At 41.9% G+C, this 72,089-nt stretch overlaps 1 protein-coding gene and 2 pseudogenes across 1 annotated transcript; 2 read left to right on the top strand and 1 right to left on the bottom strand.

Moving 5' to 3' along the window:
* Positions 1-16,783: 16,783 nt before the first annotated feature.
* On the top strand, positions 16,784-20,390 carry LOC126100403 (uncharacterized; annotated as a pseudogene).
* Positions 20,391-21,867: 1,477 nt separating this feature from the next.
* On the bottom strand, positions 21,868-24,742 carry LOC126100402 (uncharacterized). The gene is made up of 6 exons (XM_049910997.1): positions 24,573-24,742; positions 22,960-23,043; positions 22,762-22,830; positions 22,605-22,714; positions 22,145-22,378; positions 21,868-21,995 (listed from the first exon to the last, which is right to left on the bottom strand). Exons 1-5 carry the CDS (start codon positions 24,609-24,611, stop codon positions 22,306-22,308), a joined length of 375 nt encoding a protein of 124 aa, XP_049766954.1. The 5' UTR covers positions 24,612-24,742; the 3' UTR covers positions 21,868-21,995; positions 22,145-22,305.
* Positions 24,743-32,014: 7,272 nt separating this feature from the next.
* On the top strand, positions 32,015-32,132 carry LOC126102560 (5S ribosomal RNA; annotated as a pseudogene).
* The last annotated feature ends 39,957 nt before the right edge of the window (positions 32,133-72,089 follow it).

The following is a 72,089-nucleotide window of genomic DNA, read 5'->3' as shown; positions in this document are numbered from 1 at the left end:
CAAAGCCGACAAAACAGGCTGCATTTAGTAGTAGTAGTAGTAGTAGTAGTAGTACTACATAATGGTGATACTTCAGTACAACTTTGAACCCTTTAACTGGTTTAGATCAGCAGGAGCAAAGTATATTCTTCACGGTATGTTTCACATGCAACTAAGAAACCTTTGCCTTGAATGTCATGTGATTTTGCACTCTGCTGCCTAGTTTTCCTTTTAGATTTATTAAATTTCTTAAAGAGGCTTCTGTTACAAACACTAGCAATCCACATAGGTAACATGTGTGACTGATATTCCTTGTGTATCACAACCTTATTTCAGTTTCACTCTGTTGTTGCTGGTAACTGTTATGATGGAAGAGTTGATTTGTGCCACATTAAGGAAGGTTAAGAAAAAAGTCATTTACAAACTCGTAAAAGGAGGCAGGGTTCCCCAAAAGTATAAAGGTTGCCATAAGCAGTCACTTTTGTTGGATTACGTTATTTCCATATCCTTTCTGGATATTTAAGCCAGCTGCATCCTATTGTAGAGATAGACTAACCAAAAACCTTAGTGTTATATGAACAGAGCAGAAAAAACTTTATTAACTGCACAAAGGTCCTTCATGTATGGACTTTCCAAAAAATACACTGTGTCAAGGCATTCAGATTGTACATATTCTTTCTGAATATTTTTATTGTAGCAGGAAGAATGGGGATTGTTTAACTTACCTTTAACCTAAGGTACATTAGATTGTGTATAAAATTCATCAAAAGAGTAAAGTTGGAATACGGGCTCTTACTTCAACTGTTTACTATAACAAGAGAAATTAGAGTACAATATTATAAGAGACAGATGAAGACTAGGTGGGAGATAGACTAAGAGAATAATTTCACATGGTGATCGAAAGACCTGCACCCAAACAAGGCACCTGGAGTAGACATTCCCTCACATTTGTGGAGATCCTTCAGACAGCATAGTCGAACTATTCCATGTGGTATGCAAGATAAGAGAAAAGTGAAAAACATTCACATTTCAGAAGGAAGTAATAATTCCTATTCCAAGAAAACCAGGCACTGAAAGTTGGAAATATTACAGAACTATCAGTGTGGCAAGTCATGGTTGTAGTTTGACACAAATTAAGTAAGGAATAGTGGACAAACTGGTAGGTGCCAACTGACCTCAGGAAACATTACTTTGGTATCTGGGAAAAAGTAGCAACACATGAGGCAGTATTGGTCCTACGAAAAATCTTACAAGAGGATATAGAGAAAGCTTTTGACACTGTTGGCTGGACTATACACTAGGAAATTCTGAAGGTAGCAAGGATAAAATACAAAGACTAAAATTTGCACACTGATGTAACAGTAATGTGTAAAGACATGAAAAGTGTGCAGTCCTTGGGAAGGGAGTGAGACCGGGAGTGAAGTATTGTAGAAGGTGAAACCAGGACTTGCAGATGTATGTTTAAAGGGGTGTTGTTCCTATTGCAGAGGAATTAATTTAGTGTACAATCCTTACTGTGATCTGTATTACCAATGTTTTGAGGGGAATGGAAATATTAAAGTAACAGTATACAAATTCAACAAAGGTTTTTAACTAATCAGTATCATCTTCAAGCTCTGATTCAACATGCATTTAAAATGCTTGGCTGTATATCATGGCACTGTCTGTAGCTCTTGCCAGTTCATTACACACAATTCGAAGATTCAACAGTGGAACAAAAGACCTGACATAAAAGTAGCATTCATTGAGCGATTGGATATGACAATTGTTCTATCCTGACAATATTTTACATATAAATTATAGCCATACGAGTTGCTTATCAATTGAATTGGGTATACACAGGTATGATCAACATAATAAACCCATAATAAATATCGCTGGTATCTTTAAGTTCTCATCTTAGCAACTGAAACGGCTACACATCTATGCTGATAACTGAAGCCATGTTTAACATCCTCAGATGTATTTTACTACATTAGATTCAGTTCTCATTCTATAGACCCAAAAATGAGATGGGTTTCTTGGATATGGAATATGTCAAAGTACAACATAAAAAACAAAGACCATCTGAATATAACACTTCCCTGATCACATGTCAGGATACTTTAAAGATATGTGAATACATAACAGATAAACTGGGACTGCCAATGTTTACAGAATTAATACACTCAGAATGAAACAGTTATGCACTTTTAACAAATTTATCATACACACAACACCTAATCTTAACTGTTGTAAAACCAAATCTAAGACATTTTTACTTAAGCTGGTCTAACAGTCCCTGTTAAGATATTCATTTATAGAGGAGCCGCCTGCCTAAAAATCTTTCAAACTCTGTTTAAACTGTGCTGTTTCTGAAACAAACTTTGTAATGGTAGCTGGCAATTTATTGAAAATGTGTGTTCTCGTAAACTGGACTCCTCTTTGGACCAAGGTAAGCAATTTTAGGTCTTATTGTTGCTAGTATTTTACTATGTGCTGAGCTATTGTCTGGAAATAAACATGTTATTTGCAACCAATTTCTTTAAGGGATAAATATACTGAAGCATTGGTTAGAATATCCACTTCCTTGCTCAGATTTGTACATGATTATATGGAATTTACAACACAATTGAGTCTTATTACATGCTTCTGCAGTCTAAAAACTTTTGCTCGGTTTGACGAGGTACCTCAAAATATGAAAGCAAATGAAGTAAGCAAGTTTTTTTTTTTTTCTATCTCCTACATCTGACATCATTCCCATTGCAAATACAAACTTGTTTAGGTGCTTCAGCAATTTTGTGGCACACACCCTTCCTAACTAAATTTATTACTGAGTTGTAACCTGAGAAATTTAACACTGTCAACTGCTTCTATCTGCATGTCTTCGTACATTATACACATCCTGGAAACAAATTTCTTACAGGTTCTTATCTGCATATAGTGGGTCTTTCCAAAGTTTAATGACAGTAAATTACTTCTAAACCATTTATTGTCAGTGAAAATTTGATTAGTAGCAATTTCTAAATCTGTACTTGACTTGCTATTTGTTGCAATGTTTGTGTCATGTGCCAACAAAACAAACTTAGCATCTGGCAATTTAACAGATGAGGTCATTACTGTAGACAGGAATAAACAACAGATTCAGGATGGAACCTTGAGGAGCACCACATGTAATTACTTCCCAATCAGACGAAGACTATTTGCTTACTCTGCATGTATTTGCAGTGACACCCTTGTTTCCTTTTAGTTAGGTCAGACTCTAACAATTTTGCAGCACTGCCAGTGACATCACAATATTCTAATTCTCTTGAGAGAAAGCTGTGATTCATAGTCAAGGGCTTTTGACAGGTCACAGAGAATGCCAGTAGCCTTTAACTTGTTTTCTTATGAATTATTCCCACTGTATGTGCAAATACCCTTCTCTATATCAGTAAGCATAAGGAACCCAAACTGTGACTTGGATGATATATTGTTTGCAGTCGGATGCTTAAGAAGATGCTTAGACACAACCTTTTCAAATATTTTTGAAGACGTCAGCAAAAGTGAAAATGATCAATAATTTGATAGTATCTCTTTAATGCTCTTCTTGTACAGAGGCTTAACTTAGGCATATTTTAGCCAGTCTGGAAATGTTCCACTGATAAGAGATTGATTACACAAATAATTTGAGGTACAACTCAACTCACATGAATACACTTTGAAAAACTTCACTAGAATACTTTAAGGATTTTATGATGGATGCTGCTACTTAGGGAGAAGTGAGTGTCATTTCCAGTTTACTGAAGTTATTTGTAGGGAGTGGTCTCAGATGTTCAATTGCACTGTTAACTGAACCTGATAACTTGAAGCTGTCAGTAACAGATACAAAGTACTGTACCTATTTAAGAAGTTTGCAACACTACATGCATTTGTTACCAATGTCTCATTTACTTTAATTTGAAGTGTTACTGGAATTTTCAAAATTCAGAACCTGTATGTATCACAGCATCAACAACAAGTTTAAATAACACATGGCTTTATCTCAATAGGAAGTCAGACTGCTACTTAATTTACAGATGGCAGCAGAAATGATTTTCTTTCACTGTTACCTGTAAGGCAAACAGTAGCCTGTCTTCCTAATCACAGTTAATGTAACATAGCTGTTACTGTAGTCTCTTTAAATTTGGTCATCTTGTCAGACTGTAGTGTATAAGATTATCTTATCATTATTTACAGGATACCAGATGCATTAGCATTAGTAAAACAAGTGTTTTCTGGAGACAATTTCTTAATCAAAACTGTGTAGCACAATAAATACCTTACATCTCTCAGTATTTGAACATCTGAATCAAATCTACAGTTACTCTGCATTATGTGGTGCAAAATGTAGATGTATGCTCTCACAGTAAGAATGGTTACAAGAATGCTTTATGGAAAGCTTCATAGCGTTCTGTTGTTTGTAAATTTTTAGTAAAATTTTCCAAAACTGAAGTCACAGCCATATGAGAAGAAAGTCCACATGACCTGGATTCATATACAAAATGAAATATTTCATTCAGCTATGAAGTGTGAATAGTTAAATTGCCAGGAAAGTGAAAGGTTTAAGACAACACTCTTTGTAACACAGCCTGTCATTTACTCTTCTTTCTTGCTGAGTGAGCTATGCACCCCATAGCAAATTGCCTTGTTTCTTATGCAGTCAAGTTATTTACCCATTCTTCTTAAATCATATATAGTTTGTGTGACACTGCATGGCACAACACACAAGTATTCTTACTAATTTAACTGTGGTAAAATGAACACAGGAAGTAGTTTTTTAAAGAATTTTATGTTGCCCTTGGAGGTTTCTTTCATGATCCTTTAATGCCGCTTTTGCATGAACAAAATTCATTTGTATGATCATAGAAACTATGATTAATATAAAAGATTAGCTGTCCTATGTATAGCCAAACAACTACCCCTTAAATGTATAACAAAGCCTGCTTCTTCTGAAAAGTTGTTTTCACAATTAACTGAGAAGACGGCAAAAGGCATTAACTTCCTGTGAGGCATAATTTAGAAAACGTATCTATTTTTTTAACACAGGTAACAGCTCTTGGTAAACCAATATTTCATTATAACTGCACTGGAATCTTACGTATCCCAGGAAATGACAATTTATAGCCTTATCGCGACACTATTCTTAACAGTTTGTTTTTTTCCCCCAGTATGAGCTGCGTACTCGATAACAAAAGCTATTTCTCGTAAGCAATGGCAATGTTTAGTTTCTCTCAACGGTTATACATGATGGTTTATGCAATGTGTAACGGAAATACTGCATTTATTATTTAGGTGTATAACATTTTATGCTACTTATTTGGCCCTCGACAGAATAAGCAGATCAATCACAGCATGGTCAAGAAACAGGTAAAATCCGATAAGCTGAGAATCCGTACGATTTATTTACTTCTACGTAATTTATAAATACATTTCCATTTCTCCGCTACAGTGTACGTGCAATGACAGCGGATATGTTACTCCTAGAACGAGAACGAGAAAATGAACGACTTCCAACGTATAATGCAAAGACTTTAAGTTTCAGGTACCAGTGTAAACGTCTACAGACACAACTACAATTATAACTGTGTGTTATTGATAAAGTAGAAGTGTCTATAACTTAAAATGGATTACCGGTACCTAATGGTATTTACAACAAGCAGAACAAAAATCACGAATGATTTAAAATAATAAATGAAAGCGTAGTACAAACATGCTGTCTGTTAATTATAATGTGAGCCAATTACCATCAAATTAATCGCTTAATATAACGTGATCTTTCAGGAAAACTACACTTCGCAAATAATGTGGTTGGAAATGATAAGTATGTCGGTAATAAAAGCTTACAATGCCGCAGATGGCATCAGAGTTTATTTCTTTTATTCATCCAAAAAAATCTTTCCAGATTATAAGACACAGAACAAACACAAATCAAAACAGCAACACAGCACAGTAAAAATACTGTATTATGTCAATAGAGACATAAATGTAAGCTTTATCCACCAAACAGCTTGCACTATTTGCATTAGCTTCACTGTCTTGTTTCTAGTCTCTGTATCTTAAACATCCAAAAAATTCTGCTACTGAATAGAAGCAATGATCTAATAAGAACAGACAGGCCTACTTGTTTACAATGTCCTCAGTTGACTCAAAATCTTTATGTTTATAAAATGTAGCTTGACTCATCAGACCTAAAGAAATGAAGAATATAAAAATCATACTTATAACAAAAGCGTTATGTAGACAGCCGTATTTTCCATACATGACACACGAGGTATTTCATTATTATAGTATTTGTGTCTGTATGTAAAGTTAGAAGTAGGTATATTGCAACCTATGAATTATTGTTATAATTACCAAATACTTCAATGGAACGACTCATTCGCTTCAAAATTACGTACTATTTATTGGTCTACTTTCAGTTTATCTGTAGTGACTTAAATGTTGTGTGGGTGCAGGAGTGCCTTAAGAAGTAGGAGCTCTTATTTTGTATACTTGCTGCAGTGTCCGTTCTTGTTACGAAAATGAATATTTAGCGTTTTCAGTAATACTTTTTCTTAAAAGTAATTCGTTTATTAGAAATCCCAATACTCGCGACGTAGGCCGAAATTTTGTGTTACATAAACATTAAAATATCTGCTAAAGTTTTCTTAATAATTTAAATTTCGTTAAAACAAGGCAGCTGTTAGTTCCAGTAGTGTCTGTTCTGTCTGTTCTTACCAGAAAAGAGTAATTAAACGTTTTAATTCATTTTCATCAATACAGTTCGTATTTGTTACTGGTTAGACAGACGTGATGTAGGCATACAATTTCTGAATTGCTAATGTTTAAAAACATATCTAAACATTTTTTATAACGTGATTCTCCAAAACCAAAGCAATTAATTCTTCTGCCACTGTATCTCTAAATCAGAACGTAAACAGCAACAACAACACAAAACAATTTATCATCGTGTGTGTGTACTTACAGCCAATCTCACATCCTTGACAAATTTGAACTTAATTCTTCAATCGAATTCAATCATGAGTGAGAAATACAGGAGCTGTTACAGAATAGTGAGTAGGGTGATTTGTTGCCAGTCTTGTAGAAAATATTCTCACTGAGGTGGGAGGGGGTGGGGGGGGGGGGGGGAGATGCAGTGGGGAGAACACTGGGAAAACAAAAGAGGCTCACCCCTGGAAATGCTGAGTATGCAGTAGGAACATTTTGTCTGAAGAACAGAAATGGAAGCAAGTAGGAATTGATCAGAATCAAGAGAGATAAAGGGGAGGACAGTGGTTAAGAACTGGCAGTGGGTAGGAAGAAATAGAATGTGATCTGATAGTTTTATTATCAACGCCAAAAACAGGTATTTACTACTGCCAGAGTTCAGTGGAGAAGATCCTCGGGTAGGACTAGCAGCAGGAAATGTACAATACATTTCAACCGTGTGGTGGGGGTGAAAATTCAAAAGTGAAAATTGGAAATAAAAAATATCTTGCAGGCAGAAATTCCAATATAAATATAAGTACTAAGAACAGTAAGTTTCAGAACTCGTGTTTAACTCCAAACCTGACGGTATTTCATCAAAATGTACAATCCCTACCCAACAAAGTAAACGAATTTCAAATTTTGTTGGAAAGTGACATGAAAAACACCTCAGTATTATGTTTTACTAAACATTGGCTTGACAAAGAGAAATTTCATATGCTATGCATTCCAAATTTTGTATTGGGAAAATTGTATAAACATGGTGGTAGTTGCATCTATGTTAAAAATAGCATAAATTTTAAATGTATGCCGTATGTAGAAAAATTATCCATAGAGAAAGATATTGAGGTAAATGGAATTGAAATCACAGACGATATAATTGCCATAATTTGCCTATACAGGGCGCCAACTGGCAATATTAACATTATGTTAAAGAACCTTGAAAATATCTTACACAAGACTACACAAAAAAATAGAAAACGAATTATATGTGGGGATTTCAACAATGACTTTGCAAGTGAGTCTAATCAAAAAACTTCTTTACTGAACCTCTTAGTAACTTTCAATTTAAAGGCTACTATAGAAACGCCAACACACATCACAAAAACCGCAGCCACAGTCCTTGATCAAATATTTACAAATGTGCCCTTGAAACATACAACACAAACCCAGAATACAGGCTTTGGGGACCACACAGCCCAAGAAATTAGTATAAGATTAGGAAGACCGTTTAGTTCAACTGAATGTCTACTACATCTACGAAGTATAATGACCAGAATATACAACATTTCCTTAACTATCTGTGTAAAGAAACATGGGAAGACATTTATGAATGTGAAAGTACAAATGATAAGTTCAACAAATTCCTAAATAGTTTTACCTATTATTTTGAACTTTGCTTTCCACTCCATAAAAAGACAGTCACAAAAAAGGATCTGAAAATAAAATGGGTCACAACAAGGATACAAATATCTGTGAAGAAAAAGAAACTACTTCATGAAATATCTAGGCAGCACACCACATCCCCAGAATTTGATTCTTATTGTAAGAATTACAAAAAAATTTTAACAAAAGTCATAAAAGAAGCAAAAAAATGGCAAATAGTTCCTTCATAGCAAATGCACAAAATAAAATGAAAGCCATATGGGAGCTTGAAAGGCATGAAACAGGAGTAAAATGGAGAGAATACCATAATATCAAACTGAATGAAAACACTTCTGTAATATCTGATCCCCAGCAGATAGCAAATAATTTTAACTCATATTTCTCTGAGGCAGCTGAGATTCTGGTGAAGCAAAACTTTCAAAATGCTGTCACTGCAAATCAGATTAAAACTATCCCTAGTAACAAGTCTCTCTTCCCACAGATGAACAGGAAATGCTAAAAACAATAGGGGAGCTAAAATCAAAAATTTTCCTCTGGTCCTGACAACATACCAGACCATACCACTAAAAAATGTGCACCCTTAGTAGTTAAGCCCATGGTAGACATATGCAATAGTTCACTTTCTCAGGGAATCTTCCCAGAAAGGCTAAAAATAACTAAAGTGAAGCCATTGTTCAAAAAGGGTGAAAAAAACAGATATAACAAATTATAGGCCAGTCTCTCTACTATCTGTTTTTTCTAAAATAATTGAAAAAATATTTTATACAAGACTCATAGATTTCATTAAAAAAAAATTAAACTTTTCGCAGCTACACAGCATGGTTTCCGAAAATGTAAATCCACTGAGACAGCTATTATCAATTTCTTAAATGAAGCTTTAAATGCATTAGATAAAAAAGAACACACAGCAGCAATATTCCTAGATATTTCAAAAGCATTTGACATCATTAACCATGGTCTATTGCTTAGAAAGCTAGAAAAAATTGGTGTCAGAGGCCCAGCCTATGAATGGGTAAAGTCATATCTACAAAACAGACACCAAATAGTTGAAGTCTTGTACAAAGAAGGAAAAAATTTAACTTCCCATCAATCAGAAAAACAGTGTGTTAAATATGGTGTGCCGCAGGGTTCCGTACTGGGACCAATCCTGTTCTTGCTGTTTGTAAATGACCTGGAACCATCCAGCCCTAACTATAAGTACATTAAATATGCCAATGATACAAATATACTTATCAAAGGAAGGACCCCAGAAGAGCTCCAAAATGAAATAAAAAAGAGCAGTACACATGTATCAAAATGGTTCGCAATGAACAACTTAATAATAAAGACACATAAAACAAACACTATGCATCTACACATAGTGCAGAATAAACAGCCTTTAACTGCAGCCATAGAACTGTTAGGCGAAAGACTTTTAATTGTAAATAGCACCAAATTTTTGGGAGTTTGGATCCAACATGACCTAAGATGGCAGAAACACACACAACGCTGATGTAGTAAATTAAATACCATTTGTTATAGTATAAAAATTCTTGCTGGATGCACAGCTATGCAAGCCATAAAAATGTGTACTATGCCCAAGCAGAATCACTACTAAGATATGGTTTAATTTGCTGGGGAAATTCACCACCCAGCAAAAGCTGTTTTATTGCACAAAAAAGAATTATTGCTGCTATAGTGTTGACGAATTTGTATCTACAATATAAATACGTGAAAAATTTAGATAGTTTATACAATTAAGGCCAAAATAAGAAATGTGTACATGTAGATTTATCTGTGTATTATATGTGGTCTATTACATATATGTGTGTGTGTCTGTATAATCAAGGCCAAAAGTATGAAATGTGTGCGTGTAAAATTTATTTGTGAAATGTTATTCACATATGTTAGAGTTATATTGCTATATACTGAAAACCATACAACAGTTTTTTCTGTTAAACTTTATTGCAAATTATTTGACTTGTCCTATATCATTATGAACCCCTGTACAGTGTATGATTCACAGGACCAATAAATATACAATACAATACAATACAATACAATGTCAGGAAGCCTAGGAGCATACAACGAGTTGGGAAGAAAAAATGTGATGCTGCTAGGTAGTAGTCATGGGCAAGATGTAGGCCTCAGTTACAGAAAAAATTAGGGTAGCATACAAGGTCACGAGTATACTCAAACTAAATTCAGGGCTTTGTCAAATGATGGAGGACTTAAGGTCTTTAGCTACAGATTTTTTCAATAGATGACCATGTGGTGATGGTGGGTAGGGGTCGGAAACGGTTGGGACAGGAATGGGGCATAAGACATAGGTGGTGACCTGGACAAGACAGTTTCCCTGACACATACCACAAATGAACATTTTGACGGGTTGTCCCAGTGTCATGATCAGCCACACCTATATGGAACTTTGAGGCAGATTAATGTGGGGTTACAGAAGGCACTGATGGCAAGCAGGTTCACACATGTTGCTGTCATGCCAGTCGAACCATCATGGTGTGTCACTAGACATGGCCTAGTCCTAAGCAGGAAGAGGAAGAGAAGATTGGTACAGTAGATTCATCATAGTATACAGGGTGTACCTCGGGCCAAGCATGGTGAAATATTTGCTATCATACACAGGAGAAGCAGATCCTTTTTATAATAAATCCAGATAACAGATTTCCCCAACTAAAGAGTATCTGAAGCAGATAAAAAAATCTGATACAATAGTTTACAATATGGATATTTTTACTCGTCATAAGAAAACAAGAACCCATCGGAAGAAATATCATGGGACATTCCAGAGACTTAACAAATCATACAATCAATAAAACATAAAATACAACAGTCTGAAGGTGAGATCCAATCTCTGTACTGCACAGTAGTTTCTGTCACCGCGCACTGGTTTAAAGACACAGAAATCAAACATGTATTATTAGCATTGTATGAAAGGACAGACTCTTACTGCAGGGCTACTTCAAAACGGTTGAGGATTGTGCATTTATACAAGAAAAGAAATGTGGCTCAAATCAAGGTGTGTCCTTACTACAATAAGTGAGGACAAACACTTTGAAATATCAGCTACTGAATTAACAGGGCTTGATACAGCCAAAAAATTAATCATGTTGTGTGTGTATCAAATTCCTAGTAGTAGTGTGGGAACTTTTTTCAACAAATTAACAGAAGTTCTAAACTCCTCAGACACTAAAGTAAACAAGCCTCTCTGTGGAGACATAAACACAAATATCAAAACAAAACAAGTAGGAGTCTCATCAATATTCTTCAGAGTTTTCACATGTCCCTGTTGGTCAATGGTGTAATAAATATTACTGCAGTGACTCCATGGGTGACTGACACTGTGGCCACAAACATGGACAGGGAAAAGTGTGATGTAGCTGAAAAATGTCTTTAACTGTCAGAGCATTTTTGGCAAATAACAACTGTAAAATCCAGCATGGGAAATCCCCGAAACTGCAAGCTTGCGAAAGACATCTATCAGAAATAAAAATAGAAGATATTTCAAAATAACAAGCAAACCAAAGTTGAGATGAATTATATGGAGAAACTGATATAAATGTGAAAATCTCTAAATTCTCAACATTTTTAAATTGAAATTTGAAAAGACATTTCCAGAGGTACCTACATCACATCAAAGTCTCACAAAACAAATGGATAATGGCAGATATTAAAAAGTCCTTGTGAGCTATTAAGTACCTCAGCTCCATGAAAAAGAGTCATAATGATTCAGAGTTCTTAAATAATTATCTGAAAGCTATGATAAAACTATCAGGGCTCAAGTATCTAATGTATGGTTCTGATGATGGGAGAAGGGAGGGATCTTCTGAGAAGGTTTCCCCAACTCCCCCATTTTGGCCGAGCTGCTGTAGGTGGCGGTCGTGTGTGCATGAGATGTGCTTGCTTGTGTGAATGAATGATATGTTTCTCTTTATCTGATGAAGGCTGTGGCTGAAAGCTTGTATTTAAGTGTCTTTTAATTGTGTCTGTCTGCAACTTAACATGTAAACTTCATGGCAAGTACCAGTGTGTCTTTTCCTATACTGTTGATATCCTTCCCTGGAGTGTCTGTTGTTTGAATTTTGACAATATACTTTAATAATGGGCCTGTTTAATGGATATACTACTTATAGAGAAGGAAACAGCTCAGGCTGGCTTCTATGCTCCAAATAGTAGAAAGGGTAATATGTAGAAACCTCATGGACAGGATTTTAAAATATGAAGTAGCTTATCAATGGATCATGGATGCAGTACAAGTCACCAGTAGGAACAATAAAGACCTGGAAAAACTGTTACATTTATTATGATTTAGCATTCCTGCGTACCACAGTATGTAAACACAGGTAGTAATGTGTGCAGTGGTTAGGGCATTCATCATCAGCACCATATGATGTTTTAAATTGCACTAGTTGGGTCTTATGGTAATGACCTGCAAGGGTAAGACATCTTACAGCAAATATGTTGAGGCACACATGAAGCAGGCAGCATGTACCCCATTGGTCAGATTTGAGAAGTGATTACCCTATTTTCCAAGCAGAGAAAGATTGTAATAAGTAAAAATAATGAAAGGAATCACATTCAATGGACTCAGATTAATTGTAGGTCACCAAATCACAGCATTTGTGGCCTATGCTGTTACAGTGGTGAAGACAGTGTGGGGATGTCGAGCCACTGGCTCTACCCCCAAATAATGTTGCTGCCCTATACTGCAGCAAGAACAACTCTTTGCCAGATCAATTCTTTTTAGTTCACACTCTATGCTACATCCATTGTGTATATGCTGCAAGAATAAAAGTATTTGTAGCAAGTGCTGAGTGATTATTTATCATCATAATTACCAGTTCCTCACTGCCTACAACATCAACAGAAACATATGCACTAGCCAACTCTAAAAAAACAATCAAAATCTTCCACCTTCAGGTGATCTTGTCATAAGGAAATAAGAGTAGTGGTCATGGCAACTGGAAGGTTATGGAAGAAAATGTTTCAATGTCAAACTCTAGTGGCAGGTGTGCTACCCAAACGCCAAATGCTCCCCAACCCACACAACAACGATGCTTCCACATTCGCGTCTGTAAGTCCTGCTTTTCCTACCCCACGGATCAGTTGCCCACTGTCAAACAAAAAAGGTTCAAATGTGTGTGAAATCTTATGGGACTTAACTGCTAAGGTCATCAGTCCCTAAGCTTACACACCACTTAACCTAAATTATCCTAAGGACAAACACACACACTCATGCCCGAGGGAGGACTCGAACCTCCACTGGGATCAGCCACATAGTCCGTGACTGCAATGCCTTAGACTGTTCGGATAATCCTGTGCGGCCCCACTGTCACAATAGAAGCGTAGAAGAAACAAAGTAGATAAAATTGCACCCATGTAATGGGTTACAGAATTCACATAGAGGAAATGAAGCTCATAGTGCTGGAAAGACCATTGTGTCTCTGTTTGCAAGGAACATATTTGAACCTATTGACTCTCCTGTGGTGGTAGATAATAGCCTCCATTGAAGAGAAGACAGTACCAATCACAGAGCAAAATACGGGCTGGCTGTTTTTGTCAATGACATATATCAGCCTTTACAGCACCCTTAATCACATCAGCATAGGCAGTTGCTGTGATGGTACATGCGTATTTAATGTCACAGTGTCTTCCACCACATGATCATTGACAGTGAGACCCTCTAAGAAGTAATTGCTCAGTTTTCACTGATAATTCTCCTGCTAGAAGATTTTTTATGCATACAGTGTAGTGTGAGGGGAGTGGCACCTGGCTGAGGGCTTGAGAAACTGAGAGTGTCACACAGAATGACGATATCATTCTATGCTATGCAATGCATGCTACCTGCTTCAGCACCGCTACAGAGTCACCTACTACCATAGATCTATTCTCACCCTGCTTGCTCATCTTGACAGAAACTGCACATTGGGAAGTGGCTGTCAACCTTTGTATATGTGACTTCTTCCCCATCTGAACCGACACATCAGATAAAGTAGAGCTGACATAGGGAGTGCCCAAAATGGGTAACTGGGCAGTAGCCAGCCAGTTGGCTGTCTTTAAGCATCATGAAAGCATTTCATTGCTTCCATGTTCCACCAAGCTACTCACACATTCATCCTCATGAACTTTGATTAGCAAAGAAATGTCTGCTGACTTGAAGGAAAATAATTAGAGAGATTAAGTAGAATTTTTGAGTTCCTTCAACAGGTCAACTTTTGGAAATATTTGTTACTAAATTTTGATTGTTATTTTAAAATGATTAACAGAATTGTTTTTCTAAAGATGATGGATAATTCACATCAGTCTGGTGATTACTCAGTGACACTACTCTTGTTTATGTCTGATTATCTCATTACGTTTGTCTTAAAGACCCTCTGTTGTTTTCTTTCATGGGAGATTTTAGTGTGTTCACACGGTGGCTGGAGTTGGCCAAATATGTTCCACATTTACTAAGCAGCAAAATTATTCTGTTATATTTTTAATTATTTTACGCTTTTTGACAAGAGTTTATCTAATGACTCAATGTTGTTTAAATTTTGTTTCTCTGAACTTTTTTTTTTAATCCAAATCCCCCAACCACATATTGGGGTGGGTGAAAACTAACCATACATAAGTATTACATATTACTGTTTTATTTTGTATAATAGTATTATTGTACCATCTCTATTATACATACATACATAAATACTTGTTCCATAGATTATGAATAAGATATTTCGTAATGATGTAAGTTTTCTTTATACATAATTATTTTTTTTTATTGAGTTGTTGTTGTTGTTGTGGTCTTCAGTCCTGAGACTGGTTTGATGCAGCTCTCCATGCTACTCTATCCTGTGCAAGCTTCTTCATCTCCCAGTACCTACTGCAACCTACATCCTTCTGAATCTGCTTAGTGTATTGATCTCTTGGTCTCCCTCTACGATTTTTACCCTCGTTGAAAACCCTCAATCTAAAGTTAAAGCATCTGCTTTCATTTCTGATTTATATTACTACTCATAATACAGTTGTACATCAGAAACAACACACACTGAAAACAAAACAATGCATAACACTGTAAATCAGAAAGTTATTCATATCAGTTCATAATATATTTAGCTGCAGTGTACTTGTGTAAGTGTTATGTATCCTACATTTCATCAAACATCATTTCACAACAAAATCCTACAAAGACAACTACTACCATACCTCAGATCATAATAAGATTAGGTCGACATAGAAATTCTGGAGGTAGTGAAAGTGATTATATAATTGAATTTGCTGTGAAATTGACGTTTATCACAGTAATGCAAATTTCTTCCCATGAAAAGAATTCATCAGTCTCATTATAACACTAGATCCAGTATATTTCATGACTCTTGACAATAAATTTCTCAGTAGTTAGCTTACATTTCTTTCTTGAGGTCACTCTTGGTATGAAGTTACTAATCACAACTGAAAATGTAGCTATTCTATTATCCTCTGAAAAGTTTTGTATATCACCACGAGACTTCAAATATTATGTTATCTATAGTGTGAGACCCAATATTTTTATTTTTAAAGTGTTCTGCACAGAAGTACAAGTTTCATTAATTGCATCTTTATGCAGTCACCATCTTGGCTATTGGATGCATAACAAGAACCCCAGGGATTATGAGTAAACACACAGAACATTGAAAAGATTCTTGTACGGGCTTATACCCTGGCGAGAAAAAAGGGAGCAGACTCCATTCTGGCTCAATGTACCGTGTTATTAAAATATCCTGACTAATTGTTCAATACGTCCTGTGTATTGTCATGATATTAGGTGTTACCAGTTCTCAATTCAAGCAAGCATCACAACTGTGGCGCATTGTGGCAGCACTGGTCAGAAACATATTCCAAGGAACTCCAAGATAATGAGATTAATTGTGACTTAATTCCTTCATTTGTTTGTCACATCCCAGTTTTTCCACTATTAGACATGAACAATAACCTAACTTCAATGGAAGTGATGTACCAATTAGAACCATTTGTGATGTATACACCGCAAAAATGAAATCTTTCACAGTGCAGTGGAGTGTACTGTTTTTGAAACATTAATGAAACATGAAATTTATGAACCAGCCTGAATCTGAATCCAGATATCACACCACTTTTGTAGAGTAGCTCTCTTTCCATATCTTTCCAAACAAACCAGTGGCTCTCTCCAAGACCTTCCAGGAAGACCTTTATTGATTGAAATGATAGCGAAGAATTCTTACTCTCAGCCTAGGGGCTGATTTTCTGTTAAATGTAAAAAGATATGGAGGGAGGTGCTGGGGATAAAATTGTGAACCACCTGTGAGATTTGCTTCAGAGGCTCAATTTGTTTTCACCTTCAGTACATTCATATTACATAACACATTTAGGATGACTATTTTCTTGACGCCACAGCACAGAAAATAGCATTTAATTATGTAGGACAGGCAATGCAATAATGAAAATGAAAATTCTTCGGTGATATAATTTTATTGAATCATTAACTTTCTATAAGCTACTAACACAACAGAGTAAACAAAATGTAGGAAACAGGTGCATTTAGCCTGGGACTCAATGTCTGATGTTCCAAGAGGATACCATTATATTTGGGAGGGTAGTAATGTCAACAGTTAATCATTGAAAGAATCTCAAAGGTCACAAATGAATTCCTTTCACTTTGCAAACTACAGTCTCAGTCATAGATGGTTAAATTCTCTCACTGGTCATACAAATGATGTAGCAAACTATATTTGAATATTCAGGTAACTATATTTGAAAACACAATCTGTGTTATACTACATGCCACAATTTCAATTGTTTATTTGGATAGTACACCACATTAACATTTAAAAGTTGTACAATTTAGAACATTATGAAATAATTCCATACATACAGTATCAACAGTACAATGAAATTATAACATGATACATACATTGTACCTTGTACAAAATAAAAGTTTACTGAGTACTCTGACAATATACAGCCAATCATTTAATTGCAGATACATCAGTACAAAATGAAGTGTCATGAATAATAAAGTATTACAGAAACAGATTACAAGTAGACATACAAAAAACATAATTACATTGGGCACTTAAGGAGAAATACTGCTTCTACCATGATGACAGTGAACAAACAATCTTACATTACTATAAATGACAGACATAAATCTTAAAGAGTTGAAAGTACCTATTTGTCTTTACCTCCAGCAATTTTGATGTTGTTTTCAAACCTTTAAAAAACATGCTTGTGTAGGTCACAAGTGCAGTAGTAAGGACATGGTAAACATCCCGAGTATCTATCACCAGTGTCCAATTGGGACATTCTTATGTTTATGTCAATAGTCATGCATTAGAACACAACTTCTGCAGTGATACGGGAAATACCTAATTATTTCAAAAAGCTAAAATTAATAACATTTCCAGCTGTGTTATATTACAGCAAAATGTTTCAGAGGACACATTCATTGTGTGAGTTATGCTACAATAAATCTTGCGCAGTGATGATGTTACCATCATTTGTATTGAAATTGTCAGAAAGACAGACACACAAATTCCCGTCTGTTCATCTCAGAGTAGCACTTACACCCATGTCTTCAAAAATGGTTAAAATGGCCCTGAGCATTATGGGACTTAACATCTGAGGTCATCAGTCCCCTAGAACATAGAACTACTTAACCCTAACTAACCTAAGGACGACACATACATCCATGCCCGAGGCAGGATTCAAACCTGCGACCATAGCTGTCGCGCGGTTCCAGACAGAAGTGCCTACAACCACTCTGGCCGGCCCCCATGTCTTCAATATTTGCTCCAGGTATTTGAATTAAACCAGCAATTAATGGTAGTAAGTCAAATGAGTGCTTTTAAATGCGAAGTGTGTGGGCAAGAGTATAATTACAGAAAGAATCTCAGTCAGCATGTTTGCAAAAACCGTCAACAGGAGCTGCCTGTTGCCACTAAAGCTACTGTAGCTTCTTATAAGTGCTATGTGGGTGACAAAATTTTTTCTCTTAAAAATAATTTGTATCGCCACCTACGAAATATTCATGGTTTGCAGGAAGGGTGGTGGGGGGGGTTCTTCAAGTGTACATTGTGCACACTTGAAAGTAGTCCAAAACAGGGTTGGATAGATCATTTACAAACTGCTCATCAAATTCAAGTTAATTCCGAAGATCTGCAGTTCTCAAATGAAGATGAGTTTTAACAGTGGAAAGAAGACGCTGAACACACGACACATTCAAAGTTTATTAAAACGTATGGGTCAACTAGCTCTACACATTATTATGACTGCCACCGGTCAGGTAACTTTATCTCCAAAGGTAAAGGCACAAGACATTTTAAATTGATAGGCAGCAACAAAATGAATGGAAAGTGCCCTGCAGAGATGAAAGTAACTGTACACAAAGGTGGAACATACCAAGTACATTTTGTGTCGACCCACATTGGTCACAAACAAGATTTAACGCACCTGCCCCTGAGTCAAAAAGACCGGGAAACCATAGCAACAGATATTGCAATGGGACTTCCGTATGACAAAGTTCTAGATAACGTACGGACAAGTTTGCAGGATTCGGACTTGCAGAGAATCCATTTGACTACCAAGCAAGACTTATATAACATTGCAGCAAGCTATAACCTCTCCTCCAAGTTGGTCAGACATAAAAATGATGCAATCAGTGTCGAAGCTTGGGTAAAAGAAATGAACAAAAGTGAGAATCCGTGTGTGTTATTCTATAAACCACAAGGCTCGACTAGTCAACATCAAGAACTGAGGAGTGAGGATTTCATATCAGTGATAATGAACAGAGCACAACACGCAATGTTATCAAAATATGGAGAAGACTGTATCTGTATTGATGGAACCCATGGGCTTAACGGGTATGATTTCGAAGTGACCACTCCCTTAGTACTGGATGATCTCAGGCAAGGATTCCGATGTGTTTTTCTCATTTCGAACAGGAAGGATGCCGACGTTTTAAGTATATTTTTACAGTACGTAAAATCACAGGTTGGACCAATTTGCCCCAATGTATTCATGTCTGATCTGGCAGAGTCATACAGTATTGCATGGAACAGGACACTGGGTGCTCCTAAGATGAGACTCTATTGTACCTGACATGTGGACAGAGCATGGAAAACTAATATCAAGCGGAAAACTGCAGATCAGGATAAAAGAAATGAGGTGTAACGGCTCATTAAATCAGTGTCAATGCTGAGAAATGTGAGTATGTTTCAGGAATCACTGCAAAAAGCACTGCAGAAGCTCAGTAGTGACCCTGACACATCAGAATTTGCTTCATACTTCAAGACACACTATGAGGGAAATTTGGAGTGTTGGGCCTACTGTCACAGAATATATGCTGGTCTCAATACCAACATGCATGTGGAGAGTATGCATAGGATGTTAAAGGAGATACGTGGTAATGCAAGACAGATAAAACGACTGGACAAAGGCATATCTACACTAATGTTCCTAGTTACAGCCAAGATGTCTGACTGGCTTATAGCAAATGTAAAAGGGAAGCTTACAACCCAAGTTCAAGACATTCGAAGCACAAAACTAGTTTGTTAATGGACAAGGACCTCATGACTGAGGTAGATGGTGGTTGGGAAGTGCCATCCACATCATCTTCAGAGACGTACATTGTTAAAGATAACAGAGTCAACTGTGAGTGCAAATTAAAATGTAGTGATTGCAATGTGTGCATACATAGGTATTACTGTACATGTATGGATTACAGTATTAGATTCAATATGTGTAAGCACATTCACACTGTTTGCCGAGATGACAGTGTTGGTGAAAATCCCCTGCAAAGTCCAGAGGTACTGGGTACTGATGTTGATGCCACCAGTGAGAGAGCAGCAATATTAGCTAAAGTAAGCACTAAATCTGTTTCAAAAACGGTAAAATCATTGTTAGAAGGGAGACAGAAGCTTATTTCAGTGTTTTCCAATATTGTCAGTGGAATGACGGAAACTGAACTGCAGTTGGCCAAAAAAACTGTTATTCTTAAAGGAAAATGTAGAAGCTGTTCGAGCCCAAAATGGTTACTTCAGACAAACAGATAATGGCCAGAAAAGAAAGCCAATGCCACAGAGGAGGCTGTTTTCTACCAAGAAGAAAACAGCACGTAATATTTCTCTGGCTGTTCCAAATGCTGAAGAAAGCTGTGAAATAGTATAATCACTTCTGAATGAGGGTATGTATCAATTTTCAACTTACTGAGTAGGTGTGTGTGTGTTTTTAACCTTGGCAGAGTAAAATGTAATTCATGGTTAATATAGGAATTTGTGTTCAGTACCTGTCAACTTTGTGTGAATTATAATTTGAAGTTTATGTGCAGAGCTCGACAGGAATCATGATGTTCCTGCGGAGCACAGTCGTGCCGTGCCAGATGTACAGCACAGCAGAACAGGTAAAACTTGATGGGATCCATCATTCCAAGTATGTGTGGTACTACTATAATGTCCTGACACCAAATAAACATGTCACATTAAGTAAAATTTAGAATTTTGCTGTTCAGTAGCAATGCAGTGTGTTTGGAATCTGATGTAATAGTTACTTGCAGTACAGTATATGTATATACTATCTTTCAGTACCTATCAATTTTGCCTCAATTGTGATATGAAATTTATTTGCAGGGCTTGACACCAAAAATCACTTGCATGTTGTAGAACAACCACACAGTATGTTATGGCAGTCAGGTATTCATCATGGTGCATCAGGTGTGTGTAAAGTAAATCTAATGGAGATAACATATCTGAGTATGATAATAATCTGAATTCATATTAATGTATATTGATATCTTTAAATTCTATTTTAGTGTGTCTGTATTATAATATAAAATTAATGTACAGGCCTGGACGTGAACCACATTGTTGCTGTGCAGCATGGTTATGTCATACCAATTGTGCAGCACAGCACAACACGTAACAATCGGACCCATTATTCCCAATATAACTCATACTGCTCTAATGTCCCCATATGAGCTAAAGATGGCAGATTAAGTAATATTCACAATGTTGCCATTCAGTAACAATGTAGTGTGTTTGGATTCTGATTTAAAAGGTACTTGCAGTGGAGTATATGCCACCTTTTAGACCTATCAATTTTGTCTGTATAATAACACAAAAATTATTTGCAGCACTTGACATGCAGGTGCATGCTGAACAACCACACACTATGTCATGGCAGTAAGGTGTTCATCATGGTGTGTCATGTGTGTGTAAAGTAAATCCAATGGAGATAACATTATTTGATTATGATGAAATTCTGAATTTATATATGTAAAACTGAACTGTAGTTAGCCAAAAAAACTGTGTTATCCTGAGTGTGGACTTAAGATCAGAGGTCATCAGTCCCCTGGAACTAACCAACCTAAGGACATCACACATATCCATGCCCGAGGCAGGATTCGAACCTGCGACCGTAGCAGTCGTGCGGTTCTGGACTGAAGCGCCTAGATCCGCTCAGCCACAGTGGCCGGCTCAAGTTCCTTTCCACTCTCCTTCTGGCAGCCAGGCAAAGCTGAGTGGATCCTAGTCCTGGCCTTCTGAAGTCCACATGTTGTGGATACAAGGTCCTTCACTCTTGAGGCAACTTGAGGGGCCTGACTCGACATCAGTGCCAAGCTCGAAATGTTTGGGACTTCCTCCATTAGTCCTCAAGATGGCATAATGGCATAGTCCAAACTGCAAGTAAGCACATAATCAGAATTCAGATATATCACATTGCTCCCAAATAATAACAATTTACGTGGTGGATAATGGCATACTGGACTAAAAACCAGCAGCAAAACATCCTTATATTATGCCCTATTAACTGCAATACCATTACATACCTGTCTTGCCATTCACTAAGCTTGATGAAGCTGAATGGATCCGGATTGCCTCCTCTGAAGTGATGGAATTCCAAGGTCTTTTCCACTCTCCCTCTGATGGCCAGATAAGGCTGAGTGGATCGCAGTCCTCGTCATCAGCTCTTGTGGCAGCCGAAGGGGCCTCACTTGACATTAGTGCCAAGATCCAAATGATTTGGACCTCCCTCACTGCTCCTTGACATAGCATAATCCAGACTGCAAGTAAACACTGCATTGAAGTTCTACTGTTCAGGAAGAATATAATTACTACTACTCTGTGTTCTCCACAATTACCGCATTAGAAACTGTATAGGCCTAATGTGAGTAAAGTAGAAAGTTTGCATTATGGTATCTTCATATATTAGACAGGCAGTCATCAGATGAAACACTATTACTTTAATACATAGGATTACATAATTAAAAAAAAAACAATGTTACATACCTGACGTGCTGCTCACTCAGCTTCAAGGGATGGGGTTTCCTTTTCACCAAGTTGCTCATATTGCAAACTGAGACCGTTCTCATTCTGCTGTTGAGTGGATGTAATCTGGACTGTAAGTAAATTTTAAGTCAGAATAGAGCCACACTACACTAGTTACCTTTGCTGTGTGGCACATTTGATGTGGTGTAACCATGCTGCACAGCAACAATGTGGTTCGTGTCCACCCCTGTAAATTAATTTTATATTATATTGCAGACAGTAAAACAGAATACAAAAGTATCAATATACAGATATAAAATCAGAACTTCATTATCCTCAAATAAAGTTATTTCCATTAGATTTACCCTGCACACACCTGATGCACCATGATGATAACCTTACTGCCATTACATAGTGTGTGGTTGTTCCGCAACATGGACCAGATTGTGGGTATCAAGCCCTGCGAATAATTTTTGTGTTATCATTCAGACAAAATTGGTAGTTCTACAAGGTGGCATATACTCCACTACAAGTGCAGCAAATAAACAATTTTTTCAGCCGTCAGTTGCAAGGCAATTTTACTCGTTTACCTAGGTTTCGATTCCAGTAATGGAATCTTCTTCAGAACCTATAAATTAAACCACATACGGACATATATTACTCACTAAAATGCATTATCAGTCTAATGATTGAATAATGAATAAATTGTGATACTTACAAAAATTGAAATTATTTTGTGAGCCAAACACTGGCCATGTCACAGATCAAAAATAAAAATTAAAACATTAAAGATGCATAATCATAAGATTATGTCAGTCAAAATTAAAACCATTAGGGCGAACGTAGACGGAGCTGCGCCGGCCATAAATCAGGACCACACGTAAGCGGCTCGAAAACTAGGCGTCGTGAGCAGTTACGCGGCGAGGCTCGGCCACGGCCAAGCGCATGCGCAAGCGCAGGGACGAGAGACAAACTGTCTCAAAATTACTTAGAGCAAATATACATATAAACAAAATGTGACAAAGTTGTCCTACAATTGGACAAACCTATTTATTGGTATAGCAACATTAAACAATATACCTGAGAACAAACTACAAAGCCAAGGTATAATTTTTTTTTTCTTTAAATATTATAGTAAGAGGGCGTAGCCCCGCTACAGTAACTAAAAATTAGTGTCAAAACCATGCGTGCTAAGCATAAAATGTCTTAACATAAAAAGGCCTTAGCAACTATGTGTCATTAACAAGCATATAACGAAATACAAAGACACACATGTACAATCACATTATAATAAAGGGACAAAGCAGATAGGGAAACAGCATCGGCCATTCGAGGCGGACTGTGGGTCAACTCCACTGAAGTAAAGGTTGAAATCCTTCGAAATAACTTCTATTTTTTAATTGCAGCTGATCATTAAGTAAGTTGTCACTATCAATACTAAGATGTTTAAAAAAAATTTTTTTTTTTTAAATTCTTCGAGGGTGTCTAGCCTACATCCCTTTACTTCATTATGCAAAAGCTCTGCGTCTTTTAGAGGCTTGGGAGCATGCGCCTTTTGGACCAGATGTTCAGCAAATGTAGATCCTCAAGTTCCATCACCGCTTTTTGTCGGCAGGTGCTCTTTAAACCTAACAGACAGGGCCCTTCCTGTCTGTCCAATGTAATAAGAAGGACATTCAGCACACATGATTTTATATACACCTGACAGCGATGATTTATCATTACCTTTATCCAGAGAATGAACTAGGTTCTTTTTGAGGTTGTTTAATGGTAGAGTATGAAACTTTACACCCTAGGTTTTTTAATAAACGACCTATCTTATAGGATATGTTACCTATAAAGGTGCCTTTTAAATCAGAATCCAAACACACTACATTGCTACTGAATGGCAACACTGTAAATATTACTTAATCTGCGATCTTTAGTTGATATGAGGACATCAGAGCAGCATGAGATACATTGGGAATAATGGGTCCATTAATGTATTACCTGTTGCGCTGTGTTGCACATTTGGTATGGCATAACCATGCTGCACAGCAACAAACTGGTTCATGTCCAGTCCTGTAAATTAATTTTGTATTATATTGCAGACAGTAAAATAGAATATAAAAGTATCAATATACATACATATGAATTCAGAATATCATCATACTCAGATAATGTTATCTCCATTAGATTTATTTAACACACACCTGATGCACCATGATGAATACCTGACTGCCATAACAAACTGTGTGGTTGTTCTACAACATGCAAGTGATTTTTGGTGTCAAGCCCTGCAAATAAATTTCATATCACAATTGAGGCAAAACTGATAGGTACTGAAAGATAGTATATACATATCTGTACTGCAAGTAACTATTACATGAGAATCCAAACACACTGCATTGCTACTGAACAGCAAAATTCTAAATTTTACGTAATGTGACATGTTTATTTGGTGTGAGGACACTAGAGTAGTACCACACATATTTGAAATGATGGATCCCATCAAGTTTTACCTGTTTTGCTGTGCTGTACATCTGGCATGGCACGACTGTGCTCTGCAGGAACATCATGATTCGTGTCGAGCTCTGCACATAAATTTCAAATTATAATTCACACAAAGTTGACAGGTACTGAACACAAATTCCTATATTAACCATGAATTACATTTTACTCTGCCAAGGTTAAAAACACACACACACCTACTCAGTAAGTTGAAAATTGATACATACCCTCATTCAGAAGTGATTATACTATTTCACAGCTTTCTTCAGCATTTGGAACAGCCAGAGAAATATTACGTGCTGTTTTCTTCTTGGTAGAAAACAGCCTCCTCTGTGGCATTGGCTTTCTTTTCTGGACCTTATCTCTTTGTCTGAAGTAACCATTTTGGGCTCGAACAGCTTCTACATTTTCCTTTAAGAATAACAGTTTTTTTTGGCCAACTGCAATTCAGTTTCCGTCATTCCACTGGCAATATGGAAAACACTGAAATAAGCTTCTGTCTCCCTTCTAACAATGATTTTACCGTTTTTGAAACAGATTTAGTGCTTACTTTAGCTAATATTGCTGCTCTCTCACTGGTGGCATCAACATCAGTACCCAGTACCTCTGGACTTTGCAGGGGATTTTCACCAACACTGTCATCTCGGCAAACAGTGTGAATGTGCTTACACATATTGAATCTAATACTGTAATCCATACATGTACAGTAATACCTATGTATGCACACATTGCAATCACTACATATTAATTTGCACTCACAGTTGACTCTGTTATCTTTAACAATGTACGCCTCTGAAGATGATGTGGATGGCACTTCCCAACCACCATCTACCTCAGTCATGAGGTCCTTGTCCATTAACAAACTAGTTTTGTGCTTATCACGAATGTCTTGAACTTTGAATGTATCGTGTATTCAGTGTCTTCTTTCCACTGTAAAAACTCACAAGTATACTCTTGCCCACACACTTTACATTTAATGCCCTCATTTTAGTAACACAAACGCTATACTGTAATTACAATCAGTTCTATATATATATATATATATATATATAAAAAAAGACGCACAAAAAAAATACTACGCGCACTCCGCACTCACAATGATTTAAAAACAAACTAAAATACCACGCGCATTCCGCACTCACAATGATTTAAAAACAAGCGAAGCACAAAACCAAAACAGCGCGTGCACTCCGCACTAACAAAAACGGCTACTGCGAATACAGAAAACAACAACACCACGCGGGCTCCAAACAGCAAATACAGGTACTGTACCTGGTCTTCCGTTGCGAGGGAACTATAGTAGAGGTGGCAAAAAATAACGTAACTGATACAAATAATCGGTTACTGTAAAGTAACGGTTACTGCGATAACCGTTCCTCTGATACAGGCAGTTATTTCAATAACTGTCTAATGTCAACAGTGCCTCGCGCCATCTGTTGACCGAAGATCGTACTACGCTTTCCCGTCAACTCATCGGAGATCTGGCTAAGAACTAAGGAGAGGGTAGACCATTTGGAAGGCGTTCTATAGGCCATTGGAACAACTGTGAGACTGCGCGCCATCTGTTGATAAGAACTGTGTACTATATCCTGCGCCTTCGTTACTTTTAGCACAAATAATTAAATAAGGTTAATGTCCGAGCGGTGGCTGATAGGAGCTGCAGTACAGGCATTAACAAGTATGGTCGTTCCCTTAAGCCACCGCCTCATATGTCAATTTAGCTTGGACAGGTTGTATAAAGAGAGGTACCATAAGGAATTCGAGCGACTATGGAAATAACTGTCAGAGATCGGTATTTTCCTCTGGCAGTTATCGTTATTGGCTCACAGTTCTCGCTCTCTGGTAGTTATCGGACTACCATTACAAGTAACCTGGACGTTGGTAACGGAATAACTGTGTGTCTGTGTTCCTGATACAGTGACTCCAGTCTTAGACCCCGGTGATATTACAGAGACGATAGTTACTGGAGCGAACAAATATTTACGTACTTCTTCGGAAATAGCCGCTGGCCATCGCGAATGACAAATAACATGTCAGAAAGTATAACATAATACAGTGGAATATAATAATCATTATCCTCATCATTTGTCAGGAGATTGTCAAAATATGTGAATATATCACAGTAACTGCTAATATTTACAGAATCGATACACTGTCAGAATAAAACACAGTTACGTACTTTTAATAAATTTATCGTACACAGAATACCCGATCTTGACTTTTGCAACCAAGTGCTGTCAAAACTGAAATATAGCAGAATTTTTACCTAAGCTGGTCTATCAGTCTCTGTTAAGATATTCATCTACAGAGTAGAAGGAGGGTTCAATGGAAGCGTCTGATTCCACCCGTCTGCTTCGACGTAAAGGTGTTGTGGTGTGTGAATGTCATTACGGCACGGTGTTTATGAGTTGGTTTTTTTTTGTGTGAGAGTGTGTGTGTGTGTGTGATGGCGGGAGGGGGGGGGGGCGGCTGTCGATCTAGGTTGCAGTGCCGGAATTTGCTGGTGGTAATTAATTTTTTTTTTCTAGCTGTGATGTTTTGTGTATTTATGAAGTATTGAATGTGATTTAATTTATGTAGGGATGATTGATTTGTGGACTTTTGGGATTGTGGTTTTATTTTTCGCAGTTGTAGGTGTTGGTTTTTTGGCATCAGTAGCTGTGGTGGACCTATATAGGTCACCGGAAATGACCGATTCCCATTTTCATAGTTGTGTATGTGTTGATGTTTTAGTATCGTCATCTGAGGTTGACCTATGTAGGTCAAGAGAAATCTCCGATTCCAATTTTCGTACTTTTAGTTGTGGGTATTGGTGTTTTGGTATGGTCACCTATGGTTGATCTATATTGTTCAAGGGAAGTGTCCGATTCCTGGAGATTTTTGTTGGTGTAGCAGAATGCTGTTTTTTTTTTTTTTTTGTTCTTCATTTTGTGTTTTGGGATCATGGTGTGTTTTTTTTTACTAGCTTGTCCTCACCCTAAAACCCCCAACTTGCCGCAGTTGTCCCGTTGGTTTGATTGTATTTTTGGTGGGAAATGTTACTGTATTATTTATATGTATCTTCGCGTTTGTTGCCATGTGAATGTAGTGACGTCATAGACACACTTAAAATAGCCATTTCCGGCATATTGATGACGGGTGGAATCAGACACTTCTGTATCAAATAGTCTTTCAAACACACTGTAAACCGTGCTTTATCTGAAACCAAGTTTTTAATGGTTGCTGACTTGCTGGCAGTTTATTGAAAATGCATGTTCCTGAATATTGGACCTCTTTTGGACCAAGGTAAGTGATTTTAGGTCTTTATGTAGATTGCTGTTCCCATTTCTAGTACTGATATTATGTAATAAGCTATTGGTTGGAAATACTTGTAACAAATTTCATTAAGGAATAAATATACTGGGAAGCAGTGGTTAGAATACAAAGTTCCTTGAACAGGTTCCTACATGATGTTCTTGAATTGATACCACAAACGATTTTTATTACACGCTTTTACATGCGAAAAACGTTTGCTACGTTTGATAAGTTACCACAGAATATGTGGTATGCCCTCCCCAACTGAATTTATTATCGAGTTGTAGTCCCAGAAATGTAACACTGTCAACCTTTTCGATCTGCATGTCTTCATATGTTATAAACATGCTGTAGCTGGAGAAATCGAGCAGTTTCCAAATCTGACATAAAACTTGGATTAGCGTACTCACACTTTCCCCAATAGGACTAGCTTTTACAGCACAGGAGTAAACGAATGTCACATTACGTATATTTTTTGTTGTATTACAAGGCTGTACACTTTATTCTACAGGGTGATTCAAAAAGAATACCACAATTTTAAAAATGTGTATTTAATGAAAGAAACATAATATAACCTTCTGTTATACATCATTACAAAGAGTATTTAAAAAAGTTTTTTTCACTCAAAAACAAGTTCAGAGATGTTCAATATGGCCCCCTCCAGACACTCGAGCAATATCAACCCGATACTCCAACTCGTTCCACACTCTCTGTAGCATATCAGGCGTAACAGTTTGGATAGCTGCTGTTATTTCTCGTTTCAAATCATCAGTGGCGGCTGGGAGAGGTGGCCGAGACACCATATCCTTAACATACCCCCATAAGAAAAAATCGCAGGGGGTAAGATCAGGGCTTCTTGGAGGCCAGTGATGAAGTGCTCTGTCACGGGCTGCCTGGCGGCCGATCCATCGCCTCGGGTAGTTGACGTTTAGGTAGTTACGGACAGATAAGTGCCAATGTGGTGGCGCTCCATCCTGCTGAAATATGAGTTGTTGTGCTTCTTGTTCGAGCTGAGGGAACAGCCAATTCTCTAACATCTCCAGATACTGTAGTCCAGTTACAGTAGCACCTTCGAAGAAAAAGGAACCAAAAACTTTATTGGGTGAAATGGCACAGAAAACGTTCACCTTAGGCGAGTCACGTTCATACTGAGTTGTTTCCCGCGGATTCTCGTCGATTCACTTCTGCTGTACACAATAACACAAAAAGCTTTCTGTTGAGCGTTCGCCATCTTAGCATCATCTGACGCTGACGCCTGGTCAACAGCGCCTCAAGCGAACAAATGTACAACTAAATGAAACTTTATAGCTCCCTTAATTCGCCGACAGATAGTGCTTAGCTCTGCCTTTTGTCGTTGCAGAGTTTTAAATTCCTAAAGTTGTGGTATTCTTTTTGAATCACCCTGTGTTATGTGAGCAGCTTCGAATTTAACCTACAGTACTCAGTTTACATATTACTTCATACTTAAAAACGTACGTTGTTAACATTTTACTTAAACAGTGCTTTGGCGAAGTTCCGCGTACTTTCTGTCGCAGCTGCGAAGATAATATTTCTAATAACGGCCGATAACCAGAAACATATAATATGAAACACTAATAATCGTTCTAACATCAACTAAAATGTACCCGGAGTTAATAAGGTAAGGTTATGACACGATTCATAAGACATTCCTGCTATTTCACACTACTCGCAGTTATACTGATAACTAAACTGATGGATCCCAAATTCCCAACTATGTCGTTATTTAACTGTCGGAGTATTCGGTATTCGCTAGCGAAAAATAACTTGGCAGTTATTAATAACCGTTAACGATAACGGTTATCAAAGAATAACTGGAACTGTGATAACGGTTACTCCAGAATAACCGTTGGGCCCACCACTAAACTATAGGGGGTGGGGTGAGGAGCCGTCGTGAGCGAGCTATAGGGGGTGGGGTGAGTGTCGCAGGGAGGTAAAGTGGGGGGGATCCTCGCTGGGATCTTCGCAGGTTTTAACGTTTGCTGAGGCTCCCTGTCTCGCCCCGCCCGCCACAAAACTCCAACAGCGCGGCGACACAGTGTCGTCTGCTCCGTGCCTTTGTGCGGGTGCCAGTGTTGAGTGAAAAGCAGAGTAAGCAAAATCAAAAAGAAAATAAATACTCCCCTTCTGCCTAGAAAGTGCGAAATGAGCCGGCAAAAACACAATGAAAAAACCTACGGCAAAAATTTCCACAAGCCAATTTAAATAGTGTCGTTAAAAAAAAAAAATCCTTTCTCTCTTCAATTTCAAACCAAATGTAATGTTGCTTCGTTTTGATTTACCTTGTTTTGGTTTGTTGTGTGCACAGTCCCTCTGGTAAAAATACGTTCCACCAAACCAACATAAATTCTGCACGCGTGATTTTCGGTGTTCGGGAGATTTCATTTTTTAAATTATTCATAAAAATATGTTGAAATGTTGTAAACCATGGTATAATCATAGTTATATTCTTTATTTACATATTTTAACTGTGCCACCAAACTCACAACTAACTAAAAACGCCTAAGGTAAAAAAAAGGAACGAAAACCTTTTCTCGTAAATTTCCGAAGTGCAAGACTCATAAAATAGTTAAAAAAAAACTTCTTAAATCTTGTTACCCATTTTATAACCATAGATTGCTGTTGTTTGTATCCGTTTTACATTATGTTTAAATGGGTTAACAAGCTTACACAAAATTAGACCCCCAAATATTAATGGATGTCATACCAAAAACCGACTTAGAAAGGACTCCATCTAAATACAGCGGAACTGTGGACTGTCGTTCTAACTCTGTCATAAAATTTTACATTTGTAATAATATATGTTTGACACCATAAAACATGTAACTTGATGACATTAATCGTGATAAAAATCTAAATGACAAAAAGGACTTTCGGTAAAAATGACAAATAAAGGGACTTTTTAATAGGGAAACAATGAAACGAAATGTAAATGGAAACTTCTCTCAACTATGTTTATTCGTATGCCAATAACCAACTGAATAAAGCTTTATGAATGTTAAACAAAAAAGGTGCTCTTGGCGCCCTTGATTTTTTTCTTGCGTCATCCCGTCACCCCCTCTTTTCATACTACCCTTCTGATCCTTTATAATCATTAAATCACTGTAATAAACGTATGACACAACATTAATGATCTCAATTTGAGGAATAATATGCGAGGGAAAACTGCCAAAAACGCCAGGAAAATAAGGAAACTGTGCGATTCCGCAGATGTTTTCTCAAATATCACACACCCCATTTTTGGTAACTGTTATTTTCCGCTGCTTCGCCGTGTTTAAGCCCTGCGCCGCACAGCAGGAACAAGATGTATCCTTCGCCAGTGTCGGAAACTAATGGCAGGCGGTGCATCGATCATCGCCTCACCCACGCAACGTGGGGACGCGCCTGGTAATCGGCAATCGCTTCTCGGACGTCGGGCGTACGGTGCCTCTCGTGGACCAAGTCGAAGCCTTCTAGGACTCCGGACGTACGCTAGGCGACGCATTCGCAGCAAGTGGCCGCTGTGCGCGCATAGTGGCGTTACGACGATCTCGCCTTAAATATGGCCCGATGTCGGCCGAAAATTGCAATTGTGTGTGTCTGGAGAAGAGCCACACGCAACTTACGACGTGCCATTAAGTTACACCGTCGTCAACGGCCATACGATGTCGAATACACCGGTTCTCGTCCGATCCCCGAACTTAAGCAACATCGGGCTGGGTTAGAACTTGGATGGGTGACCGCCTGGGAGCACGTGTGCCGCCGCTCCACTGAGTGCCAGGTAGCTGAGGGTTGCGGGCCGCCCCGCCGTCGCCGGCAGACAGACGGACCGACCCCGCAGCGCGCCAGCCACCTGCGTGTTCGCAGCACGAGCTGCAGCACTCACCGCCTTTGCGAGTACTGGTCTTTAGATAGAAGGGACGGGAATAAAAGTGACTGTTTCTGGAAGCTATGGCAACAGTAAACTGTGGTGAAACCGTGCAATGCATGTTCGACCGGAATTACGAAAGGGCAATTGCATTTGAAATTCGTAACTTGATATTACACTACTGGCCATTAAATTGCTACACCACGAAGATGACGTGCTACAGACGCGAAATTTAACCGACAGGAAGAAGATGCTGTGATATGCAAGTGATTAGCTATTAAGAGCATTCACACAAGGTTGGCGCCGGTGGCGACCCCTACAACGTGCTGACATGACGAAAGTTTCCAACCGATTTCTCATACACAAACAGCAGTTGACCGGCGTTTTTTTTTTTTTTTTTTTTTTTTTTTTTTTTTTTTGTGGTTTTAGGGCGCACAACTTCAATGGTCATTAGCGCCCTGACTACTCTAAAAATGCACCGCGAGGCACAAGTTGACAACAACAACTAAAAGGGAAAACACAATAAAAGACAGACGGACAGGCAGAGGATTGAAAAACATCATCAAATGTCCTTAGCGAGGTTTGTCAAATTGATAAAACAAAGAACACGAGCAGCTGCTCGTGGGTCATCCGCTAAAATGGCATCGAAAGTATGAGGCAGGTTAAGATCGAGGCGCAGTGTGGTAAGATCTGGACAGGACATTAAAATGTGCCTAACCGTCAGCAAGTGCCCACATGGGCAGAACGGCGCCGGCGCAGCCGTCAGCAGATGGCGATGGCTGAACCGGCAGTGTCCAATTCTTAACCTTGCTAAAACGACCTCCTCCCGCCGAGAAGGGCGTGAGGAGGATGTCCAAGCCACGGGAAGAGGTTTTAAGGCCCGAAGCTTGTTGTCGGTAAGTGCAGCCCAATCGGCATGCCACAGCGACACGACGCGCCGACAAATGACCCTGCTAAAATCGGACGAAGGGACACAACAAGAAGCTGTCCGAGGCTGGAGGACCGCAGCCTTGGCCGCGGCATCTGCAGCTTCGTTCCCAGGGATACCGACATGGCCAGGAACCCACATAAAGCTAACCGGCGTACCGACGTCCACCAGCTGCTGGAGAGAGCGTTGGATCCGGTGTACGAAAGGGTGAACCGGGTACGGATCACTGAGGCTCTGGATGGCGCTCAGGGAATCTGAGCATATGACATAAGCAGAATGTCGGTGGCGGCAGATGTAAAGAACAGCCTGGTAGAGGGCAAAGAGCTCAGCTGTGAAGACCGAACAATGGCCATGGAGCCGGTATTGGAAACTTTGTGCCCCGACAATAAAGGAACACCCGACCCCGTCATTGGTCTTAGAGCCATCTGTATAAATGAAAGTCATGTTGATGAACTTCGAACGAAGTTCCAAAAAACGGGAGTGGTAGACCGAACCGGGGGTGACCTCTTTTGGGAGCGAGCTGAGGTCGAGGTGAACGCGGACCTGAGCCTGGAGCCAAGGTGGCGTGCGGCTCTCGCCCACTCGAAAGGTTGCAGGGAGTGAAAAATTAAGGTGTTGAAGGAGGCGACGAAAGCGAACTCCAGGGGGTTGCAAGGCAGAGACATACAACCCGTATTGACGGTCGAGAGAGTCGTCAAAAAAGGAACGATAAGACGGATGGTCGGGCATTGACAGTAGCCGACAGGCATACCGACAAAGCAGTATATCGCGCCGGTAGGTGAGTGGCAATTCGCCAGCGTCAGCATGAAGACTCTCTACGGGACTGGTATAAAATGCTCCGATCGCAAGTCGTAAACCCCGATGTTGTATGGAGTTGAGGCGGCGTAAGATGGATGGCCGTGCAGAGGAGTATACGAAGCTCCCATAATCCAGCTTGGAGCGGACGATCGACCGATATAGACGAAGTAGGACGGTTCGATCCGCTCCCCACGACATACCACTGAGAACACGGAGGACATTTAAAGAACGGGTACAACGGGCGGCCAAATATGACACATGTGGAGACCAGCTAAGTTTCCTGTCAAAGGTAAGGCCTAAAAATTTGGTTGTCTCCACGATTGGGAGAGCAACGGGACCGAGTCGTAAGGACGGTGGGAGAAACTCTTTGTAGCGCCAGAAGTTAATACAGACCGTCTTCTCGGTAGAAAAACGGAAGCCATTGGCGACACTCCAGGAGTAAAGACGGTCAAGAGAACGCTGAAGACAGCGCTCCAGGACACGTGTACACTGCGCGCTGCAATAGATGGTAAAATCGTCCACGAAAAGGGAGCCTGATACATCAGCTGGGAGGCAATCCATTATTGGATTGATCGCGATGGCGAAGAGAGCGACGCTCAAAACTGAGCCCTGTGGCACCCCATTCTCCTGGCGAAAGATGTCGGACAGGACAGAACCCACACGTACCCTGAACTGTCGATCCAATAAAAAGGAACAAATAAAAAGAGGGAGGCGACCGCGAAAGCCCCATGTATGCATGGTGCGGAGAATGCCCGCCCTCCAACAGGTGTCGTAAGCCTTCTCCAAATCAAAGAACACAGCCGCGGTCGGGCGCTTCCGCAAGAAGTTATTCATAATGAAGGTCGACAAGGTAACCAGGTGGTCAACAGCAGAGCGGCGCCTTCGAAATCCACATTGTACATTGGTAAGTAGGCGTCGAGACTCGAGCAGCCAAACCAATCGAGAGTTAACCATTCGCTCCATCACTTTACAGACACAGCTGGTAAGCGAGATAGGTCGATAACTGGAAGGCAAGTGCTTGTCCTTCCCCGGCTTAGGAATCGGGACAACAATAGACTCGCGCCAGCATGCGGGAACATGTCCCTTAATCCAGATGCGATTGTATGTACGAAGAAGAAAACCTTTACCCGCAGGAGAAAGGTTCTTCAACATCTGAATATGAATAGAATCAGGCCCTGGAGCGGAGGACCGTGATCGGCCAAGTGCGGTTTCGAGTTCCCGCATGGTGAATGGTGCATTATAACTTTCACAATTCGAGGAGCGGAAGTCAGGTGGCCTAGCCTCCTCTGCCTGTTTGCGGGGGAGGAAGGCAGGGTGGTAATGAGCGGAGCTCGAAACCTCGGCGAAAAAGCGGCCGAAGGCATTGGAGACAGCCTCAGGGGCCACAAGGACTTCATTCGCGACCTTCAAGCCAGAAACTGGGGAGTGGACCTTAGTGCCAGATAGCCGGCGCAGGCTACCCCAGACAACAGAAGAAGGAGTAAAACTGTTGAAGGTGCTTGTGAAAGCAGCCCAGCTGGCTTTCTTGCTTTCTTTAATAATACGACGACACTGAGCACGTAATCGTTTATAATTAATACAATTCGCCACTGTAGGGTGGCGTTTAAAGGTGCGTAAAGCACGTCGACGAGCACGTAAAGCGTCTCTACATGCTGCGGTCCACCAGGGGACCGGTACGCGACGTGGAGAAGAAGTAGGGTGAGGGATGGAATATTCAGCAGCAGCGAGAATGACTTCCGTGAGGTGTGCGACCTGACGATCGCAGCTTGTGAAGGTTTGATCCTGAAAGGTCGCCCTGGAAGAGAAGAGCCCCCAGTCTGCCTTGGAGATGGTCCAACTAGAGGAGCATGGAGAGGGAGTATGCTGCAGGAGATGGATAACACACGGGAAGTGGTCGCTCGAATATGTATCAGCAAGTGCATACCACTCAAACCGGCGTGCAAGTTGGGGAGTACAGATAGAGAGGTCTAAATGGGAATAGGTATGAGATGTGTCCGAAAGAAAAGTAGGGGCGCCAGTATTGAGGCAGACAAGATTGAGCTGGTTGAAAAGGTCTGCTAACAAGGAGCCCCTCGGGCAGGACAGTGGAGAGCCCCAAAGGGGATGGTGGGCATTGAAGTCTCCAGTTAACAAAAATGGTGCAGGTAGATGAGCAATAAGTTGCATCATGTCTGCCCTAGTAACGGCAGATGACGATGGAGTGTAAACGGTACAAAAGGAAAACGTAAAGGTGGGGAGAGTAATGCGGATGGCAACTGCCTGCAGGCCGGTGTGCAACGTGATGGGATCGTAGTAAATATCATCCCGGACCAGCAACATAACCCCTCCATGAGCTGGGATACCTACCACAGGGGGTAGGTCAAAACGCACAGAGGTGTAGTGTGCCAAGGCAATTTGATCGCATGGGCGTAGCTTCGTTTCCTGGAGGGCTACGACGAGCGGACGATGCAAGCGGAGCAGCAACTTCAAGTCCTCTCGGTTGGAGCGAATGCTGCGAATATTCCAGTTAATAAGTGCCATCGTAAGAAAAGGAAGATGAGAGAAGGGGTCACCTCGAAGGCCGCTTAGGGCCTGGCTTCGAGCGAGCACTGCCGCCGCTATCAGTAGGCGGACAGTCATCGTCCATGGGGTCTATAGGGTCATTGGCCATCTCGGGAGGATGGCCGGGAGGGGGAGCTTCCTCCGCCGGTGAATGGCCAGATGTTCGGCTACCAGCGGTGCGGCCAGGCGAAACGGATGACGGCCTGGGGCGGCAACCGCTGGGTGGCGCAGGAGAAGAAAGGCGCCGTGGCGGGGAAGGAGAACTGTGCTTCCTATGCGCCTTTTTAGAAGGACGTTTGGTGGAAGTACCGGTCGAAGGCTGGGAGGTCGAGGGACGGAGGAAGTCTGCACGGGATGGTTCCTTCTTGAAGGCCCGTGCATCTGACTTCGGGGTCTTCGACTTAGCAGAAGCTGAGGAAGTGGCTGGTGTCTGTGGGGTGATGGGAGGAAGAGGAGACGTCGACCGCGCGATCTTAGCACTGGCCGAACGGACGACCGTGGTGCTGAAGGTCAGATCGCATGTCTGGGTTGCTACCTCCCGGGTAGTCCGAGGAGAGGCGAGGACAGTGCTGTATTTCCCCGCTGGGAGCAGCGTGGGCTTCCTACTAGCCAATAGCTTGCGAGCAGCCGAGGTGGACACTTTCTCTTTGACCCGAATTTCTTGGATACAGCGTTCTTCCTTATAGACAGGACAGTCGCGGGAGGATGCGGCATGGTCACCCTGACATTTAACACAACGAGGAGACGGAGGTGGACAGTCACCCTCATGGGCATCCCTGCCACAAGTGACACATTTAGCCACATTGGAGCAAGACTGTCGAGTGTGATTGAAACGCTGACACTGGTAGCAGCGCGTAGGTGTCGGGACATAGGGGCGAACAGAAATAACCTCGTAGCCCGCCTTGATGCGCGATGGCAGCTTAACACTATCGAAGGTCAAGAAAAGTGTCCGGGTCGGTACAAGGTTATTGTTGACCTTTTTCATGACCCTATGGACAGCCGTCACGCCCTGCTCAGCGAGGAAAGATTGAAGCTCCTCGTCAGTCAATCCGTCGAGGGAGCTAGTATAGACTACACCACGAGACGAATTCAAAGTTCGGTGGGCCTCCACCCGGACAGGGAACGTGTACAGGAGGGTGGCCCGAAGCAGTTTTTGTGCCTGAAAGGCACTCTCAGTTTCTAGTAATAAGGTACCGTTACGCAACCTGGTACAAGGTTTGACAGATCCGGCTATGGCATCTACGCCCTTCTGAATAACGAAAGGGTTGACAGAGGAAAAATCCTTTCCGTCCTCAGATCGAGAAACTACGAGGAACTGTGGGGCAGGCGGTAGTACTTTTGTCACTGGTGGCTGGTCACGTTTCCGTTTTTGGGCAGAAGTCGAAAGCGATGGAGTAGAATCCATTGCGGAGGAATCCCCCATGATTGCCAGCGTCTCCGATGGCGCGCTCCTTCCTTGTGGGGACCCTCTCAGAGGGCACTCCCGCCTTAGGTGAATGTTTACACCTCAGGTCACACCTCCCGAGAAACAGACGGAGGGACCATTCGGCATGGTCAGAAGGTATCAGCTCAGGCAATCACCCCTCCCCAGGCCTGGCCTTTACCAGGGGGTACGCGCGTGCCTTACATGTCTACCCAGGGCGGGGACTTACGCGTTACCCCGTCACCGGCTACGCGTGGGTCGGCCTTAGACACGCACAGGGAGGAAGGAAGAAGAAGAAAAAGAAGAGAGAGAGGGAGAAAGAGGACAGACTGTCTCAAACGCCGAGGCGGAGACCAGAGAAGGCAAGGAGAAGAAGGCAATGAGGAAGCAAGGAGAAGAAGGCAATGAGAAGGCAAGGAGAAAAAGGCAATGAGAAGGCAAGGAGAAGAAGGCAATGAGAAGGCAAGGAGAAGTCAAGGGAAAGAGTAAGGAAGACAGTGAGGTGGAGAAGAGCAAAGAAAGGAACCAACAAAAGGAAGGAAGAAACGAGAAGTGAAAAACCAAAAGGACCACGATTATAGGTCGGAAACCGTCCGTCTCCGGACGCAGGCGCTAACTACCCCCGTGAGGGGGATGGACTCCTTTTAGTCGCCTCTTACGACAGGCAGGAATACCTCGGGCCTATTCTAATCCCCGGACCCGCAGGGGGAAGACCGGCGTTGCCTGGTGAAACGTTATTGTGATGCCTCGTGTAAGGAGGAGAAATGCGTCCCGTCACGTTTCCGACTTTGATAAAGGTCGGATTGTATCCTATCGCGATTGCCACATTGCTGCTCGCGTTGGTCGAGATCCAATGACTGTTAGCAGAATATGGAATCGGTGGGTTCAGGAGGGTAATAAGGAACGCCGTGCTGGATCCCAACGGCCTCGTATCACTAGCAGTCGAGATGGTTCAAATGGCTCTGAGCACTATGGGACTTAACATCTGAGGTCATCAGTCCCCTAGAACTTAGAACTACTTAAACCTAACTAACCTAAGGACATCACACACATCCATGCCCGAGGCAGGATTCGAACCTGCGACCGTAGCAGTCGCGCGGTTCCGGACTGAGGCGCCTAGAACCGCTTGGCCACCGCGGCCGGCTAGCAGTCGAGATGACAGGCATCTTACCCGCATGGCTGTAACGGATCGTGCAGCCACGTCTCGATCCCCGAGTCAACAGATGGGGACGTTTGCAAGACAACAACCATCTGCACGAACAGTTCGACGACGTTTGCAGCAGCATGGACTATCAGCTCGGAGACCGTGGCTGCGGTTACCCTTGACGCTGCATCACAGACAATGGTGTACTCAACGACGAACCTGGGTGCATGAATGGCAAAACGCCATATTTTCGGATGGATCCAGGTTCATCATGATGGTCGCCTTCGTGTTTGGCGACATGGCGGTGAACGCACATTGGAAGCGTGTATTCGTCATTGCCATATTGGCGTATCCACCCGACGTGATAGTATGGGATGCCTTTCGTTACACGTCTCGGTCACCTCTTGTTCGCATTGATGGCACTTTGAACAGTGGACGTTACATTTCAGATGTGTTACGACCCGTGGCTCTACCCTTCATTCGATCCCTGCGAAATCCTACATTTCAGCAGGATAATGCACGACCGCATGTTGCAGGTTGTGTACGGGCCTTTCTGGATACAGAAAATGTTCTACTGCTGCCCTGGCCAGCACATTCTCCAGATCTCTCACCAACTGAAAACGTCTGGTCAATGGTGGCCGAGCAACTCGCTCGTCACAATACGCCAGTCACTACTCTTGAAGAACTGTGGTATTGTGTTGAAGATGCATGGGCAGCTGTACCTGTACACGCCGTCCAAGCTCTGTTTGACGCAATGCCCAGGCGTATCAAGGCCGTTATTACGGCCAGAGGTGGTTGTTCTGTGTACTGATTTCTCAGAATCTATGCACCCAAATTGTGTGACAATGTAATCACATGTCAGTTCTAGTATAATATATTTGTCGCGTGAATACCCGTTTATCATCTGAATTTCTTCTTGGTGTAGCAATTTTAATGGCCAGTAGTGAAGATGGTGTGAAAATTCCTGTCGAAAACATAACCGGTTTGCAGTTAGATTTTGTGCTGCATTCAGTTTTTGTAAGAGTAGGCAACCAAGACGAAGGAGTGACAGTACTGAAGACAAACAATGGGATTTGGAAGCTCAACAACAGGGATGAGACCGTCAGTAACGTTACGATACAGGAATCTCGGTGTGGTATTAGAAACGTATCTACAACTTGTCGTTTGAAGTGCCGGATGAGGGAATCATGAAAACTTTCAGACTATAAGGAAACGTAATCAGACTAACAGGGGAAAAATGATGCAGTGCATACAGGATACAACTAGAGTCGGGATTGCATACCGTACAGACGGACTTACGGAAGCACGTCTCATTTCCCGTGTCAGTCTGTGGACACAGAGGATTCGTTGGATACAGCGGACAACTTCAAACGAGTTCGATATGCCGTGGCACAGGCCGCAAGAGAAATAATAACCCACGTAGACGTCCAGTGCAGTTACCAAGGGAGAATTCGTATGCAGGGGCAATAACGTACCTGAGCGCCCAATTCCCTAGGCTCCCACTCAGGGATGCAGAAGGTCAGTGGCAGATGAACAAGGAGACGGAGGAGGTCACGTGCCCTGCCAGCCATCAGCAGCAGCAGGAGGAGGAGTAGGAGGAGGCGGCAACTCCGCCACCTGCAGCGGAAGCGGCGCCCGCCCCCGCGCTGGCTCTGCACCGTCAGAGTGCCGTTTACCTGCCGTACTCCCACGAATCCCCCGGTCTTCCATATACTGCATTTCAATCCACCCGATGTCGATGAGTAAGCGATGTCCCTCCCCCAACCCAGTTAAAGACCCTGCCAATGCTCTCGAAATTCCATCACATTCCGACAGCACGGTTCCATTAGTTAGAAGGCTGACAGGTGGAGAGCTAACACCTGTGGCGGCCGCTGAGGCATTCCAGTGGCGTTGCCAAAAAAACTTACAAAACTTACTATGGTAGCATCAAACATATTACGGAATTTTATTAATAATTCATGCATTTCATAAGATATTATGTCAAACAAAACGTATAGGGAAATAGAAATAAACACTTATTACAACAGCGCCCTTCTTATCCACGTAAGAGTCTGATATATTCTTGGAGGATATGATGGCAAGCGTTTGTATAAGAGAGAGAGAGAGAGAGAGAGAGAGAGAGAGTGGTTGCTTTAGCTATCTCCTTCGCATGGCCGGCCAGCGTGACTGTGCGGTTCAGCCTCGCGCATGGATTTGTGTGATGTCCTCAGGTTAGTTAGGTTTAAGTAGTTCTATGTTCTAGGGGACTGATCGACTGATGACCTCAGAAGTTAAGTCGCATAGTGCTCAGAGCCATTTGAACCATTTTCTTCTTCGCATGTCTGCATGAGATATAAGACGTAACACTAACTCCTAACACTAACTCCGAAACTCACTCTCGCACACGCGCGCTCACACCTATCAACAGCACAATCCTTCACTGCTCACAGGGTATGTGTGATTAGTTTTACGTAGCAGTCGCAAGTATAGGGTGTTTTGATGAATGGTTGTTTCAGATACCGGTGGAGATAGGGCCTGAATTATCACGTTAACGACGCTGCCAACTTCAGCTACCAATTGCGCTCTAGCCGTTACGGAACCGTTTATGTGCTCCGCTTTGCCTTGAGTTGTGTATGCTGATTGCTCTCTGCCCTCATTTGAAAATAAGGAAAGCAAACAATGTTGCTCTATCACAGGGTTCGAATACAACTCCCTCAACACCAGACGGAATCAGCGATCCATACGTCCATTGTTACATCGGTGCTGCGTCCCCAGGGGCAGCCCTGTGAGAGGGAGGAGTGACTTTTCCCCCCACTCTTCTCTTCTCCCCTCGACAGCCAAAAGTCCTCGTTTCTTTTACGTTCGCAGCCGACTGCCAGAAAAGTGTTCGCTACAACATGACTGCCAGTACGAGAAATAATAGAGCGTGTATAAATTATTCGAACTAGTAATCTGGATTTTGCGAACCAAATTTAATCAAATTACCTACATTTAAAACTAAAAGCATTGTACTCACCAAAAGCATCAACTCCATGACTTTGGAAAGACAGCTAATTACTAGGAACCGTGCTGGAAATCCATTCGTCACTCCTTGTTGGTAGATAAATCTGTCACTCTCAAATTGAAATCTTCAGTGTTACACACGAATGACTTTTCATAGGATGGCAAAGGCACTCAGTCGCTCTTCTTTCATGGTGATTCGTGGGTATGTTTTAATTCTCTTCAGCACTGAAAAGCACGCACCTCACCCTTTAACTTTCTTTTTTCCAGAAATGTATATGTGTGTATAATTTCAAGGTATTTGTCTGGAAAATTTGTGAAACTGATTTACATCAAACAAGTTGGCTGCAATCAGGTGTCCACTGAACTGAAAACATAATTTTATTTCAGGAAGGATGGCGTCGCACAATTCCAAAGCATCCCTTTCTTTATGCCCATCAAGAATCTGTGGCTTCTTGGCAGGCATCGTTTCGTCATTTTCGTAATTAACCTCGTTAAGGATGGAGTCTATGTCGTCTCTGATGTTTAGCATTACCGCTTCACAGTTCTGGACGTCTTGGTTTGTTATGGTCGGCTCGGTTATCTTCTTCTGAAGCTGATTAAAAAGTGCGTCTGAGGCATTATCTTATAGAAAAATGATAGACTGCAAGATAACGAATTCATTTTCTGGCTTTGTTTGTGTGAACCAGCTTTTTCAACAGTAGAAAATAGGTTCATACTCTCACTTGTTTCAGCGTAATAAGATAGCCACTGTTTCAAAAACATCATTTACTACTCGCGAATCGTAATTCCATCTCTTGACGCAAACACGGGGCAAGCTTTCTTGAATAATGCTACGCAGCACTTTTGATCTCTGTGGAGAGTTAAAAAAGAAAGATGATATACCTGGTAGATGGGCAAAAAAAGACGCTGGCTTTGCGATTAACAGAGGCTGCCGCAGACATAATAAGGTTGAATAAGGTTGAACTGCTGCGAATAACAATGGATGTAGTTTGCACTTGGGTATTTGTCTTTAATTAATATCTGAACCCCATTCGACTTGCCACTCATAACGTTTGCCTCGTCGTAACTCTGAGCTATTAGTTTTGCTCGGTCACCAGCAAGTAAGGGTTCAATTTCTTTTAGAATACTCTCAGCTGCAGTATGAGCATTCTGACTTTCTGGATTAACAACGTTCCGAAATCTTTCTACAGGTTTTCGCTCAACAACATAATGGAAAAGAATAACCAATTGAAATTCGCAGGACACAGATTTGGTTTCCTCTGGTTTGCAACATACTCGGCATGTTTTATTAGTCTTTACGAACTTCTTCATGGTACACTTCCAACATGCGTTCAGTAGTTGTTTTTGAACAGTCTTAGAAACGCCTTTGAACACTGATGCTTGACTGAAATGTATTAGCTCACGAGAAACTCCCTTATTTTGAGAGGCATCAGATTCATCGTGGCCTCTGGGAGCCAGTTTCAAAGCACCACAGCTCTACAATAACTTTATTATTTGAGATATTTTCACAATGGTTTGCACACACATACAAAAACTCAAAAAGTTTTTTTAGGCATTCACAAATGTTCGATATGTGCCCCTTTAGTGATTCAGCAGACATCAAGCCGAATAAAAAGTTTTACATCACCTCGGTTCCGAGAGTTCCAGAACATTGGAATAGAGATCAACATAAACATCATTTCCGCCCTTTTTATTGCTCATGAAAACCACACATTGCATGTTGTACCACCATACAGCGGGACCTTCAGAGGTGGTGGGTCCAGATTGCTGTACACACCGGTACGTCTAATACCCAGTAGCACGTCTTCTGGCATTGACGCGTGCCTGTATTCGTCGTGGCATACTATCCACTAGTTCATAAAGGCACTGTTGGTCCAGATTGCCCAACTCCTCAACCAAGGTGATGCAAAACTTTTTTTAATGTGTCCATATTCTTTTCTACACGCTTGTTGTGGCTGTCAATTGTTTTTGTCTATATTGCGAATCTAATTTCTGCTGAATGTTGGTTTTGCCTAGATATGGCAGGTTAAGTACACGATTCATGTGTTGCTTTGACATTTCATGTACTTCCATTTTAAACAATATATGCCCAATGTCAGTTATTTCTGTCTTACACCGATGAACATTTCCCCCAAATAACACACACGGAAAACAAAAAACAGTGTTGCTTTCTTCACAGCCACAAATCCATTTCGTCTTTTGGTAAATTTCTGGATCGAACTTACGGCATCGTGTTTTTGTTTGTTGCTGCAGACTCAGATTCGAGAGTGGCCTACATAGTGTTTTTTATCTGAATTTTTATCTACATCTATACTCCGCGAGCCACCTTACGGTGTGTGGCGGAGGGTACTTATTGTACCACTATCTGATCCCCCCTTCCCTGTTCCATTCACGAATTGTGCGTGGGAAGAATGACTGCTTGTAAGTCTCCGTATTTGCTCTAATTTCTCGGATCTTTTCGTTGTGATCATTACGCGAGATATATGTGGGCGGTAGTAATATGTTGCCCATCTCTTCCCGGAATGTGCTCTCTCGTAATTTCGATAATAAACCTCTCCGTATTGCGTAACGCCTTTCTTGAAGTGGCCGCCACTGGAGCTTGTTCAGCATCTCCGTAACGCTCTCGCGCTGACTAAATGTCCCCATGACGAATCGCGCTGCTTTTCGCTGGATCATGTCTATCTCTTCTATTAATCCAACCTGGTAAGGGTCCCATACTGATGAGCAATACTCAAGAATCGGACGAACAAGCGTTTTGTAAGCTACTTCTTTCGTCGATGAGTCACATTTTCTTAGAATTCTTCCTATGAATCTCAACCTGGCGCCTGCTTTTCCCACTATTTGTTTTATGTGATCATTCCACTTCAGATCGCTCCGGATAGTAACTCCTAAGTATTTTACGGTCGTTACCGCTTCCAATGATTTACCACCTATGGCATAATCGTACTGGAATGGATTTCTGCCCCTATGTATGCGCATTATATTACATTTATCTACGTTTAGGGAAAGCTGCCAGCTGTCGCACCATGCATTAATCCTCTGCAGGTCTTCCTGGAGTACGTACGAGTCTTCTGATGTTGCTACTTTCTTGTAGACAACCGTGTCATCTGCAAATAGCCTCACGGAGCTACCGATGTTGTCAACTAAGTCATTTATGTATATTGTAAATAATAAAGGTCCTATCACGCTTCCTTGCGGTACTCCCGAAATTACCTCTACATCTGCAGATTTTGAACCGTTAAGAATGACATGTTGTGTTCTTTCTTCTAGGAAATCCTGAATCCAATCACAAACCTGGTCCGATATTCCGTAAGCTCGTATTTTTTTTCACTAAACGTAAGTGCGGAACCGTATCAAATGCCTTCCTGAAGTCCAGGAATACGGCATCAATCTGCTCGCCAGTGTCTACGGCACTGTGAATTTCTTGGGCAAATAGGGCGAGCTGAGTTTCACATGATCTCTGTTTGCGGAATCCATGTTGGTTATGATGAAGGAGATTTGTATTATCTAAGAACATCATAATACGAGAACACAAAACATGTTCCATTATTCTACAACAGATTGACGTAAGCGAAATAGGCCTATAATTATTCGCATCTGATTTATGACCCTTCTTGAAAATGGGAACGACCTGCGCTTTCTTCCAGTCGCTAGGTACTTTACGTTCTTCCAGCGATCTACGATAAATTGCTGATAGAAAGGGGGCAAGTTCTTTAGCATAATCACTGTAGAATCTTAAGGGTATCTCGTCTGGTCCGGATGCTTTTCCGTTACTAAGTGATAGCAGTTGTTTTTCAATTCCGATATCGTTTATTTCAATATTTTCCATTTTGGCGTCCGTGCGACGGCTGAAGTCAGGGACCGTGTTACGATTTTCCGCAGTGAAACAGTTTCGGAACACTGAATTCAGTATTTCTGCCTTTCTTCGGTCGTCCTCTGTTTCGGTGCCATCGTGGTCAACGAGTGACTGAATAGGGGATTTAGATCCGCTTACCGATTTTACATATGACCAAAACTTTTTAGGGTTCTTGTTTAGATTGTTTGCCAATGTTTTATGTTCGAATTCGTTGAATGCTTCTCTCATTGCTCTCTTTACGCTCTTTTTCGCTTCGTTCAGCTTTTCCTTATCAGCTATGATTCGACTACTCTTAAACCTATGATGAAGCTTTCTTTGTTTCCGTAGTACCTTTCGTACATGATTGTTATACCACGGTGGATCTTTCCCCTCGCTTTGGACCTTAGTCGGTACGAACTTATCTAAGGCGTACTGGACGATGTTTCTGAATTTTTTTCCATTTTTGTTCCACATCCTCTTCCTCAGAAATGAACGTTTGATGGTGGTCACTCAGATATTCTGCGATTTGTGCCCTATCACTCTTGTTAAGCAAATATATTTTCCTTCCTTTCTTGACATTTCTTATTACACTTGTAGTCATTGATGCAACCACTGACTTATGATCACTGATACCCTCTTCTACATTCACGGAGTCGAAACGTTCCGGTCTATTTGTTGCTATGAGGTCTAAAACGTTAGCTTCACGAGTTGGTTCTCTAACTATCTGTTCGAAGTAATTCTCGGACAAGGCAGTCAGGATAATGTCACAAGAGTCTCTGTCCCTGGCTCCAGTTCTGATTGTGTGACTATCCCATTCTATACCTGGTAGATTGAAGTCTCCCCCTATTACAATAGTATGATCACGAAACTTCTTCACGACGTTCTGCAGGTTCTCTCTGAGGCGCTCAACTACTACGGTTGCTGATGCAGGTGGTCTATAGAAGCATCCGACTATCATATCTGACCCACCTTTGATACTTAGCTTAACCCAGATTATTTCACATTCGCATTCGCTAATAACTTCACTGGATATTATTGAATTCTTTACTGCTATAAATACTCCTCCACCATTGGCGTTTATCCTATCCTTGCGGTATATATTCCATTCTGTGTCTAGGATTTCGTTACTGTTCACTTCCGGTTTTAACCAACTTTCCGTTCCTAATACTATATGCGCACTATTTCCTTCAATAAGAGATACTAATTCAGGAACCTTGCCCTTCAGGAACCTGTCCCTAAATAGCGTTTTTAGTAACTCATTTATTTTGTGCAGTTTGCTATTTTCGCAGTCAACTGAATTTTCCCTTGGAAATAATACTGTGCACACAGCTATATACGGTCAATTAACTGGCCTTACAATAATTACAATGCGTTTGTACAGAACTGTATTACACGAATGCAACGATATAAACAGAAATACTACACCGTTGTTTGGAAAACAGATGCTCAACAGGTGTTGAATACGTTAGTTTTTTGTTCTGTACCAATAAACCTGCTGTTGTGAAATATACCAATATTGAAATACTGCTTCTTAGTTTCAAAGTCTAAGGGCATAATTGTGTTCAAATTATATATAGCTATTTATAACGATGTTTAAGTGTATTATTTCTGTATTAGATTTAATTGAGCATTAATTTGCGTTTAGGAATGCATTAGCATTAACTTGTAGAAAGATTGTAAAACTGGATTACAAGAAGTTTGCGCCCCCATGTATCGTGCTTCTATAGGTTCTGCACTTAACTGCTCTCTGGCGGAAGCAACGTAAAGCTCTGAGCCAGACCAGCTGTGGCTCCTTCCCTGCCATAAGAAGCGTAAAGCGCATACAAGCCGACGGCCGAGCCTTTCACACAGTGCTTACGAGGCCAGACAGGGCCAATCAGCTTCAGAAAACTACCACGAGTGTGCGCGCGGCGAAACGCGCCTCTTCAAATCAGAAAATACATACCCCAAAACAATGTTTTATGCGCAATTCCATAGATTTCTGATTCTTCCTTTTTCAACAAGTGGTGCCTTGGCACAGCGGTACTACCTCAGAAGCCGCCCACGGCTATCACAGTGAGAAAAACAGCACCCTAATGTACAGGGGGGAAGTCATAAACATGCAGAGTATACTTGAACAAAGAAATTCTGGAGCATAACATATGCAATTCATTGATATCGAATGACTGTTAATATCCCTTCCTTACGTGGACTAATCTCCTTTATCGTATTACTATGATTACCATGCTAGAAATACGACTGTGTAATTGTGTCTGAGTCTTCGCTGACAGCACAGTCTCTCTCTCTGCCCTCGTTATTTTTGTAACACACAAAGACACACCGGAGCGCGGATTTTATGGTGTTGTAGTCCTCTAAGGTTCGTGCCGTCAGTTTGACTTATCGCCTTCTCCTGATTTGGCCTGGAAGTGATCGCCACCTAGCGTGTCTTTAATGGTGGTGTATCGGTCTTTGTATGTGGTGGGGAATGTGGCAACTATGGGTGGGAGTCGGACGTTTTTCGGCCGCTGTGTAGCAGTCTGTCGTGGGGTTGGGGCAGGTGGATTGGTGTGTATTCTCCTCCCTGTGAATTTTCCGCCCTGTGAAATTTCCGCCCAGAAAAGGTCGAGGAAGGGTCCAGTAATCCCCCGTGTGTTTTCCACCCTGTGAATTTTCCGCCCATTAAAGGTCAAGCAAGGGCCTACTAATCCCCTGGGGACGCGAGCTAGCATCCTCAGGCCTTACGGTTCTAGCCATACTATATGTTGCATCTAACAATTTCAGTGTTATCAGTTCTGATATGTATATGTTTTTACGTACAGAGTTCTTACTGATTAAAATAAAAGAAAAAGATTCAATTAATTTATGCAGAAATTTGGTTTAGAACAAATACACAGCGACATTGCCCAAGTGGATCGCAAAATAAGTAAATAAGTAAATTACGGTCAGGTTTTTGAAGGGCCATTTGTTGGTTGGTTCAGTGCTGAAATTTGTTAAACTTGCGTCAGAGAAGCACTCGACCCAAAGAATATGAAAGAAGGCGCAAAAATATTATAGTTCAAGAGGGCATTTGCAGATGATCAAAAAACTGAGGAGACTAACAAAAGTGAAGAACCTATTAAGGAGGCCATTCTTGCTAAAACTGAACGACTTAAAGAAAACGTAGAAAATCTTGCACATAACTGTCATGCAAAAGAAGACAGTGTATTAGTTGAAGAAAGAGCAAATGAAGAAGAATCCAATGAAAGTAGTAGTAATATTTTCTTTTCTGACATCTGTCAGTGGCCTTTGACTGTCTTGGAAATCTAACAGTTGACTCATCAAAATAGCAAGTGACAAAAAATTTAGAAACAAACATTACTCATTCGTTCCTGTTTAACAGACAATGATTTAAAAAAGAGCGTTAACTAATAGTTAAGGTCTGACTCCTTCTGTATCAGCCACTGCTTGCGAATGTTTTTAGAACTTGGATGGCACATTCATCTGAAAATCACAGTTTGTAGTGTTCTTGTTGTAGCCTCTTTACCACAGGCACGAGTTTGAACAATGCATATAAATTTGTTAAAAGTTTTCAAGCGTGGAACAAGTCTAACTGTAAACAGAACTACCTTACCTAGACAGCACCTCAAACGGAAGAATGGTCCTATCGGAATTAGTAAATAAACAAATGATTTTGTGAGGATGGTAATTGGTGAGGATGACAGAAGTCCGCGTTGGGTCCCAAAATACGTAGCTAAACCACTGCGTAAATGTCAGTCTGCAGTAGAACAAAATATGTGACGTGTTGGTAACAAAATAGAAAATTAATACAATTCTGTGTGAGCTCGAAATTGATCACGACAAATATCGCAAGTCATTAAATAACTTAATATTTAAATACCTCAGGAGCCTCATCTTAGCATCATTAGTGCGCGTCTTTCTAAAGTAAAGGGGAACTCACAAAAAGCAAGTTTACATTCCAAAGATATGCTTAATTTTAGCTCAGTATACGATCATTCATCATTACAACCTAGAGAAAACCAGTTTTGCGTTTGGTGTTTCATGTAACGTCCACAAAAAAATGGTTCAAATGGCTCTGAGCACTATGGGACTCAACTGCTGTGGTCATAAGTCCCCTAGAACTTAGAACTACTTAAACCTAACTAACCTAAGGACAGCACACAACACCCAGCCATCACGAGGCAGAGAAAATCCCTGACCCCGCCGGGAATCGAACCCGGGAACCCGGGCGTGGGAAGCGAGAACGCTACCGCACGACCACGAGATGCGGGCTAACGTCCACAGTTGTGGTCATTTCGCTCGGATTATTGGTTACGGGAGAGGTGGGAATGGGGAATGGGAAGCTACCATGACCTCTTTACGGAACCTTCACAGCATTTACTTAAACAAGGAAAACCAAATACAGTAGACTATGGACGGCCAAATGATTGAGCCCTGGTTAGCCACTGCGCTAATCTCGCTTGGTACGATAAGCAACAAATAGGCAGTAGATAGAACAAAATAAGACTTCACAGAGATTTTAGAATATTTCAGTACAGAAAGAAGATTCGGTTCTTTTCCAGCACCAGAGAGCAGTCATTGTCAATAATTTTCATAAAAGTGCACTTATTAAATACACGGAAATATTAAGTGGCATTATGTTCACATATGTGTAGTGTAGCTTAATTTTAACTGTTAATTTGTAAACACTACTGAGGCATGGGACTAGTGGGGCTTTGGGATTAGATGCGTTAGAAGCCACATACCTAAAATTTTAAAAATAATCGCACTTTATCCAAGCTTTGGACTGGCTAAATGACAAAAGTAATTTTGTTTAAAATCAGCTTATAAGCTTCGTCAATTTTTTTTAATTTTTTGTTTTTTGTGTTTTTTAAGATTGCTATTTACATTTCATATATTTTTTTATTTATATACATATTCTGATACATTATTTAGACTAGTTTTTGAAAGGTATGAGATAGCCTTCAGGCAAACCTTTATGTCACCATCCTCCTCGTACTTTTTCAGTATTTTCTCCAGCCTTTCATCCCGTTTCATGTACACTGTTTTTTTTTCTTTTACCTTCTATACTCAGCTCTGTTCTCATTAATGCGCACGCTGTATTTTCTGAGACTGTTTTCATGCAAGTGATTACATCACTAATTTTAGGATTTTGTTTGGAAAGCATGTTATTAATTTTGTTATTGCAGCTCTCTACGGAGTTAGTTGTTCGATGGAGCTGTTTGTAGCAGCTCCAAAGGCTGGTAGGGTTTTCTTCATTTTCCAACCATCTCTCTACAAAATACTAGAAAAAGCCAGAAAGCCAAGGAACATCCGTTGTCTGTGAATGTATCTCCAGCCAGCCATCACATACATCTTCAGGCCGTGGAAACGCCAGCGAATCACACATGCGAATTTGTTGTCTCACATCTTCATTTTCTTTATATTCGCGAGTGAGTCTAAGATCCTCTGCTTTCTTCCAGAGAGACTTTCTCATGTAGAAATAGCATCCAAGCACTGAGGAAGTTGGCAACATGTGTATAATTGCAGAAATCACTGCTGACTCAAAATGTTCAGTTACACTTGCAGGGTTCCATTCTGGAATATTTTCCAGCACATTTCTGAAAAGTCGAATGTATGTCTCTCTCCTTTTATTTGGTAATAATGCAAATGCAACTGGGTAGATATGAGTCTCATTTTTATTACTTCCAAAATCTGCATGAATTGTATATATATGTGAAAACTGTTTGCTACAGCACTTTAACGTACCACCATAAAAAAGTCTCGTTTACCTCTTAGAGCCTCTCTCCCTGTTCTTCCTCAGAAAACTATTATCCTGTCTCCTGATTTATCGTCGCTTAACAGGAAACTGCGGCCATCATTCATAGTTAATAGCTCTGCTTTAAGTTCAGTCTCTTCTCTTGTATCTGGATCCCTCTCACTTCCCTGCGACTTTGCCCTTTGCTTGCATAACGTCCTCTACGTAGTTCGCTGCTCTGGCATTTCTGTCACAGTGTCGTACCCCCGATTATGCAAGCTACCTAGCTCCTCTGAATAGATTTTGGAAGTAGACGTATTTTCCTCTCGTGTCCTCTTCTTTGCCTGGTTCAGAGTCCTCTGTAATTCCAACCTTGCGTCATCCGGAGCTCCACATTGATGCACGCGCGAAAAGAGCACTGTAGAATCCTCGGTTTTAAGCTTTCCTCGGCAATGCTTCTCTTTCTGTTTTGAACAGTGCCAAATCACAGTCGCATCTTCCTTCGTTTTTTTCACTGTGTAAGATTAACCTTCATAGTGGCAACTAGGCTTACCACGAATTGTCGTTGAAACTTCCATATCACAACTACTGAGATGGTAATATCCAAGTGGCACGATGTGAAGTCTACGAAAACTACAGCGATACTAACAGGCAGACGGGACTGTGCGGGCGGAGTTCAAATGGTTCAAATGGCTCTGAGCACTATGGTAGTTAACATCTGATGTCATCAGTCCCCTCGAACTTAGAACTAGTTAAACCTAACTAACCTAAGGACATCACACACATCCATGCCCGAGGCAGGATTCGAACCTGCGACCGTAGCGGTCGGGCGGTTCCAGACTGTACCGCACGGCCACTCCGGTTTATTACCTGACACCGATGTTGAAGTCACGGTAGAAAAACAAAATGTATAGCTGTGTGCACAGCTGTAGTCTTACACTGCTTCAGTGTGTTACAGCGAGAAACAATGTATCAACTGCTTATGAAACAACAACACAAGAACCCTCTCCTTGTGATTAATAGTGTGTTGGATATGATCTTCCTCCAGCGCAGGTGACAGAGCTTTACGCAGGTCCGTAGAAGCGACTTTTATCATTGGTCGCCTGCTCCAGTGGACCAATACAAGTATATTTAATGGGAAAGTATATTTAATGGGACCACCACGTATGATCGATGTCAACACACAGACAGTATTTGTTTCCGGTACATCTGAAGAGGGGGATGCAGTAAAATGTTATTGTGTTTTCTACCAGGTGACGTTAGAGAAATTTTCCTAGTCTGTAGTTTTATTCCGTTGGATGTTACAAAAATAGCGAAAGAGAGAGAGAGAGGGGGGGGGGGGGGCGGGGGGTCACCGTTCTGTCAGTGAAATTAGGTCATTTAAAGGAGGGATATTTATTGTCAGGCATTCGACACTGATGAATTGTACATGTTACGCCTCTGAATTTCTTTGTGCAGTCTGCGAATACTCTGCATGGTTTTGAATTTCCTCCTGTACATTAGTGTGCTATTTTCCCGTTGTGATAAACCTCTCTGGTCAGTCTTCTAACTAATGGAACAGTGCTGTCGGAACGTGAGGGGATTTCGGGAGTGTTAGCAGGGGATCTGCAACCTGACTTGGGAGGAATACCATTTACTCGTCGAAATCAGGTGGATTCAAATGCTATATATCGAAGACCAGAAGATTCGCGAGAATACGGTAGGTAAGCGATACGGTGACGAAAGACGAGTTGAGAGGTGAGCTCTATGCCGTTTCTTCTAAGTAGTGTGGGCAAACATATTACAACCTCTCACATAGTCTTGCGAAGTAACTTCAATAAGAAAAATAGGGGCGAATGCGAAGTTTTCTGCAGAGAGACAATCAGCAGCAGTTCTGTCTTTTGTTTCCTCAACAAATCAGAGACAACATTCTTCCGTGCATTTTGTGTGCCTATAAATGGGTGGACCGACATCTTAATAGGTAGGCTAGATATACATCTATATGATTACTTCATAAGCCATCGTAAGGTGTCTGGTGGAGGGTATCCTGTACCACTACTTATCATTTGCTCTGCCATTCCACTCGTAAACACAGCGAGGGAGAACGACTACCTGTATGTTTCCGTATGAGCGCTAATTTCTCGTATCTTATCCTTGTGGTGCTTATGCGAAATGTATGTTGGCAGAAGTAGACTACTACTGCCGACAGTTTCAAAAGCCAGTTCTCAGTACCGTTCCTTGAAAAGAACATCGTCTTCCCTGCAGGGATTCCCATTCGAATTCTCGAATCCCCCCCCCCCCCCCCCACTAATATGGCAGGAAGTAATGGGAACGCTTCTATAGGTCTGTACTCTGAGGGAAACCTACGTTTGTAGATGTTTGGAATGTAACGGTGCCGTCCACTGGGGCCGAGCGGTTCTAGGCGCTTCAGTCTGGAGCCGCGCGACCTCACCGGTCGCAGGTTCGAATCCTGCCTCGGGCATGGATGTGTGTGATGTCCTTAGGTTAGTTAGGTTTAAGTAGTTCTAAGTTCTAGGGGACTGATGACCTCCGATGTTAAGTCCCATAGTGCTCAGAGCCATTTGAACCATTTTTGAATGTAGCGGTCAGTATGCTGGTATTTTGTTATAGCTCACTGTGTTAGCATTTCCTCGATATTTCGAAAACACGTCTCAGATCGTTTTGGTTTGCAGAAGGGATGACGGGAAGCATATTGTTCAGCGACATTTAAATTGCCCAGTCCTCCTGGGAAGGAGGGACATCTTTTGTGAGTCTGGAATCATTAACAGCTGTCTGGCATGGCCAATGGTGGGTTGTCGGCCGAGGATAGAAGTTTGTGCTCCGGTGACAGCTGTTCACATGCAATCCAGGGGTAGAAGAGAGAGTGAAACATCCTACTGTCCCATAGACCGAGAGGTCTCAGCAGGATTAGTTCCGGAGTAGTAAACCAGAATTCTAAGTGACTTACTTGCACTGGCATGACAATACAACTAAGAGACATAACACAAATAGCGTTGGATGTCTTCAGCTATTTGATGACAGTTACCACCCATTTTAGTATCAGAGGGAGTGTTTACTTTGACTGTGGGAAGCGTCCAGAGACACTACGGAAACGTCTGTAATGGTGACCTGGTGAGTGTTATCCTACTGCAGCAAAGAAAATTATTCATCATGCAAAGGGGCTCTCATGATCGCATTAATTAATTACACTATCAATTTTGTATCAATGACGTGCTGCTCGACGATTGGATACCAAGTTGAGAGTACCGTGGCTATGATCCGAGAGTTGGAGCATTAACCAGGAGTTTTTTCGTTACTGTGAGATCTTTTAACGGAAACCTACACTGGGCGAGAAGATCATAATAATAAAATCAGCTATATTATAGATTTTATAAAGTGACACATAATGTAAACCTGATATTTACAACTTCTCTGTGCTTTTATTTTGAGAGGACTTCGTATGGGGCGAGACATTTGTTTACCTGAAGAGAGGGTTTGAGAGCGAGGAGGCATCTTGTGACAGAGGTAGAGCATGCTCTTAGCACTCCGTCATCAGCCAAAAATGAGTCTAATATTCTAGTCCTGTTATGCAGAACGTAACAGACAAGAAAAGATATTTTTCTACCTGATGAGAGAATATTTAGAGGAAATATAGCCTATGCCAAGGATTTTCACAATAAGTATCGATACTTTAGCGATGTGAAAACGCGTGTGTGGTTCGAGTTGTTCTATTTTCGAAAATAGCTCATATAAATGTGGGTATCTAAATTTCGCGTGAACTATTCTAGGTGTATTGAGAAAACAACATCCGTATTTTGGATTTTTTTAAACTGAGGAGTCTGTGTAGGGGATGGGTCTTCAGTTAGCCAGTGAGGACTCAATGAACAGTGGCTGGCTGCGGAAGTGGTACAGGTGATAGGACGTAGAAGATAAGCCTGGCCTCTGACAAGCTGTGGTTTCCTGGCTGCCCAGATCTTCAGGTACACAAACTGGTAGATGGCGCTAGACTACAGTGGAGGTGATTGGTCACTATTCTTTTTCATCTTGAGACACCATGTTCTGGTAAGATAATGGGCACTCCATCTGTAAAAAATATCATATTGTACGATATATTTCCCATAGTGGAATGCGAATCGCAAAGAGATATAAGTGAGTTTCGTTCTCAAATGATGCTGTTACAGGACTCTTGTACACAGGAGCACGCTGTTACAGCGCAGTGGGACAGTGGGTAGCTCTTCTGATATATTATTACCCATCCTTATGTTCTACTCAGCAACAGTTACTCACTTTCAGTTCGGCAGGAGGCTACTTCCACTGTATTTCAGTGATAGCCTGTTCTTGTACGAGGCGTGTTTTTTTAAGTAAGTACTGTTTTCAAATTTAAAAAAGACGTGCTAAGATATCTCAATAATTTTATTTTTACATGAAAGCCTGTACTTTAACTACTTTCCTACATAATTTCCGTCAATATTGAGGCACTTGTCATAACGTTGTACCAGTTTTTGAATACCCTCCTCATAGAAGTCGCCCAGGTGTTTCTTCAAGTGCAGGAAGAGATGGTAGTCACTGGGCGCAAGATCGGGGCTGTACGGATGATGATATAGAGTTTCCCATCGAAAAGATGTGATGAGATCTTTGGTCTGATTCGCCACATGCGGACGGGCATTGTCTTGCAGCAAAACGATGCCCTTGCTCAACTTCTATGGACTGTTGCTTTGATTCTGGTGTGACGTAGGCCACCCATGTTTAATCGCCCATAACAATTTGGCTTAAGAAATCATCACCGTCGTCAAGGAAAGTCAATGCACTGTCTAAACGTTTGGTTTTGTGCACATCCGTCAACATTTTCGGTACCCAACTTGCGCACGATTTTCGGTAATTCAAGTGCTCGGTCACAATGCCATACAAAACACTACGAGAAACATTAGGAAAGTCATCCCGCAGGGAGGAAATCGTAAAGCGTCTGTTTTCTCCAACCTTATTGTCCACTCTGTTGTTCATCATGCACATTTGTGCGGCCATCTTTACATGCTCTCACCCACTTTCTTACCATTCCATCACTCATAACGTTTTCTGCGTAAACTGCACAGATCTCACGATGAATATCGATCGCTTTTAGGCCTTTAGCACTATGAAATCTTATAATAGCTCGTACTTCACAGTCGGCGGGACTCACGATTATCAGAGGCATCTTAAACACTCGGTACACAACGTAAACAAGGAAGAATCGGACTGTAATGGTGTCAGTGTGTAGATTAAGGTACGGTACAGGCTTTCATGTAAAAATAAAATTATTGCGATATCTCATCACGTCTTTTTTAAATTTCAAAACGGTACTTACTAAAAAAAAACACGACTCGTATTACCACCATTAACCATTCTCCCCATATAGGGCTATTGAGTACATTGGGTGAACTGGCTACAACAACTCTGCAGTGCGGGACTAATAGGGGAAATGTCCACTCTACATCTAGTGGTTACTGACTAAACTGGATGGAGCTACTGTTTAGAGATCAATCAACTGCAGCTCAAGTTGTTTAAATAAACAATATACTGCACTGTGTACAAAATAACGAAGACTTACATCCGTCCTATCTGGCAGCACAGTACACACTGAATCCTTTTCCCGCCTATTTCCAGATGGAGATGTGTAGGGGATGTGGGATAGTGGGAGAGGGCCAACAGTGCCTTCTGGTGGTGGTGTTGTGAACTAGCTCGAGGTGAACATACACAATTTGATTTCCCACCAATAAATTGAATTTCCCGCCATTTTTTCCCAGACCGCCAACTTGTATTATGTCACGGGAGGGGCAGTTCCCTGAGGGGACCCACGTGCTGACTGGGGTAACCCATAACATCATGACGGGATGGGGTAATTAATTTATCAATTAACTAATTTACATAATTAATTTCATGTCAAAAGTTGGTCAGAACCCACTTTATTCTACTAGTCTCGCACTTTTACAGTTATGGACACTGTAGATGGGATAGAATTTGTATTTCCATAGAATTAAAGTCTCTAATTCTCCAGGCCGATATCTTCTCGGATCATTGTGGTTGCTTCTGTACTTTACACATCCCATATGTACCTCCTGAACACAAAGATACGATACGGATGTTGAACAGTAACATTCTAGATGACGAATCCCTTGTCGATCAAGTGCATTCAACGTGGCAGCAATTGCAACATTGGCGTTTGCAGGCGCTTTATGAATTTGAATGGTAGCTTTACCATGGCAAACCTGCCTCCAGAACCTTTTAATTAATTATAGATGTGACAAAGCCCATTGGAAAAGGATGATGGTTGCATTTTATCGAGAATGTTTAAAAGATCTCAAGTGTAAAGTTATCGATCCTCCAGACCTCCCAGCATTACAACAAATCAAAACAAAAATTTTGAATAATTTGTGTCGGAAACCGAAAGGCTGAGTTACACGTAGCAGGGCTTACAACCCTACAATAACTGAATCACAATCAATGTACCATTTATAATGGTAACGATTACGGTGTGTGAAACTCTTATAAAGGAATGGATTACGAATGCCAGCGCCAAAGCATGAAATCATAATGACATTCAAACAGAAGTTTACGACCTCTTCAAGACGCTTTTTCTGTACAGGCCTCTGGATGACAATTCCCTTCAGTTGTTTTTATGGGAAATTCCAGGTGTTTTATCGAGAACTGATAGATTACGTTTAAATGAAATGTTTACAATGGAAATGGCTCCATTGTGATTAAAAGTAGCGCTTAGGGTAAGATCTGCTGACAATGACGGTGGAGGTTTAAAAGACACGTTTGTTGCGATGGCCAAAGATCTCCCATAATGACATCGGTGTTCCGTAATAGCTTCTGGAGGGTCTCATTATTCTAATACCAAAAACAACAGCGTAACCTTGCCGATCACCTTATTAAACACGGACTGTAAAGATATTGCTCGCTGTTTTTCCAACCGCTTGATGCTTGCTATGAAGACTGCCGTTAGTCCTCGTCAGACATGTGGTGCTCCTGGAAGGAATATATACGATGCAGTTCTTGCTTACTGCGATCGTATGGCTTATCCTACCTCCCGTCGTGGATCGTTTCAGTTGAGTTCAAGACTGCTTTTGATAGGAAAAGCCATGAGAAATTGCGAAAGATGATGGTGCATATGAGGTACGGCGTTAAATTTCCAACTTGATTCAGAACATTTGAAAGGCGGCGACATTTAGAATACTCTTCAATTGGCATCCAGGCGCTAATGTTAAAATTAACAGCTCCGTCAGGCAAGGGTACCCGCTGTCTATGAACCCCTTCGCTGTATCTCTTGACGCACTGCTGCGGAAGATCACCAACGTCTAGACATCGCGTTACTATTGGTGCGGGCTCACTGACTTGCCAGGCTATGCAGATGATTTAGGCTTTATTATGGAAAGACTGGACGGCACTGATGCCCTACATTCTATTCTCGAACAATTTTAAAAGATGTCAGGGCCACTGGTGGACTCAGGAAAATGTGTTCTGTTACATCCTACCAATAATATGAGGACTGTTCAACGCAACTGGTATATCATCAAAGACAAACATAAAATCCTGGGCGTTTTAATGATGGCAAACGTCCAGCGTATGGAAGCCTTAAACTCGCGTGCAGTGTTTTACTCCATTAGGGCGTTGACTCGAGCAAATGCCAAACGCAATATGCCTTTAATGGAAAAGGTCTCAGTCGCAAATACACAAATCCTGGCGAAGGCGTGGTTCCTGACTCAAGTTTTGCCAGTGGCAAAGGAACTCGAAAGGGATTTTCAATATGCCACCTGCTGGTTCACCTGACGATGAGAAATCCTTAATGTCGCTTTGCGGACGCGCACACTCCCTCTGGAAGGCGGTGGAATATCACCGACAGGTTTTCATCCGAAATGATCCGCGCTTTTTCTGCGTCGAATAAACCGATGCAGTGAGTCCAACATTGACACCATTTACATCGTATCAAACTGAATCCCTACGGGCACCAGTTTCAGTTTAGTGTATTTCCTATGAAGTATATCTTGTTCGAAAATATTATCTTCATAGCAGTTATCTAGTGGACGCCGACGTGTGTCAAAAATACTAGTCTAATCGCAGGTGCTCTCCGCGATATTTTACCTAAAAATAAATGGGACAGAGATTGCCGCATTTTGATTGGCAGGCAGTGTGGAATAACATTTCCAGTTCATTGTTAACGCAAGATAACAAAACTGCGTGGCATAAATCTTATACCACGGAGCCTATGCGATGATTGACCACGATTCAGGAAGGTTTGTGTTACTGCCTGGGTATGCTGCTAGCCCCATGAACAGAACTGATATACAGGAGATACAGCCTCTCCATATTGTGGTACTCATTAGCGGCCCTATCTAGTAACATACAGGAATGCAAATGTCTGGATTTGTGCTCACACTGCACATGCAAATTTCGCCCTTCGCTTAACGGGTAAGCTGAATTTTTTAACCTATGTCTGGGATGCTCACGAACGAAACAGCACCCTAACTATCAGGACCTTTATGCCACATTTCTGCTTATCCCGATACGGAAAGCATTTGACAAACTTGGTGTACAGTTTGGACTTTAGCATACGCCTCCAAATTTGCTTTTACGACAATAACAACTGATATGAAGCACTAAGTCTTTCTCGCGTTATTGCGAAGATGTGAACTCATTTCAAGAAGTGACCATTCGTTTCAACACTGACTGTAAAAATTTGAGTGAAAATTTTGAATCTATTTGTGTCCATAAATGCAGTCATTAAGTGATGTGTGGAGCTACAGTTACTACTGGTCGCAACGTGAGTATAAGTAAGGCATTATTGGAAACTGCTGACATTAATTACGGAGAAGATAGTTTCATTTCACTGGAGACAGGGCTTCTGCGTAATCACGTTGTTGGCTGCAGTTTAGTATTTTATGTTTCTTCTAATAAGATGATTTGTTGCTCTGATTTCGTTTACAGACTTCTTTACCCCGATGGAAATGCCTTTTATTCTTTTTTTTTCTATGTTTTCATCACGGTGGAACTTCATTTCGCTTTCTACATCAAGGAGATGAATTTGTGTTACCTGTTAATTTAAATTGGACATTTGAACAATTGGTGTCTGCTGAAGAAAATTTTCCATAACTCTGATTTTTTTCCTTCTATTTCCTTTACTGATACGAGTTTTTTTTTTGCTCGAGACAACGGTGCTGTATTCCGAGAACGCGGAAGTTATTTTTCCTACTGCCAGTTTCGTTTCGAATAAAAATAGGTGCTGCTGGCTTCTTCAATTTTTCTCCCTTCTTTCCGCCACCGTCCTGATGCTTCCATAAGCATTAAATTAATTTTGTATCATTCGTTTATTACAGTAATGATCTCAGTATGAGGAATAATATGCGAAGAAAAACTGCCAAAAACATCAAGAAAATAACGAAACTGTAGAATTCCACAGATATTTTCTCAAATTGCACAGATCCCATTTTTTACAGCGCTGTGATTATCCAAGTTTATAAATAATAATTTGTTATCAAGGAAGAAAGGTGCATCTGGTTACCTTCTTTTCCGTCTTCCCCAGCTTTTCATGGCTGGCGCCTCTCGCAAAAGTTTCCCGTGCCGCTCCGGCCATATGGGCCAACACCGAGAGGCAGTCGGGACGGAAGGTGATGGACGCGAATTCGGTGTGCAGTTTTCGCAGATTACTCAGATACCTGCAAGTGAAACCAGCGGCACTTCCCAGCACCACAGTCTCACGTCTCTCAGGCAGCGCTTAAGCCGTCGGCACACGGACCGTGCATCCGAACGTTGAGCATTGAGCGTGCCGAGTTTCTGACGTCATAGCGTGGAATAGCACGTTCGGGAGTCTTTCCGAACGTCCACAGCAATATCTGGCACGTCAGATATTCTGAGCGTGCGTCTGAGCGTTGACCAATGAGATGGCACAACGCCAACTACGTAACACGCACGCCGTCTCCCTTCAGTACAGAGTTGTGAGGCGCCATATTGGCATCCATTTCAAGCTTATATGTATATATGCCGTTTCTGAGCACCATCAAATTGAGAATCACTGGAAAAACCGTTGTTAACTGTGTGATTCGTTCCAATAAAATAATGATAAACATCATATTCGTGGCAAAAGAATTATTGTAACTTGCGTATTATGAGAGTAGGCTATTTGAAGGCAGCGACACACTGAAGATCCACCCAAAACGCATTGTTCTTGGTTCAGTTTGTTGTAATTAAATTTCAATTAGTAACATATGTACGATAAGGTTTTTTGCAAGGGGGTAACATACTATGATTACTTGTAATAGGTGTGTTTTTGGTTTAGCGTAATGAGTAGTGTCACTGTCTTGTATTGATTCAGTCCGCCTTTAGCCGCGGAGCAGCTCGGACTTGTTTACGTCCCGGGTGCGAACGTTTGCGGAAGAAGCGGTGTTTACACCGTCGTCACTCGCGTGTGTTACTGTTTGAATCGAACGCAATGGCACACAATTTCCGAAAAACCACGATATAGTTCACGTTCTGTAACGAGTATGCAAGACCGAAAGCTTTCGAAATCGAACGTTTCTTGAGGGACGAAGTGCATCTTAATTACATCAATCGTGAGCAGCACTCTTTACGTAAATATGATTGACGACGCAGCATGCGACAGGATCATTGAAGCCGCCAAGCGAGGATTCCAGTTCCGACACTCCGATGGTCATATTGGCGAAGTTTTAGTCGCTCATTCGGGCCTGGGCATGCGTACGATTCGAGTCTTCGAGCTGCCTTTCGAGGTATTCAAATCATTGGTCACTGAATTACTCCAACCATATGGCAGAGTTATTAGTCATACGGCCGTACATTGGGCAAGTTTTAGCACGTATCCAGTGCTCAATGGCGTCCGACAGGTGCGAATTGCCCTTACGAAACATGTGCCATCGTACATAAACATCGGCGGCTGTAGAGCTATTGTCATCTATGATGGACAGCCCCGGACATGCTCCGGGTGTGGTGGTGAAGGACATCTTCGATCTGCGTGTATGCAGAGGAGACTCGCGCAACTCCCCAGCGGAGACTTCCAGAATCCGACTACACCAACGTCACTGCCGATGACTTACGTGGCGGCGCTTCGCGGGGAGGTGATGCCGAGGTCGGGGCGCACTATCGAACCGACGCCGCAGTTGATTGAGGCGCCTTCGGACCCCACTGAAGAAGGAATGGCTCCGACCAACCTCCAATCCCAGACACTACAGGTGGTGCCGAAAGAGGATGACAGCATCACAATAGGCATGATAGCTGAAGTGGAATGGCCCCAGGGCGTTGTGGCGGCGGCGAGAAGGCAGGAGATGCAAGATTCGCCAACAGAATCGGTTCTTGGGAGCCCAGATGAATCTAACACTATGGACCTGTCTGACTTGGAACCACAAGCTTCGGATGTCGCAGACCATATGAATACGGACAGTGAAAAGATGTCATGTCGTTCAGACGACGCATCCGCTCAGGGGCCTGATACCCCTTCTGCGGCGGAGTCTAAAGCTGCGAAAGAACAACAGATGTCTTCCATCAATGCCGCACAGGAAAATCTGGAGCACCCCAATAATATCAGCTGGTATGTTGCAGGACGACGAAATCGCCGATGCGGACCATTCTATTGGTGAGGACTCGCATCCGTTCGCATCTCAAGACACCTAATGCCGCAGAGACACGTCCGTCGGGCGACCCTCTGCGGATGTGCAAAGGAACTATCGATACGGTGAAACTTTGTCATTTTAACAGCTACCCGACCCCAGGCATACAGAATAGTTGAGTTCCAGGAAGTAGATGAATACATCTCCTACACCTCGCCGCAGTCTAACAACGACAGTGGAACGGCGATATTGGTACGGGACGGGATTCCGGTTCGCGACGTGTCTTATCTACCCTCGGCACGAGGACTGGCGATAACTGTTAATGGAATTCGCATTCTCAATGTTTATTCCCCTTCTGGCACAGACAACAGACGGGCGCGTGCGAGATATTATTCGGAAGAGATTGTGCCCTTATTTACCGGCAGATTCGATCATTTCATTATAGGTGGTGACTTCAATTGTGTTTTAGCCCAAAAAGACCAGACTCCACATTACAATACCTGTCGTGAATTGCATTTGGTATGCCGGGATCTGGAGTTATGCGACATATGGGACATGATTCATAGGAACCGTGAGGGATATACTTTTTTTTACCAGTCACTCGGCGAGCAGACTCGATCGAATATATGTTTCGGTTGGCCTACAGGATACGGTGGTCGACGCGGAACGATGGCCTGCGGCATTTACTGATCATCTGGCTTACATTTGTACCATATCACTCCCTAGGCAAAGTGTGTGGAGAAGCCGCGGGACATGGAAGCTCAATTCGTCACTTTTGGAGGACCCCGAATGTCGTCAGAGAGTCGAGGAGGTATGGCCCGCATGTCAACACCGTGTACCAACATATACCTCCGTGCTTCAATGGTGGCTCAAATGTACTAAACCGGCAATAGGAAGAGCTCTAATACAGTATGGTCGGGATAAGACGAGAAGGCAAAGAGAAACTCTTGATTATTATTACACCATGCTTCGTGAGCAGTCATTCCAGATGCCGTCTGCAGAACATCATGCGGAAGTTCATCGTGTCGAGGCACAAATCCTATCGCTCACGCGACGACGACTGGGTGGAATCCCAATACGGGCAAGATGCCTCGACACCATCACTGGGGAACGTACTCGATGCACCATGTGTCGCGGGAACATAAACGTTACCGCCGGGCATTGGTAACAGTGCTCCAAGGTTTAGATGGCCGTCAACTGACAACAGTGGTGGTGGTTGTTAGTGTTTAACGTCCCGTCGACAACGAGGTCATTAGAGACGGAGCGCAAGCTCGGGGTAGGGAAGGATTGGGAAGGAAATCGGCCGTGCCCTTTTAAAGGAACCATCCCGGCATTTGCCTGAAACGATTTAGGGAAATCACCGAAAACCTAAATCAGGATGGCTGGAGACGGGATTGAACCGTCGTCCTCCCGAATGCGAGTCCAATGTGCTAACCACTGCGCCACCTCGCTCGGTAACTGACAACACAACAGGACATTGCAAATGAATTTTTAGAGCATTTCCGCCACCTCTGTGCCAGTACACCGCCGGACCGTCCAGTGGGGGAAGAGATACTGCAACATTTGCAAACGACACTGACAGAGACGGATAAGGCAGCGCTTATGGAGCCACTCACAGAAGACGATATAAGGGTGGCACTCACAAAAGGAGCGGCCCATGAATCACCAGGGCCAGATGGGATTACGCTAGAGTTTTATCGAGAATTCGTGGACATGATGATGCCACAGTTGGTGTCGATGTACACTACTGTCATCTGTCGGCACCTCAGATGACTGCCTGTGAGGAGTGGGGCGAAGAACGGGGAAGCCCAGCCGCAGCGCAGGTAGTCAGTGCACTGTCTGTCTGCGACCTGGTGGCCGAGCAGGGCTCTTGCTGGGAGAAACGGGCTTTTCCCGGATTAGGGCGGAAACAGCCCACAGACACCCTAAGAATTTGCTACCTGTTCTGCTGTGCTGTTCTGAGCAGTGCAGCCTGGAGTTTTATGCGAAAATCGTTTTCGTGCCCCTATCTTTCGTTACTTGTAAACGAAACGTCATAAGTTTTGAGATAACATCAATGAATTGGTTGTCAAATTTCACAGTAATTAAGTAAGGTCATGGATACACCTCACACGTCGCTGGAAACTGTGCACAGTGCCAAGCAGTTATCTCTGTACTCGTACCAAAAGAAGCCATTGTCGCAGCAAAGAACGTACACTGATTTCAAACGAAATTCTGCCGTATTTCAAAAAGGCAGAAGAAAAATAATTGTTTTGTCGGATAAGTAATCCGAATGAAAGAACTGTAGTAGCCGGCCGCGGTGGTCTAGCGGTTCTAGGCGCCCAGTCCGGAACCGCGCGAGCGCTACGGTCGCAGGTTCGAATCCTGCCTCGGGCATGGATGTGTGTGATGTCCTTAGGTCAGTCAGGTTTAAGTAGTTCTAAGTTCTAGGGGACTGATGACCACAGCTGTTAAGTCCCATAGTGCTCAGAGCCATTTGAAGCCATTTGGAACTGTAGTACTGACCGTTCGAAAAAAAAAAAAAAAATAGCCTCACTAGTGGATTTCATTGTCCACCTAGCTGGGTTATGTTTCATTGTTAGCACTCACGACAATGTTTCCAGAACGGCGTGAAGTACTCTGCTCAGAACGAACACTTGTACTAGTTTCGCATTCACGTCGTGCACATTTTTCTTGTGACATAGGGCATAACCCTGGCGTCCAAATTATGAACCCGCCAGTTCATTTGAAGCGTATACAGTCTGTTAAAGTCAGTGTAATCGCATTACATGGGGATCCGCGGGTTGACAGGGTAATAAAACGGCATTTTTGCAGTTACGCAATATAAGTGATTATTACTCTGATGAACATAGCCTACTAAGGCTAAAAGTTATAACATGATTACGTTCAGTTCATGCGTACAAATGTACGGAATAGTTAATACCTGACTATTCAGTTTTGAAATTGTCAGAAGTAAGTTGTTTACAAATCTGATATATTAGAATTAACGCATATCGCCTTCGTAATTTTGAGAGTTTCTGTGTGTGACATTCTGTTGTTGTTGTAGTCTTCAGTCCTGAGACTGGTTTGATGCAGCTCTTCATGCTACTCTATCCTGTGCAAGCTTCTTCATCTCCCAGTACCTACTGCAACCTACATCCTTCTGAATTTGCTTAGTGTATTCATCTCTTGGTCTCCCTCTACGATTTTTACCCTCCACGCTGACCTCCAATACTAAATTGGTGATCCCTTGATGCCTCAGAACATGTCCTACCAACCGGTCCCTTCTTCTAGTCAAGTTGTGCCACAAATTTCTCTTCTCCCCAATCTTATTTAATACCTCCTCATTAGTTATGTGATCTACCCATCTAATCTTCAGCATTCTTCTGTAGCTCCACATTTCGAAAGCTTCTATTCTCTTCTTGTCCAAGCCAGTTATCGTCCACGTTTCACTTCCATACATGGCTACACTCCATACAAATACTTTCAGAAACGTCTTCCTGACACTTAAATCAATACTCGATGTTAACAAATTTCTCTTCTTCAGAAACGCTTTCCTTGCCATTGCCAGTGTACATTTTAAGTCCTCTCTACTTCGACCATCATCAGTTATTTTGCTCCCCAAATAGCAAATCTCGTTTACTACTTTAAGCGTCTCATTTCCTAATCTAATTCCCTCAGCATCACCCGACTTAATTCGACTACATTCCATTATCCTTGTTTTGCTTTTGTTGATGTTCATCTTATATCCTCCTTTCATGACACTGACATTTTAAACGTGATCTTCAAAAGCTGTATGTTCTAGGATATGTTATTGAGATAGGATTGCGGGAAGTGGGACGCCAAACGATTGCATTTAGCACCATAATCTATCATTAATACCTGCACATTCATTTTTATTAAAATATCGATATTAAAAAGAAATATTAGGTTTATACCGCTAACTCCACCCGCGCCCCCCTTGCAACATCATCACGCCCCCCCCCCCCCAGGGGGGAACCTCTGATCTAGCATGTCAGATACTCGGGAGTGCATGTGACGTAGGCGGCGTTGTGCCATCTGATCGGTCAACGCTCAGACGCACGCTCAATCTCGCTTCACCACAGAGTTGTGAGGCATTCATTTCAAGCCTATATGTCGTTTCTGAGCACCGGAAAACTGAGAATCACTCGAAAACCCGTTGTTAACTGTGTGATTCGGTGCAGCAAAATAATGAGAAACGTCATATTCGTGGCAAAATAATTATTGTAACGTGACTAGCATATAGACAGTGGGTAAATGTGCGTTTTAATAGAGCTAACGTGGGGATTTTACGCGCGCCCTTTCACGAACCAGAAACATCCCTCAACTGCCGCTGGACTGCGTCGTGATGGCGTATACCACGTTGGGGCCCACGTACCGTATGCACAAGTCGCATCATTTCAGAGCGTTCAGTAGCACGTTGAACTCGGCACTCTCAGCAGCACGGCCAGTGTGCCGGCGGCTTTAGGCCGTACGTTCCGCGTCTGTGTGTGTGTGTGTGTGTGTGTGTGTGTGTGAGCCCCGCGCCACACAGCAGGAACCAGGTGTGTCCTCCGCCAGTGTCGGAAGCGAATGGCAGGCGGTGCATCGAGCACCCGTCTCAGGCACGCATGTGCCGGCGCTCTTGCTGCTTCGGCATTCGCTTCTGGAACGCCAGTATTTCATTTTATTCTTGCTTATCGCTCCGTTAACTGATATTCCGACACCAAGCCTGCCTATACAAAATTACGTAAACTTGAATATAACAGAGGTCAGACTTTCGTAGGCAATCCAATGAAATAAAGAGTATGTAAAGAGAATAAAATAATGGCTTTGCATTTACTTTTTGTTGGTGGGTTCGCTTTTATCATAAGAGGCGCCTAAACAATTTATTCATTTTAAATTTCTTTCGTTTATAGTCAAGGTCAAAGCTGCTGTATCTAACTTGGATCTAAAATACTGTAAATACTGACACTGTAGTAAAATAAACTCTTTGCTATGCAAGGTATTATTAAATGAAATTTGTTTCCCCACAGCAGCAGCCACAAAGCAGTTTAACGCATCAGATACGTCATAATATTTATAACTGCCGCGTAATGGCGGCTGACTGTGGCACACCAGCGTAGCGATGTTCTGTTCCTGGCGGCGCGGCACCTATAAATTGCTAAAATTGTTTAAATGTAGACAACATTGACATGAAGGTTCGGAAGGTCACTTTCAGTAACAACAAGGCTAACATTTCACGCATATGTTAACAATTACAACATACACACCTCCTCAACGTGAATGACTTTCTCCAAGAACAACGAAAACAAAAGTTAGACAGAAGTCGTAGCTACTATTACGACCGCTTTTTTTTTTATAGAACAGAAAAGATATCATTATCTGTAATTGCAGTTGTCAGGGTTGGTACGTATACTGTTCACACTGTGTCTCTGAAGAAAAATAATTACTGTAGACTTCAGACATTTTAGTAGTAAATCACAAAAAGCATTTAGTCTTTAATGTCCGAATTTGGAGACGTTATATTTCGCCCACTGAATACAAGGAACACACCTGTTCGTAGTTTATGAGTCGCAATCCATTTATGCGTTCAGTGTCACTTTATTACAAACATGACTTCTTGTTTTCAAAAGTGCGAAAATTCACATACATCACTATGTTCGTACAGATCTTTTGAAAAGTATTTGAGCTGATAGTGTCTTTGACAGAGCACTGAAAGCCCTAAGTCGAAACAAGGCCCCGGCAGGGGACAATATTCCATTACAACTACTGATAGCCTTGGGTGAGCCAGCCATGACAAAGCTATTCCATTTGGTGAGCAAGATGTATGAGCCGTTTAATGTTTTTGTCTGCCATACGTCACGGTGAAATTAAAACAGTTTACAGAAGCAGTATTGAAAATACAACAATGATTAATGCAAAAGTTATCATCTCTACATTACATGACATTATATGGCACATGACAAATGTTTTAAGTTTACAGTGTTTAAATTTAATTTTTCTTGGTTTTGGTTTTTGTTTTGTGTTGGCCGTATATTCAAAGCGTATTACTACGGATACAAATGTGGTCACTATGTTTTCAAAGTAAAGATTGTTTGTTATTATTTGTTTCCCAAAATTCTTATAGTGAAAGACTAATTTTGTCTATGAGCTTCTGCACACCGGTATATTTAAATATTTTCTCGAATGCCGTCGTCTTGACGAGTCGCCGTAGTCGTCGTGCGTCGCCGTAAGTCTACGCTGACTGGAGTGTCGGTGCGTCAGTTGGAAACCGATGTCGCCGGTGAGGTCTACGCCTGGCCGCAGCACGCGGTCAGGTCTGGAAGTCGGGACCCGCGGACAGCTGCTGCTGCTGCTGCTGCTGCTGCTGCTGCTGCCGCCGCTGGCCTGGAAGTGTAGGCCCACGCCCTCCGCTTCGGTGCTCAGCACGACATATCGATCCGGCACGAAAGGGTTCGTGAAAATTAATTTTAACACGGTATAGATTTCTAACTACACGCAGACGTTATTTCGCTGCAGGGTAGCATTTGATTAATCTGCTATTTATTGTTCCGTACAGGCCCAGTTTCTGTCACTGCCTCTTACACTACACTCGCGTGAGCACTTAGTGCCTCAGTTTTCCTGAACATGGTTGCCTTAATTCGTACGACGTAAGTCAGTTCACAAATGGTTCACGAAACTGATTGTGAAACAGTCAGTAATTCGTCAGAGGAAAGCTTAGTAAGTGCCTACGTAGTGACGTGCATCATCATAATTTCGCAAACCTAAGTTGACAGTTTGTATCCTACACACAGTTCCACAAACATTCCCACCTCCCGGTCGCCGTCCATTTCAGCTCGAGTCCGCAGCGAAGCAGAAATTTACATTGTTGATGCGCTGCAACTCGCGTCCCTTCCAAACACATTGACTTCGGTGGTTTTGTTCCACATTCATATCACCGTTTCAATGTGTCGCGTCTTTTCGTGCATACTGACGTCTTTCCACCGTTTGTACATAGTACGGCTAACATTCAATATTACACTCTCTCGTCACTAACTATAGTTAATTCACAGTCACCGTTACCACAAATGTTTTCTATTTAACAGCTTTCACCAGCAATTTTGTTTTAAAGTTCACGTCAGCTTAGCAAGTTTGGTTATGTTCCTTTATGCACCATAGTTCGGGTTTTCAGTGCATCTTGTGCGTGAGCATCCAGGCACATATTTATTTATATTTCATTGTTATTACTTATAGCACCCCATGTCAACGTTTTGTGATCAATTGATCATTAAGGCTGGTAACAATATTCTGGTCTGACCTAACAATATTTTTACTTTACTTTCAAACCAAGTTTTTATTTTTATAATTACATTTATCTTTACACGACCGCCAAGCATGCTCCTGTTTTGTATTCAAGTAGCAAATCGCGGATCCTATCGTGAAGTTAAATTCAGATTACAGGGCCAAAACTTAGCGTGAGGTCAGTCGCTTGACGGCGCGTTTCGGTGCGGGCCCGCCCGTCACCGGCGCGCCGTAAGGCACGGAAGCTCGTACTGGAGCGTATCGCTTTACGTCGAGCGTGCCGCGGCAGTCCTCACTTGGGGAAGTGATGCGTCTCACATAGCCTCTCCTTCCCAAGTGGCTCTTTCCGCCTTCCCGTGGTGCCAGACGTCAAGCTTGGCATTCTGCCTTGCGTCAAAAGGGAGAGCTGCGACCCAACCCGATGCGAAAGCGAAGGGTGCGTGGCACAGGGGGAGCTGTGTCGAGGGACCGAACACCAGTCCCTTTCTGTTCGCAGGGCACAGACCAGCAGGTGCTCTGCATGCCGGCGACCTCGTTTGTCGGCGTGGGATCACGGCGCGAGTCGGCAAGGGTGCTTCGCCGCGCCCCTGGGTAACCGGGGCGTGTTCTGCCAAACCCAGGTGGTGGTGACATCGCCTGGGCCAGGTTAGATGGGCCCAGACCGCTGAACGACTGGGGGACCGACCCACCACCTGAGTAGGAGTGGGTCCTTGGCCTTCAGGTGGAAACTCGGGCAAGTAGGCGGCGAAGGGCGAGAGGTGCATCCGCCTCTCCGGAGTGCGGGGTGCACTTGCCGAGGAGCGTCGTGTGAAATCGTCGGCGACGAGGCCATCGATGGGGACCAGTGCGCTGGCGACGGCGTGCTGAACCCGGCAGCTCTGGAGTGCCCTTGACCTAGGGGCGAGGTCGGTGGGCGAGCTGCAGAAGTCCCCCCCCCATGCCAGAGGAGCCGGTCCGGGGCAAGAGACGGGCTCCCATCTTTCATCACTCGTTACTCATCATGGCGGCAACCGAAACGAGTGATTCTTGTGCGACCAAACGCGCTTCTATTGCGCCTGATCCCTCTCCCCAGGACGAGCTGGGACAGGCGGAAGGTGAATCAGTGACACAAAGGCATGGAAGAATTTCACTGCTCTTAGAGCAGAATATCAAAAACGGGAAAATAAGCCAAGCGGCTTTAACAATTATTAAAAATGAACTTGCTGCATGAGCCATCGCCCACGCTAAATTAGAAGGACGAGTAGAAGAATTGGAAAAAGAAAATCAAAGATTGAGAAACCAACCAACTAAGACTTGGGCGGCGGTGGCTGCGCAGGCGCCAACCAAGCCGCATACTACAAAAGAAAGTATTGACAAAGCAGTCAAAAGAACAGACACTGCGGTCTTCCTCAGGACACTGCCTGGGCAAGACACCAGTGTCAAGAAAATACAAGAGTTGTTTACGAAAACCATAAACCCGACCAAAGATAAGATCAGAATAAAAAGAATTAAACCTAGCAGAAACTCAGTGATAGTGGAAGTGGCCTCAGAGGAGGACAAAGAAAAAATATTAAATAATCAAAAACTAAACTCACTAGTCAAGTGCGAACCTCCCAAGAAAAGGAATCCACTTGTAATTCTTTACGACGTACCGACCATCATGACAGATGACGAACTAACA

Source organism: Schistocerca cancellata, chromosome 9 (genome assembly GCF_023864275.1).
Source record: "Schistocerca cancellata isolate TAMUIC-IGC-003103 chromosome 9, iqSchCanc2.1, whole genome shotgun sequence".
Taxonomy (NCBI): domain Eukaryota; kingdom Metazoa; phylum Arthropoda; class Insecta; order Orthoptera; family Acrididae; genus Schistocerca; species Schistocerca cancellata.
This window is presented reverse-complemented; position numbering and strand designations above follow the sequence as displayed.

Excerpts from the sequence above, each read along its gene's own strand:
- LOC126100402 (XM_049910997.1), bottom strand. The coding sequence starts at position 24,611 with ATGGTTATGCCATACCAAATGTGCAACACAGCGCAACAG. Across the intron at positions 22,831-22,959 it reads TTATCATCATGGTGCATCAG|GGGTGGACACGAACCACATT; the intron begins GTGTGTGCAGGG and ends ATTAATTTACAG. Across the intron at positions 22,379-22,604 it reads CTGAGTGAGCAGCACGTCAG|TCTGGATTATGCTATGTCAA; the intron begins GTATGTAACATT and ends GTTTACTTGCAG.